The 70,404-nt window shown below is 36.4% G+C and overlaps 8 protein-coding genes and 1 long non-coding RNA gene across 12 annotated transcripts; 6 read left to right on the top strand and 3 right to left on the bottom strand.

The window, feature by feature from the left end:
• The first annotated feature begins 3,659 nt into the window (after positions 1-3,659).
• Positions 3,660-5,787, top strand: LOC140793312 (cytochrome P450 93A3-like). The gene is given in 5 exon segments (XM_073144720.1): positions 3,660-4,383; positions 4,385-4,639; positions 5,051-5,367; positions 5,369-5,576; positions 5,579-5,787. Coding segments are annotated over 5 exon segments (1,590 nt in total). The 5' UTR covers position 3,660; the 3' UTR covers positions 5,666-5,787.
• Positions 5,788-9,115: 3,328 nt separating this feature from the next.
• LOC140794310 (3,9-dihydroxypterocarpan 6A-monooxygenase-like) lies at positions 9,116-11,222 on the top strand. The gene is made up of 2 exons (XM_073146295.1): positions 9,116-10,124; positions 10,508-11,222. Exons 1-2 carry the CDS (start codon positions 9,138-9,140, stop codon positions 11,012-11,014), a joined length of 1,494 nt encoding a protein of 497 aa, XP_073002396.1. The 5' UTR covers positions 9,116-9,137; the 3' UTR covers positions 11,015-11,222.
• Positions 11,223-15,627: 4,405 nt separating this feature from the next.
• On the bottom strand, positions 15,628-34,733 carry LOC140794423 (meiotic nuclear division protein 1 homolog). Of its 4 annotated transcripts, none has more exons than XM_073146443.1 (12): positions 34,288-34,715; positions 31,482-31,738; positions 30,905-31,132; positions 25,945-26,025; positions 19,808-19,924; positions 17,822-17,860; positions 17,587-17,718; positions 17,432-17,494; positions 17,312-17,363; positions 17,103-17,147; positions 16,944-17,023; positions 15,628-15,940 (listed from the first exon to the last, which is right to left on the bottom strand). In XM_073146443.1, exons 1-12 carry the CDS (start codon positions 34,502-34,504, stop codon positions 15,905-15,907), a joined length of 1,347 nt encoding a protein of 448 aa, XP_073002544.1. In that variant the 5' UTR covers positions 34,505-34,715; the 3' UTR covers positions 15,628-15,904. The 4 variants fall into 4 exon arrangements, with proteins under 4 accessions (XP_073002544.1, XP_073002545.1, XP_073002548.1 ...); XM_073146444.1 differs by having other exon boundaries at positions 17,587-17,694; XM_073146447.1 differs by lacking the exons at positions 30,905-31,132; positions 31,482-31,738; positions 34,288-34,715 and adding an exon at positions 27,945-28,063 and having other exon boundaries at positions 17,587-17,694.
• A 2,886-nt stretch (positions 34,734-37,619) lies between these two features.
• LOC140793290 (uncharacterized) lies at positions 37,620-45,201 on the bottom strand. The gene is made up of 13 exons (XM_073144681.1): positions 45,058-45,201; positions 44,257-44,361; positions 44,028-44,171; positions 43,415-43,531; positions 42,522-42,632; positions 41,824-41,886; positions 41,624-41,750; positions 40,459-40,541; positions 40,163-40,379; positions 38,811-38,938; positions 38,506-38,580; positions 38,230-38,350; positions 37,620-37,863 (listed from the first exon to the last, which is right to left on the bottom strand). Exons 1-13 carry the CDS (start codon positions 45,172-45,174, stop codon positions 37,763-37,765), a joined length of 1,509 nt encoding a protein of 502 aa, XP_073000782.1. The 5' UTR covers positions 45,175-45,201; the 3' UTR covers positions 37,620-37,762.
• A 5,156-nt stretch (positions 45,202-50,357) lies between these two features.
• Positions 50,358-53,066, bottom strand: LOC140793953 (protein gamma response 1). The gene is made up of 3 exons (XM_073145743.1): positions 52,964-53,066; positions 51,690-52,436; positions 50,358-51,238 (listed from the first exon to the last, which is right to left on the bottom strand). Exons 2-3 carry the CDS (start codon positions 52,432-52,434, stop codon positions 50,547-50,549), a joined length of 1,437 nt encoding a protein of 478 aa, XP_073001844.1. The 5' UTR covers positions 52,435-52,436; positions 52,964-53,066; the 3' UTR covers positions 50,358-50,546.
• Positions 53,067-53,645: 579 nt separating this feature from the next.
• LOC140793998 (putative pentatricopeptide repeat-containing protein At3g13770, mitochondrial) lies at positions 53,646-57,715 on the top strand. The gene is made up of 3 exons (XM_073145805.1): positions 53,646-54,221; positions 55,089-56,865; positions 57,405-57,715. Exons 1-2 carry the CDS (start codon positions 53,750-53,752, stop codon positions 56,522-56,524), a joined length of 1,908 nt encoding a protein of 635 aa, XP_073001906.1. The 5' UTR covers positions 53,646-53,749; the 3' UTR covers positions 56,525-56,865; positions 57,405-57,715.
• Positions 57,716-61,259: 3,544 nt separating this feature from the next.
• Positions 61,260-61,816, top strand: LOC140793239 (uncharacterized). The gene is made up of 3 exons (XR_012109928.1): positions 61,260-61,305; positions 61,398-61,532; positions 61,711-61,816. It is a non-coding gene; the product is annotated as an uncharacterized lncRNA (long non-coding RNA).
• A 468-nt stretch (positions 61,817-62,284) lies between these two features.
• Positions 62,285-63,655, top strand: LOC140793765 (polygalacturonase ADPG2-like). Its single transcript, XM_073145450.1, has 5 exons — positions 62,285-62,498; positions 62,725-62,806; positions 63,022-63,130; positions 63,215-63,331; positions 63,413-63,655. Exons 1-5 carry the CDS (start codon positions 62,285-62,287, stop codon positions 63,653-63,655), a joined length of 765 nt encoding a protein of 254 aa, XP_073001551.1.
• A 676-nt stretch (positions 63,656-64,331) lies between these two features.
• On the top strand, positions 64,332-69,230 carry LOC140794136 (uncharacterized). The gene is made up of 12 exons (XM_073146017.1): positions 64,332-64,883; positions 65,479-65,681; positions 65,818-66,015; positions 66,156-66,227; positions 66,329-66,424; positions 66,602-66,681; positions 66,767-66,842; positions 66,932-67,142; positions 67,312-67,508; positions 67,725-67,830; positions 68,178-68,267; positions 68,410-69,230. Exons 1-12 carry the CDS (start codon positions 64,364-64,366, stop codon positions 69,159-69,161), a joined length of 2,601 nt encoding a protein of 866 aa, XP_073002118.1. The 5' UTR covers positions 64,332-64,363; the 3' UTR covers positions 69,162-69,230.
• Positions 69,231-70,404: the final 1,174 nt, after the last annotated feature.

Here is a 70,404-nt window from a genome sequence, read left to right as displayed (position 1 = left end):
GTGGGGGTGTCTAGCTTATGTTAGATTACCCGATCTGAAAAGATCGAAGTTGGGGCCAAGAACCTCTAAATGTGCTTTTATTGGTTATGCTTCTAATAGCAAAGCATATAGTTTTCTATAGATAAATACAAACATTGTGATTGAATATAGAGATGCCGAATTCTTTGAGGATAAAACCTTTAAAGAATCTAAATCTCTAAAATTTGATTTTAATAATCAAGGAAAATCTCTAGATTATGATTCTTCTGAAAATTCCTTTGAAGATATGGAAATTAGAAAAAATAAAAGAATTAGAAAAGAATCAAACTTTGGTCGTGATTTTGTGACTTACCTTGTGGAAGGGACTTCAAATTCTATTTTGAATGAATTTTGTTTTTGTCTTAATATGGAGAGTGATCCTTCTAGTTTTGATGAAATAATGAAATCAAGAGATGCCATTTTTTGGAAGGAAGCTATCAATAATGAAATGGGGTCTATTTTGTCTAATAATAGTTGGACTTTGGTAGACTTACCTTTAGGATCTAAATCTATTGGATGTAAATGGATATTTAAGCGAATCTATTGATCAATCTATTGATAAGTATAAGGCTAGATTGGTAGCCAAATGGTTTAGACAATTTAAAGGCATTGATTATTTTGATACCTATGCCCCCGTAGCTAAGATATCTTTGATTAGAATATTAATTTCATTAGCGTCAATATATAACTTCAAAATCCTTCAAATGGATGTGAAAACAGTATTTTTGAATAGTTATTTGGATGAAGAAGTTTATATGAATCAACCAGAAGGTTTCATTTTACAAAGCCAAGAAAATAAAATATGCAAATTGGTTAGATCATTATATGGTCTAAAACAAGCCCCTAAGCAATGGCATGAGAGATTTGACAATGTTTTGCTTTCTAATGGATTTCGGTCAAATGAGGCGGACAAATACATCTATTATAAGATGATTGATAATGACATTGTGATCATATGCTTATACGTGGATGATATGCTTATTTTTAACAAGAGTGACTTATGTATTAATATGACTAAAAATTTCTTATCATCTCACTTTAATATGAAAGATTTGGGTATTGCAAATACTATTTTTGGTATGAAAATACACAGAGTCGGAAACTCTCTTGCATTGTCACAAAGTCATTATATTGAGAAAATTCTAAAGAAATTTTCTCATTTGTTTGATAAAATTTTAAGATTTCCTTATAATCCAAATTTGAAGCTTGATATTGATAAAAATCGATGTGTATCACAACTTAAATACTCAAAGGTTATTGGAAGTCTGATGTATGCAATGCATTGCACACGTCCAGATATTGCTTTTACCGTAGGCAAATTGAGTCGATACACTAGTTATCCTAATTTTGAACATTGGAAAGCAATATCCATTGTATTAGGATATTTGGAAGGAACTAAATCGTTTGCACAATACTATGGAGGAAATCCATCTGTTATTGAAGGGTATAGTGATGCAAACTGGAACTGTGTAAATGATGGTTCTAAATCTACGAGTTGGTAGATTTTCACTCTTGGTGGTGCTACTATTTCTTGGGAATCCAAGAAACAGACTTGTATAACTCATTCTACTATGGAGTCTGAGTTAGTGGCTTTGGGAGCAGCACGCAAAGAGGGTGAGTAGTTAAAAGATTTTTTAATTGATTTGTCTATATGACCAAATCCTATGCGTCATATTTTAATTCATTGTGATAGTCAAGCTACTTTGTCACGGGTATATAGCAAATCATATAATGGAAAGTCGAGACATATACGTCTTAGACATAATTCTGTGAGATGGCTATTAGAAGATGAAGTAATCACCGCGAATTATATTCGATCGTGCACAAATTTAGCGGATCCTTTAACTAAAGGCCTTAACAAGGATCTAATTAGAAAAACATCTTGTGAGATGGGTCTTAGACCAGTTGAATAATATCATAAAAAAATAGCAACCCTACCTAAACCATGGATTTCTATGCTCTAAGTTCAAAGGGAAAAACAAATTTGAAGAGTGATGATGTAGCACGCTATCTGGACCTACTCAAAAATTATTTGGTAAGTGCTATATTCATGTAATGAACATGTGAGTTTAAGTTAAACTCTTAATGGGTTCGTATAATAAGTGTATTTAATCTACGGGAGCACCTAGAATAACTCTACCTATGTGAGTGTGAAGTCAGGCCGCTTATGTCGGAGTTTGGTCAACTCCTAGCACACTTATGAAGTCGGGATCAGCGCATGGTCATTAATGCGCGGCTGGGAAGAACATTGAGATTCTGATAAAGATATGTGTGAATTCTCCGGTTGTGTCGTAAAGTTTGTTAATTCAAAGACTTTATATCTATTAACATCTTGATACAACTTTGAAAATTTTACACTACGTAAAAATTCAAACCATACGATATTTTCACTTATGTATCAATATCTTTGTGTAACAGCAAACATATTTGAAATCAAAATTATTATTATTTATTTTAAAATAAGTGGGGGATTGTTAGAAATATTAATATTTCTATGGTGTTATTTTAAAATAAATAATTTTGTGAATAAATATTTTGATTAGACACATTTTTATAATTATAACTATTTGTTAGTTATTTAACTACCATAACTACTTTTTAGTTATCTAACTATTTTTTAGTTATATAACTATCATAACTACTTTTTAGTTATATAACTACATAACTACTTTTTAGTTATATAACTACTAGCACCTTTTAGTTGGTGGTGTCCTTTCATTTTCTACAAATAGAATATGGTGCTATTGTTTTAGATACTCCATAGACCTAAGTGCTTGCTTTGTTACAATTAACTCTAGTTCAGATCAAGGTTCAATTTTGCGAATTGCACCTTGATTCGTGACGGTCTTGTATCCCGAGAACAAATTGTCTTCGTAATTTTCAATCCTAACAAGTGGACGGCAAATTTGTTCAAGAGATAGATTTATCTTCGCCTGACTGTTGCAAGTGCCTAGCCATTTAATTTCATTAATCTCCTCTTTTAATATTTCTCTAACATTCGAGTCATCCTTACTCGTCGCATTGGTCTGAATGAGGAGGAGCTCGTCCTCAATCTTTTTTATTTTGGTTCAGAGGTTTCCCTCGTTGCAGTTGGCCCAGCTTTTGAGGTGGGACTTAGAGAACTTTGGTGAGCAGAGGTTGGCTAGAGTTGTGAACCTCTCTCCAAGTTTCCCTACAAAATGGAGAGAGAGAATGACGCATTGGAAACCCACTAGTTCTCAAACACGAAGGGTCTGTGCTTTCCTTTTGTTGATGTAATCTCCTATGCAGATGAGCGGATGGGTCTTCCTCCGAATTCTTTCTCAAATCATCAAATTGCACTCTTAAATCAAATCAAGTAGCAAAATAATTATTAGTTCATTACACGATGTTAGAACACAAGAATTCTAAATCTAATTTATTTGGAGTGCTTGTAATTTCCAAATGGACTTAGTTTGATGACTCAAAACATCTCGAAAATACTTAAGAAATATACATCATTCTCAAACACTTCTAAGGTTCTGATCCAAATAAGGTATCAATTTTGACTTTCACGTTCTGATCCACAGTTCTGGATAAAAATATCTTTTTCTCAGTTCATTGAATCGATATGAACCTCTAATTTGTTAATAATTAGCCTTGACTTGACTGGCATTATAACCTATGAATGAACGCAAAGACTTCCGTTGCCCAAACGCCATGGCCATTGAAGTAGAAGTAATAGTAGAATACCTCAATTCCTACGTCACCCTCTCTCTCATCTCCCTCCTCTCCATCTTCCTCATCCCCTTCTTCTACCGTTCCCGTGCCAGCCTCCGGCTTCCGCCGAGCCCTTTCTCCCTCCCTCTCATCGGGCACCTTCACCTCCTCGCGCCGATTCCTCATCAAGCTCTTCACAAGCTCTCCCTCCGCCATGGGCCCCTCGTCCACCTCCGCCTTGGCTCCGTCCCTTGCATCGTCGCCTCCTCCCCCCACACCGCTAAACAATTCCTCAAAACTCATGGCCTCTCCTTCTCCAATCGCCCGGTGTCCACCGCTACCAAATATCTTGCGTACAACTCCTCAGGCTTCTCCTTCGCCCCCTACAATCTTTATTGGAAATTCATCAAGAAACTCTGCATGGCCGAACTCCTTGGCGGCCGCACTATCGAACAGCTCAAGCATGTGAGACAAGAAGAGATACAAACACTTGTTAAGTATATTTTCAGCATGGCGAAGGAAGGGACAGCTTTAGACATCGGTGGAGAGCTAATTAAGCTCACTAACAACATTGTGTCGATGATGGCAACGAGTAAGAGGTGTTCGGGAAACAAAAGAGAGGCTGAGGAGATGAGGAAGGTAGTGGAGGAGGTGGCGGAGCTGACGGGAAAGTTTAACTTGGGGGAGGGACTACATGTGGGTATTCAAGAAGTTGGATTTGCAAGGGTTCAAGAAAAGGCTTGAGGTGGTGCATAGGAGATTTGAAGAGATGATAGAGGGGGTATTGAAGGAGAAGGAAGAGAAGAGGAGGGAGAAGGAGATGGGGTTGGGTGGTGGGGTGGGAGAAAAAGTAAAGGATTTGTTGGATATATTGCTTGATATATATGAAAACGAAGGGGCAGAGGTGAGGCTGACTAGGGAGAACATCAAAGCTTTTATTTTGGTAATGTACCAATTCTTTTCTTCTCCTCTCTTTTGTATATATATATTTCTTTCTTTCTTTCTTTCTTTCTTTCTTTATCTACATGAATTATAAGATAAATGTTAAAAAGGATTGATATTAGATACTCTGTTTATACTAATCTATGAACTTAACCTTTTGGGTTGAAATTACATTCCATGGTGGACATCTAAATCATAGTTGTGAGATTATTGTTGTGAATCATTGGTGCTGTTTTACATATGAGAGGATAATAATATTGCATAAAAATGGAAATTAAACCTTTCATTCTCATGTTACGGAGCATCAGGATAACTTAAGAATTGTTAAAGCAACAGTGCGAAACAGTCCTCTACATCAAATATCTCACTATTTACTTTTGAGATCTAAAATAGAATTTGGTTCATTTCATAGGATATCTTCACCGCTGGCACAGACACATCCGCCATAACAATAGAATGGGCATTAGCGGAGTTGATCAACCATCTGAATGTGCTACTTAAAGCATTAGCAGAGATCGATTCGGTCGTCGGAAGGAGTAGGCTTGTTGATGAGTCCGACATCCCCAACCTTCCATACATGTAGGGCTTTGTGAAGGAGATACTACGACTCCACCCTACTGCCCCATTAATCCCTCGGGAATCATCAGAGGACTACATTGTAGATGAATACTACATTCCTGCGAAAACTACGATATTTGTTAATGTATGGGCCATCGGCAAAGATGCAGATTTGGAAAGACCCACTAAACTTTTACCCAGAAAGATTCGTAGAAAGAGAGCAGCAAACAATTGATATCAGAGGGCAGCATTTCCATTTGATTCCGTTTGGGAGCGGAATGAGGACTTGTCCTGGCACTTCATTAGCACTACTTGTTATTCAAACTACACGTGCAGCAATGATACAATGCTTTGATTGGAAGGTTAAGGGCCCGGTAGATATGGGGAGGGGATAGGGATCACACTTCCAAGAGCTCACCCCTTGGTGTGCACGCCAATTTGCCGTCTAAATCCGTTTCCATTGGCATAGCAATTTATCCATCTGTTTTTCTTTTTTGCTGCCATAGCCTCAATAAAAGTAGCAATGTATTTAAGAAGCTATTAATAGTGTTACAGCTTCTAACATGAACTTAATTTGTTGGTTTCACAGAATTTCGGTTTGATAACTATCTGCCCAGAGATGGATGATGAGCGAGTGAAATACTGCCCCCAAATACACAGTTTTCGCATAGGTGAAATTTTTTCACATGATTCCTTAAAAAGTCAAGAGTATTATAAATAATCCCAAGCAAAATTCAGCCACGGTATCACATGCAAGAACAATCATAAGCATCTAGAAAGACATACCTACAAAATAACTAAATGTTATAAAGCTGGTTGTGAGGCCACATCGAAATTTAGTGGAAACCAAAGTGCCATAACAATTCAAGGCACTGCAATGTGGTAGCAAAGCCTCATTAGAAAAGCACTTTGGTATTTTGGTCGGACACGATCTTATCCATTATTAGACAGGCTTTAAGCTTATCTACTACTGAATCGATAAAGGTAAAAAACGACACATATTTTATTTTACCTATTTTTTTTTAAATATTTAGGAAAGATATTTGTTATGATAACTTAGTCGTTAAGTTTCATTTCTCAACGTCCTCGTCAACGGCAACCAAAACCGGAACTTCAACGTGATGTTCATATCAATCTATTATGTACCTTATATTAAAGGCTTAAACTTACTACTTGTATTTAATCTAAAATTTGAGTAAATAAAAATAAGTGAGATTTTATCAAAATAGCTTTTCATAAGTGTTAGCGAAGGCTTTCTCTATTCTTTTTTTACTTCTGTACTGATTTTAATTCGGTGCTTACTTCATCTTACTAAGAAGTTGAAGTACTACACAGACTTGCTAAAATGCTCAAAGACATTAAGTCCGTGACACGACGCACAAGTTATTAGTATGGGTGAATATATGGATTCAGATATAGATATTCGATGAATAATAAAATTTAAAATTATATCCTATCTAAATGAATATCATGATCAGCCTTTAAACGAATACGAATTAACACAAATTACTAAAGCTTTAAAAAGAAAGCTTGCATGTCAAATATATGTAAAGTCTCTCTATATCATTACTAACAATGTTAGCATTCACTATTTAAAATATGCAAACTAAGAACTATAAATAATTTAAAAAATATGTGAATAAATAGATATTTGATATATGTACCCCAAAAATTATACTTGACCTGTATTCGAGTTTTTTAAGAAAAATCTACTCGCAAAACTTGTATGCGAGTATGTTTCAAAAATTATACATGTATCTGGATCGTGTATGGATTTATTACTTAAATTGGGTCCGAATTAAGTCGGATAGTGAGTCATGTCAGAGTTAATCCAATCTGTTTTTCTCGCTAATCCAACCTGTTTTCTGGCCTGCCTGTGACTCATCTACTTAGAACTATATAGCAAAAGATAAAATTAAAATGAAATCTCATCTTCATCTACTTGAGATCTCAATATCATCTACTGATCTAAAAAAAAATTCTCCAACAAGGTTATGTGCATAAGGTCCGAGAATACATTCTATTGTTTAAAAGTAATGCAATTAAAAATATAATACTATATCTTATACTCAACTAGTAATATATTAAGTTCTTAAATACAATAAGAATGGTTCATAATTTAACAATATAAAGTCAAATTATGCATCATATCATACGTCCTTTTAGAGCCTCAAAATAATAAGACATGGTATGGTATCCTAGAGCCACAAAATAATATGACAATATATTCTATCATAAAGAATCACATATTAACGAGGGATACATATCTAGCGGCATTGCCTTGCGGATATTATATTAATAACCTCAATCATAAACTCATAATTCCATCTCGATCATCACTACACTCATGGCGTTATCAAAAGCCCCCCACTCAGAAAAGATGTCATAATTGTTTCTACTCCTTATTTAGTAGGATTTATATATGTTCGTGATGATATGCATGCTATGAGTAATGGGTAGAAAGAATATTCTTAAAAAATATTATAATCCTACTTATTATAGGTGCAGTATTAATAGGGCTGTCAAGCTCGACAAGTAGCTCGGGCTTGGTTTGGGCTCGGCTCGGCTGAATCTCGAGTCTGGCTCGACTTCGTCAGAGATCAGCTGAGCCCAATCTGCTAAAACCAACTCGAAATTAATATTGAGCCGAGCCTGAGCTGGAGCCAGCTCACTCAGGCTCGGCTTGATAGACTCGATATAAATCCCCATCTCGTCCTCCGTCGAGGTGCGCCGGTGTCGTCTCGTCCTCCACCGTAGTGCACCTCTTCCTCCTCCTTCTTCTTCTTCCTTCCTCATTCGGTAGCGGTAAGCAACCACGGACCCGCGGTGCCCTACCCCTCCTCCTTCGGCAGCGGCAAATAGCTGCAAATCCATGGTGCCCTATCGCTCCTACTTCGGCAGTGGCAAGCAGCCGCGAACCCACGGTGCCCTGCCCCTTCTCCTTCAGTAACGGCAAGTAGCCACGGACTCGCAATGCCTCGCCCCTCCTCCTTCGGCAACGCAAGCAGCCGCGGACTCGCGGTGCTCCACCCATCCTCCTCCTTCGATAGCGGCAAGCAGCTGCGGACCCACGGTGCCCACCCCTACTCCTTCTTCTTCGGCAGCGGCAAGCCATCATGGACCCATGGTGCCCCACCCCTCCTCCTCATTCTTTGGCAACGGTCAGCAGCTTCAAACTCGCGGTGCCCCGCCCCTTCTCCTCCTTCTACAGCAACAAGCAACCGCGTACCCTCATGTCTTGCCTCGTCCTCGTCCTCGTCCTCGTCCTTCTTTTTCTTCTTCTTTGGCTCGGCTTGGGCTCGATCTGGCTTGATCCAGCTCAACTTGATGATAGGCTCATTTTAGGCTCGAGCTCTGCTCGAGCTCAGTCTGGCCCGGCTCGAGCTCGACTCGAGTTAAGCTGAGCCGAGCCTGAACTAGAGCTACCTTGCTCGGGCTCGACTCATTTACACCCCTAAGTATTAAATGTCACACTAGATTTAGATGTTTTTTTTTTTTCATCTAACATATGAGACCAGAACTTAATTTGCATGACAAGTTTGCTGTACCGAAGTAGTTCAACTATTTATCAAATTGCACTCTTAAATCAAATCAAGTTGCATTTAATTGAAATAAACTATTGGTTCATTACGCTTGATGCTAGAACACAAGAATTCTAAATCCAATTTATTCGGAGTGCTTGTAATTTCCAAATGGATTCAGTTTGATGACTCCAAACATCTCGAAAATGATTAAGAAATATACTTCATTCTCAAACACTTCTATACAAATGTTTTCCCAATCAAATTGCACCGACAAATTGACAGGTTGGGCTATCAATTTTGACTTTCAGGTTCTGATCCACTTTTCTGGATAAAAATATCTTTTTTCATAGTTCATTGAATCGATATGAACCTCTCATTTGTTAATAATTAGCCTTGACTTGACTGGCATTATAACCTATGAATGAACGCAAAGACTTTCGTTGCCCAAACGCCATGGCCATTGAAGTAGATGTAATAGTAGAATACCTCAATTCCTACGTCACCCTCTCTCTCATCTCGCTCCTCTCCATCTTCCTCATCCCCTTCTTCTTCTACCGTTCCCGTGCCGGCCTCCGGCTTCCGCCGAGCCCTTTCTCCCTCCCTCTCATCGGGCACCTTCACCTTCTCGCGCCGATTCCTCACCAAGCTCTTCACAAGCTCTCTCTCCGCCACGGGCCCCTCGTCCACCTCCGCCTTGGCTCCGTCCCTTGCATCGTCGCCTCCTCCCCCCACACCGCTAAACAATTCCTCAAAACTCATGGCCTCTCCTTCTCCAATCGCCCGGTGTCTACCGCCGTCAAATATCTTGCGTACAACTCCTCAGACTTCTCCTTCGCCCCCTACGGTCCATATTGGAAATTTATCAAGAAACTCTGCATGGCCGATCTCCTCGGTGGCCGCACTATCGAACAGCTCAAGCATGTGAGACAAGAAGAGATACAAACACTTGTTAAGTATATTTTCAGGATGGCGGAGGAAGGGAGAGCTTTCGACATCGGTGGAGAGCTCAATAAGCTCACCAACAACATTGTGTCGATGATGGCAATGAGTAGGAGGTGTTCGGGAAACGAAAGAGAGGCTGAGGAGGTGAGGAAGTTGGTGGAGGAGGTGGCGGAGCTGACGGGAAAGTTTAACTTGGGGGACTACATCTGGGTATTCAAGAAGTTGGATTTGCAAGGGTTCAAGAAAAGGCTTGAGATAGTGCATAGGAGATTTGAAGAGATGATGGAGGGGATATTGAAGGAAAAGGAAGAGAAGAGGAGGAGGGAGAAGGAGATGGGGTTGGGGTTGGGTGGTGGGGAGGGAGAAAAAGTAAAGGATTTGTTGGATATATTGCTTGATATATATGAAAACGGAAGAGCAGAGGTGAGGCTGACAAGGGAGAACATCAAAGCTTTTATTTTGGTAATGTACCAATACTTTTCTTCTCCTCTTATATATATATATATTTCTCTACGTGAATTACAACATAAATGTTAAAGAGGATTGATATTACATACTCTGTTTATACTAATCTATGAACTTAAGCTTTTTGGGTTGAAATTACATTCCATTGTGTACATCTAAATCATAGTTCTGAGATTGTTGTTGTGAATCATTGGTGTTGTTTACATATGAGAGGACTAGAATATTGCATAAAAATGGAAATTAACCCTTTCAGTCTCATGTTACGAAGCATCACGATAACTTAAGAATTGTTAAAGCAACCACAAGAAACAAAATCATCTACATCAAATATCTAATTATTTACTTCTAAGATATGAATTAGAATTCGGTTCATTTTGCAGGATATCTTTGTCGCCGGCACTGACACATCCGCTATAACAATCGAATGGGCATTAGCGGAGCTGATCAACCATCCCAACATGCTACTTAAAGCATCAGCAGAGATCGATTCAGTCGTTGGAAGAAGTAGGCTTGTTGATGAGTCCGACATCCCCAATCTTCCATACCTACAGAGCATTGTGAAGGAGACACTGCGGCTTCACCCTACTGCCCCATTAATCCCTCGGGAATCATCGGAGGACTGCATTATAGATGAATACGACATTCCTGCGAAAACTACGTTGTTTGTCAATGTATGGGCCATCGGCAGAGATCTAGATTACTGGAAAGACCCACTAAACTTTTACCCAGAAAGATTTGTAGAAGGAGAGCAGCAAGCAACTGATATAAGAGGGCAGCATTTCCATATGATTCCGTTTGGGAGCGGAAGGAGGACTTGTCCTGGTGCTTCATTAGCACTACTTGTCATTCAGGCTACACTTGCAGCAATGATACAATGCTTTGATTGAAAAGTCAAGGGCCCAGTAGACATGGCGGAAGGGATAGGGATCACACTTCCAAGAGCTCACCCCTTGGTGTGCACGCCAATTTGCCGTCTAAATCCATTTCCATTGGCATAGCAATTTATCCATCTATTTTTCTTGTTTTTACTGTCGTAGCCTTAATAAAAACAGCAATGTATTTAAGAAGCTAGTAATTGGGTTAAAGTTTCTGACATGAGCTTATTTTGTTGGTTTCATACAACGGAATTTCAGTTTGATAAATTGTCTACCTAGAGATGGATGATGAGTGAGTGAAGCAGTGCCACCAAATACACAGTTTTCGCATGGATGAAACTTTTTTCACATGATTTCTTAAAATGTCAAGAGCATTATAAATAATCCGAAGCAAAATTGTGACACAACATCACATGCTACAACAACTATAAGCATCTACAAAGACATCTATAAAATAACCAAATGTTATAAATTCGGCTATGATACCACATCAAAATTTTAGTTAAAACTAAAGTGTTATAGCAGGTCAAAGACATCAGCGATACAGTAGTAAAGCCTAACTTAAAGAACACTGCAATATTTTGGCTAGACTCTATCTTATCCACTATTGAATAGGCCTCAAGCTTATCGATTGTCGGATCGATAATGGCAAAGGACGATACCTCTTCGATTTTATTCATTCCCTTTTAAATACTAGGAAAGATATTTGTTATGGTAACTTAGTAACTAAATTTTCGTTTTTATATAAAGGGCTTGAATTTACTATTTGTATTTAATCTAAAATTTTAATAAATGAGAAAAAGTAAGACATCATCAATATAACTTTTCTCTAAGTGTTAGTGAAGACTTTCTCCCTTTTCTTACTTCTATACTGACTTTACTTTGAGGCATACTTCATCTTACGAAGAAGCTAAAGTGCTGCACAGACTTGCCAAAACGCTCAATAATATCAAGTACGTGGCACAGTGCACAAGTTATTAAAATATGGATTTAAACATGGATATTCAATGAATAATAAATTTTAAAATTATATCCTAACTAAATAGATATGAGAATTGGACTTTAAACATGTATGAATCAAATTTTAAATGAATTATAATTTTTTTGAGGCATAATTAACACAAAGTACTAAAAGTTTCAAAAAATGCTTGCATGTCAAATATATATAAATTTGGCAAAGTCAGTCTCTACATCATTACTAACAATATTAGCATTCACTATTTAAAATATGCAAACTAAAAACTATAAATAATTTAAAAAATATGCAGATAAATAGATATTCAATATCTGTATTCTGAAAATTATACTTGATCTGTATTTGAATTTTTTAAAAAAATCTACCCATTGAACCCGTATGCGAGTATTTTTCAAAATTATACCTATATCCCGGTCGAGTAGGAATTTTTTACTTAAATTTGATCAAGGTTAGGTTGAATAGCAAGTCATGTCGGAGTTAATTCGAACTATATAGCAAAAGAAATTAAAATGAAATCTCATCCTCATCTACTGGATGATCTCAATATCATCTATTAATCTAAAAAAAAATTCTGCAAAAGTTGATGTGCATAAGGTCCGAGTATGCACTCTATTGTCTAAAAGTAATATAATTAAAAATATATTACTATATCTTATACTCAACTGGTAATGTATTAAGTTCTTAAATACAATAAGAATGGTTCATATTTTAATAATATAACGTTAAATTATGCATCATATCAGATGTCCTCCTAGAGCCTCAAAATAATGTCATCCTATGGTATCCTAGAGCCACAAAATAATATGGCAATATATCCTATCCTAAAGAATCACATATCAACAAGGGATACATATTTAGTCATAATGTCATTGTACATGTCTAGCGGCTATCTCATCTCCATCATCACTTCTCTCATGGGGTTATTAAAATCCCCCCACTCAAAAAAGATGTCATAACTTATGTTATAGGACATCGCCATACCTTCTACACTGAGAAAGCTAGTGGATGTTGTTTCTACTCCTTGTTTAGTAGGATTTATGTATGTTTGTAATTATATGCATACTATTATTAGAAAGAATATTCTTAGAAATTCTTATATTTCTACTTGTCATAAATGCAATATTAAATGTCACACTAGATTTAGATGTTTTCTTCCATCTAACATATAAGACCATTTAATTTGCATGACAAGTTTGATGCACCTAAGTAGTTGAACTATTTTATGTGAAAGAGATTAATGCTTATAATGATATTCACAATATGTTGATACAATCCAACCGCGTGTGAAATTAAGGCTATTGGATTTGTAACTCGTGAGATTACGAATCTTAAAATTCTCATAGTTCGTATCATCTTCATGATGGTATATTAGAAAATGAAAAGATATTTTAAATATTTTTAAAATTCAAGCGATTTAGGTGAGGGAAAAACTAGGCTGGTAAATGAGTCCTGACATTCCCAGCAATCTTTAGTACCTTCAGGTAGGGTTGTCAAAATAATCAAGTCAGCTCGAGCTCGGCTCGATAATGCTCGATCAAGCTCGGATCAAAAATAGATTGAGCCGAGCTTGATCATTAAAGCTAGGCTCGAAATTAAATTCGAGCCAAGCTTGATCCTGAGCCGGCTCGATCAAGTCGGCTCGATAAGGCTCGAATATATATATATATATATAAGTAATATCAAACTAATATAAACCATCAGATCAAAACCCTTTCACCATTCAAAATTTTAGCCATTATTTTCTGCCACAATTATCTTTATTGTTTGTAATTTATATTTTGGTTGCTTTTAGTTTTTTGACACAATTATCTTTGTAACTTGTAATTTATATTTTTGGTTGCTTGTAGTTTTCTAACCCATTTATCTTTATTGCTTATAATTTATATTTTAGTAATATTTATATCTTTATAGTTGAATTAGGTTTTATTTCAAGTTTGATTCAAGTCTAAATTAATTCAAGCTTGCTTGGGCTCAAAAATAATTTGAAATTGATAAGGCTTGAAATTGCTAATTAAGCAGCTCGTTTAAGCTCGAAATTGGCTCGAGTTCGAAATTAGCTCGAGTTCGAAATTAGTTCGGATTAAAATTATTTTAATTCAGCTTGATAACAAAGACAGGTTCGAAATTAATTTCAATCCAAGCTTGATCAGAGTCTGGCTCGATCAAATTCGGCTCGTTGACACGCCTACCTTCAGGGCCATTATGAGACATTAACAATCCACCATTCTGTCCCGCTGAACACTCGAAAATTAATTATCAAAGGACAGCACCGTTAACGAATACAACATCCCGGCCTAAACTACATTATTCATCAAGATACGGGCCATTGGAAGAGATTCAAACTACTGGAAAGACCCTCTAAAGTTTTATCCAGAAAGATTCATACAAGAAGAGCAGTAAGCAATCAACGAATTTTAGAGGGCACCTTTTCCATTTCCTCCCGTTTGGGAGTGGAAGGAGGGCTTGCCCAGGCATTGCGCTAGCACTGCGTATTGTGCCGACTACACTTGCAGTAATGATACAATGCTCTCACTGGAAGGCCAATGGCGAGGGCCCTGTAGACATGACAGAGAGGGTCGCGATGGCCTGAATCCATTTTCGATGCCATAGCCTAATCCTTCATTTTGCTGCAGGTTAAAAGGAAAATTTTAGTTTAGTTGTCTTAACCTCTTAGTTTTGAAATTATATCTTTATTCTACCGAAGATAAGGTGTTTGATTAGCATGTTACACCTATAATTATGCAAAGTCTAGATGAGATGTACCTCTAATCTATAATATATATATATATATATATATATATATATATATATATATATATATATATATATATATATATATGTTGTAAACTAGATCAGGTGTCATAATTATCTTAATATAAAGTTGAGATAGATCATCAAGAGAGAGGAGAGATGATTTTTGACTTGACATGTAAAAATACTTTAGTTAAATTAAGAATAAAAATTGTAATTAGATTTATGTATTAAATAAGACTCAAATATGGATGAACAGCATATGTAATATAGAGTATAGATAATTTGATACTTAGTTTCAATGTAGAGGAGTGTTACTTAATATCGAATAGGATAGAAATTTTTCCAAACTGGCAGCCAAAGGGGGGATTTCCTAACGTCCGTCTCAACGCAACCTTCATCAATGTAATATGCTGCATAAAAGAAATATGACACGTGCTTAAGGCTTTGGTTTGAGGCTAAGCCTCAAACTTAATTAATTGGTCTCATTTTTTAGTTTTAAATTTTTAAAGAGTTAGTTAGATATAAAAGAAAATTAAAAAAAATATTTAGTTACTAAACCAGATTAGATTCATGAACCAGTTCAAAGAAGATCCCTGATCTTAAGCCAAACAAGATCTAAATGACTAAGGATGGTACTACACATATCATCTTTGCCCCCTAATTGTTTAACTAAATAATTATCGGACACACTCTAACATTAAATTTCCATATCTATCCATTTTACGCACTTAAATACAACATAGAAATTTTAGGTATTTTACTCATGAACTGCAATGTGCCACAGTGAGATAAATAAGATTGGATATGATCCACAAATCTTTTAATTATGGTCTTCAGGATATAAACACTTCCATCGTGTATTACATTTAAAACTTAAATCATGCACACGAGAATATGCATAACATATATTCCTATTCTCGAGTCAGTGATAAATCACTCACTAGTACAGTGTCTGAGTTTTACATTAGAAATGGACAATATGAATATAATTGCTCATTTACAGGAACAATATGAAAATGGATTGAATAACAAACATATTCATTATCTGTTTCAGCCACTGTGAAGTATTACCAAATTATAAGCCTTGGTTCAAAAATTAAAAGCTATACGCGATTTCTTTTTCCTCGCTAACTGCACCGAAAATAAGAAACCAGCTAACAGTTGGCTGTCCATTATTGCAGATATTCGAAGTCTTCAGTTATCCCTACCTGCATTGGAACAGTTATATGAATGACTATGAAAATATCATGCATGTACATTACAGTGAGATTCTGAGGAAATATCATGGGAGCATTGCTAATGTTGGTCACGATTTACATGACTTGCTTTTAAATTTTAGTTGTTCAGAACTTCAGATGGACATTTCGAGGCTGGTGACTACCACATCCATTATGAATGTATCGCCACCATATGGACATTGTGTCAAGATAAAACTGCCTAATCTGGTGAATACTTCACTCCATGATATATGTTGGATCTGTTCTCTTTCAAATAAAGCAGAACAAAAAAGAACTTGCTAATGCAGTTAACTTACCAAATTTCTTTCAGGGAATTAATGATTTTCCTTATGGGTTTCCTCCAAATAATAAGCTCATGTCATTCATTGCGAAATGTTCAACATTCTCTTGATAAAGAATGAAGACTGAGAAGGATAATCCAAGCTGCTTGGTATGTATTCCAGATATCAATAGGCTTACTATATCACGATGAAAGGAACAGTTCTAATATAGTGTAATAGCACCCACACAAAAGCTTCAAGAAAATATGGGCTACTTCATTAGTAGTGATAGTCTAAGTTCTCAAAGAGAAATTAAAAGAAATTTTCATATACTTTCACAAACAATCAATTAATGAATCCATATGTTCTGGGCCTCTCCAATACTATAACCCAGAGCAGTTCTTGCTTCCTACTGTCGGAAAAAAGGAACTTGGGTTTCATGCATGAAATCTAAGTGAAGTTTGCTTGAAAATAAATTAATGAAATTTGTCTATTACTATCATTCCAAGGCCATGTTCCAACAGAATTTCCTGTCAGAAAATCCTGAGTGCATGCAAAACATCTTGCATTTGACAACTATAAACAAGCATCATCATGATATATATATTAAGGCAGGAATTATTGACAAGCTATGTGAATTGCGAGACTTATTATCATTATATATATAAGTCTAATTAAATGAGAATGAAAGGTATAACGAAGAAAGCAGCCACCTCCTTGTACATGTGTTCAAGCTGCTCTTTTGCTTCTGGGAAGTTGGTTGAGCACCATTGTTGCAGAGTAAATATGTTGTCTGAAATCATATTGACAAATATATCAATACAGAATATCTGAGAACAGCATTATGAAATTTGAACACGTCAGGTAGACACCTGTCCATCTATTAGCTGCTGAATGGGCTATCTCAGTTGCATTTTCTGCCATGCCAGAGGAGCAAAATCTTGAGTTAGAGAACTCTATGAAATAGGTGCAAGCTCCAAGGAGAACTAAAAAAAATGGATGTCTAACAATGTGCAGAGAAAACAAAAAGTACTGAAGAAAATGAAAACACTATTGCTGGATAGAACACGATATCTCTTACTCATTGCTTCCAGTGCAGCTGGATCATTGTCAGCATAGGAGGCTAGTTCTTCCTACACATACAACTTTATTTTACTTTTGTTATATTTCAATACTGTGTAACTAAACAATGCATAGCTACCTTCAGCTTTTTGTGTTCTAGCTCAACAGTCTTTAGTTCCTCCAAAGCAGCCTCCCTCTCATCCTATATATGATTGATATCAAAATTCGGGTCTGTGGAAGTCTGTCTAGACAATTCCAATTGCGACTACACATATATCAACCAAGAAGACTTACCGATTCTTCCCTTCCTTTTTTCAATTTGTCCCGCTGTTCAACAAGTTCCATGAAACGCTTCTTACTGCTTGAGAGGTCATCTTTGAATTTGTTGCAAGTGTTTCTCAACTGAAAAAGAATCGGCATTTCATACTCCAAAGCATAAACACAAGTTTTCAGATGAATTGACAACCAGCTTAATCGCAAAAAGTAAAAAATAAAAATAAATAAACAAAAAGCAGAAGAGATGGGATACCTGATTCCCAGCACAACTAGGAAGACTCCAAAAGTATACCTGCAAAGAACAATATTTAGCAGCAGAATGGAATTATACAAGAGAATATGCATTAACCAATTAACATGGCTATAACTCAATTAATTCTGTATTGAAACACAGTACAACTAAAAGTATAGAATGGAAAGTAAGGCAGAGGCTAGTCAAAATGAAAAAGAGTGATCAACTAGCTGCTAGTAGTACAGGACTACAGATAAGACAAAACTAGTCAATCTTTCCTACTTTGTGAAAAGCATGAGATAAAATGAGTTTTTGGTCCTCCTCATAACAACATAATTACAGAACCACTGTTACCTACACTCTCTCATGGCCTCGTCCAACTAGAGAAAATTCATGTCCCAATGAATCCCTATGTTAGAACCACATTGGATACTTCTGACACAAGTCAGACCGCTTAACTTTTAATAAATATGATTCTCACAAAAATGGGCCCGTCCAATGATCCATAGAGCACAGTAGATAGAGCACAAGAAAGTAGCCAAGTATTACACTAATTGATAAACAGAACTTAATACACCAATCACACAACCAAACAAAATATGCTGTTAAATTGAGCATTTGGACAAAAGTAGGAATCTAATACTTGTCTGTGTATCTGTGAGCACTGCACGGAAGATTACCCTGCCCCAAAACAAAATTTGCATATGAAGTTTGAGCATAAAGAGATTTTAAATGGAAGAAATATATTTCCTTTCCAGCATGAATAGTTGAAGAATGTTGCAACCCATGTGCTGATGAATGTTATAGTCCAAAATTAGTATATAGATTGGCAGCACAAAGAGATTTAACAAATATTAGAATTACAGTCTTACTTCTAGTTCTATTTTCACTGCTCTAACTTATAGACCAGTTATAGTAGAATGATATATGGACTGAAAACTATAATTTTCACTCATTAGTTGTACTTTCACTGCTCTAATATGCATGATTGTACTTCTCTCTAAACCCCACATAAGATGGGAGCCTTATGTACCGCATTGCCTTAAGTAGACTAGTGAATTACTATAACATTTCACAAAAAAGAAAAAAAGAAAAAAAGAAAGATTGAAAGGAGGCTCCTAATCAACCTGCAGTGATATATAAATGATAGAAGAATATCATAATCCAATATTTGGGCGCAAACTCCAACATAGAGAGGTTTCACAAACATGAGTCATATTTTCTTTCTTTAGCATGAAAGATAGCATATTAAGTGACCAAATTACGGCTATAAAAAAAATAAAAATAAAAAAGCCAGCTCAAGCTCAACTTGATAAGCCCCGGTCATATTTAAAATGAGTTAAGCTTGATCAAATGAATCAGGCTCAAAATGAATCTCAACCCAAGCTTGAGCACAAGCCAGCTTGATCAGGCTCGGCTTGATAAAATATATATTGGTTACATGTTTGGTCTGATTTGATTTTATAAAATAGTCTAGACCGTCAAAGATTCACTTCAAGCTTGATTTAAGATAGGTTCAAGTTTAATCCAAGTTTCAGGCTTGAATTATATTTGATTTGGAAAGGCTTGGATATACTTATCAAGCGGCTCGAAATAGGCTCGAATTGAATCTAATCAATCCTTTAGGCTAGGCTTGAAAGCTCAAACAGTGCTCAGCTCGATTACACCCCTAGATTAGACTTCAGAATATGGAATCAATAATGCTTGGCAATAGAAGTTAGATTTACAAGATAATGTATCTCTTTCTTTTCTTTTCTTTTCTTTTGACAAAAATCCATGATAATGTATCATTATAATAGAAAAGTTTCAATCACAGAGATTTTATAGACAATAGCAATGTATTTGATGTTCCAGTGTCATGGGTAAAAGAGTTACAAATCAGATTTTGACGATGCACTGTTACAGAATAATCATGATATAAACAATTAAACATCACCATTCATATAGTACATGTATCAGTAAGAAACAGAATCATGATAAAAACAATACAAGTTAATTTAAACTCACAGATGTCCCTATTTTGTCCTTCAAAACTAGGTCATCATCCACAAGACTTTGTACAACATCCTTCACAGATTGGCTGATGACACCCTTCTTGGGACCTAATTTCTCAAGCTCTTTAAGCTGGTGATAAAGAACAAAAGCAAGACAGTTCAAACATAAGAGAAGTTGAAGGGTCAAATAGATAAAGAAATTCAGAATGTTACCCATTTTGTAAGATGCAATGAAAAATGATTATAAAGAATTATTGTGGCTATTTGAATATGTTAAGAGCATAAAAAATAAATCACTATTCTCTATCACCTTAGGCCTTGTTTCGTTCGAGACTAAGCCCTAAATTTGATTAGTTAGTCTTATTTCTTAGTCTTGATTACTTGGAGAGTAAACTTAATTAGATATAAAAAAAAATAAAAAGATGTTTGATTACTGAACTAGTTTAGGAGTCCCTAAATGAGAGAATGTGTCCCTAAACTCAAAGCAAACATGGCCTTAAGCTATTAGACCAATTGATAGATTAAAAGGTATCAAAACAAGATGTCCTGAGTTCGAATTCCATCAAGCCAACCTTGTCAATTAAATAGAATAACTTTTACCACTTAAGTAAGTGCACTTATTGGGCAACAATCAAAGGTCTCCATTCCATAAGTAAGGGGGCAGTGCTAAGAGTATAGGATAATAAAATCATTGTTCTCTATCAGTTTAAGCTATTAGAATTGTAATATCCTAAAAAAAACAAATATGGTGCACACATGACTAGCACGTGCGGAGCATGTGCGCCCTTTTCCTTCCCTCTTCCCTCCCTCTCTCCTCTATTTTTTTTTCTTTTCTGCCTCACCCATAGCTGCCATCTTCCCCCTTCTGGATCTCGTTGCGCCGAAGCACCACCAGAGCCCGTCAACCTCATGAGTCAAATCATCTGTGAGTCTTCTGCCTTCCCGTCAATTTTATTTAAGGGGAATCACCTTACTAACATTTTCTTCCCTTTTCTTCCTCTTTCAGTCCTATCAAAAAATCAGTCGATTGGAGCCTCATGCCTCGCTGCGCCGACCCTATTAGCATTGCCTCGTCCTCTCCTTAACGGTGGTACCCTCTATAGGTTGTTCCTCCCCTCGATAGAGGCTACACATGGTAGCCTCTCCCCACTAGCCTTTCAGGCTGTTTTTCGTCCGCCGCCATCGTCGGCCTCGCTCCTCGTCCAGTTGGGAAGCTTCCCAACCGCGGGGGAAAGCCGATAGTGGCTTGCTCACCGCTGACCACCCTAGCCGGCCACCCGTGTGCCATGCACACTTCTCTCGACCTCCCCGTTCTTTAGCTTAGTTTGTCTGTCGACCTCCTCGGTGCTTCACCGGTTTGTGCTCCACTTGGACATCAAGCCTCTTTTCCCGTCGAGATAGACTCCTTGCTCCATCTCTGACTGGACTCCACACCTCGGTGCCTTCCATGGCTGGCGGATGCAAGCAAGCGTGTCGGCAATAGTGTTTACTAATAACCACCTCCTTCCTCTCTGGGCTGGTTTGTTGTCAAGAGAGAGGAAGGAGGGGTGTGGTTGGGTTGGGCTTGGATTGGTTTGAGCCCAACCCAAGTGTGACTTGGGCTAGGTGTGGCCCACCGGTGGGTTGGGTTGGGTGTGGCCCGTTGATGGGTTAGATTGTTGGTAGCCCAACCCAAAATGTGGTAGGTTGGGCTGCAGCCCAGCACATTTTGGGTAGTACTTGGGTCGTCGCCTAGCCCATATGGAATTTTTAGTTGGATTGGTACTTTAGCCCAAGTTTGCTTAGACTTTTGTGGTCTTTCGGTTAGTAATAGCCTAGCCCATTGCTTTGGGCCTTAGGCTAACCCAAATAGATTAATTACTCTTATTGTATTTTAATTTACTTTAATCTTTTCATTTAATTATTAGTCAACTTGAGCCTTACATCTCAATCATTTTTAGATGATAACTTTGTTAATTATAATAATTGTTGTTATATAAAGATCATTGAATGAGGTTGTGGTCTGAGAGTGTCATGTTACGATCTAACCACGTGGGTTAAGTCGAGTCAAGTTAGTTAGAGTTTTATCTTATTATTTTGAATTTCAAATAAATCGGAAAATTCGCATATGGATCTAATCCGCTAAGATTTCTACTCTTCATTACAGCAAACCTGAGCTACATGGCCACGGGTCCTATGTTCCAACAACCATCGGTAGCCTCGATCGGCCTCCTCAAGCCCTATCATTTAATGGTGGCCACCGTAGTTGCTGAAGGCCACCGTAGTTGCTGAAGACCACCGCATGGTCAAACACAACGACCACGCTCACGACATTATTGTGGCCACATTAAAGTGGCTTCTGTAGGCCTCGCTGCCACCACAACTCCATGACAGTGGGACTACAACCATCAACTGCAGCCGCTAAGGCCCAAGGGACCTGCCAACGACGCGCCATAGCCCTCGCTACTTCAACCTGAGCTCGAGCTTAACAGTTGGCTTCCACAAGTGCACGAACCTACCAGATGCCGACTGCCACTAGCTAGAAACCTTGCCCAGCCACTACTAGCTCCTATGCAGCCCACAACAGCAACCCTAGGCCGAAAAATAATTTCAGCCCTAGGATTAGATTTTTGGCTATTGAGCGGGAGAGATGAAGTGCACAAATCTCGATACGTGCTGAATTTTCGTGATCTGACTAGACCATCTCGAATGAACCAATTTGGGACTTATGTGCATGACCCCGAGCGTGAATACAAGTCCAAAACGACTGGTGGAACAATCCAGTGGACCCGCGTCAACTAATTGAGTTGTATCTGCATACACTGATTGGCAGGACAAGCTCTACGAGTATAAGGACATAAGAAACTAGTCACCTTAAGGACAAGGTGTTAGATGCATGGTGAATTGTTACGATTCGACCACATAGGTAAAGTCAAATCAAGTTTAGTCGAGTCAAATTAGTTAGTTAATTTTATCTTAATATTTTAAATTTTTAAATAAATCAGATAATCCGCATATGGATCCGATCCACTAGGATTTCTACTCCTATAAGTATGAGTGATCATGTATTGATAATAATTGTGGAATGAAAATTGAGTTTAGTTATTTTATTTATCTCGTCTTTATCTTTTACCGTGGTCGTTAAATCGTCTTTATTTTCTAAAAGTAGATCATAACTATCGAACCTCCAAAACTTTCAAACCCTAGCCACCTTCCTCCACCATAAGCCACACTACTTCACGGTCGTCCGCTGCACTCCGACGACTACCGCAACGTCAGATATTTATCAATATATCCATTTCTGACCTATGTTCACAGTTTTATTTTTATCTTAACCTTCCATTTACGTGAAACCAAAACCATTAGATTTGCAACTCGTGAGGCTACCACAATAAAAAAATTTCTAATTTTCTTACGTCTAGATCTAGTTCGTAACATGTCATTACTAATTTCTCCTAATAGGGAATTAGCTCTAATTGGAGTTTAGTGTGGTTGATTATAATATTGGTTAAATCAACTTTAGCAAATGCGTCGATGATCTAATCTGCCGGAGAATTAATCCAAATTATTATAGGGAAATTGTATTAAGCAGGCTGTCATATTTAACGAAGCTGATTAATTGAATGTTGTCTATATGTTTATTTTAAATTGATAATAGTTAAGCAATAATTTGAGGTAATTTATTTTAATTACTTTTAATGATGCGTCAAGCTATGATATAGCTTTACCTGCTACATGTTTATTAAATGCAAGGAATTTTAGAGACTTACCTAAGCTTGTAATGGATATCTGTAGGATTATTTAATTAATCAGTGTTAGGAATGTAGAGCTCATAGTTTTATTATCTTTATTATCGAGATAGACTCTCTGTACCATGAGAGGATGATCTCATGGCACAGTTGCAACCAATTTATCTGAGAAACATTGTGAGGCAAATAAAACTTGTATAATTTACGAGGAGTGACATCATCGTATTACATTTCCTTACTATTATTAATGCATGTGGTGTATATTAATTTTATTTGTTGTTCGGCAAAACTATGCGTATCATGATTTTTGAACATATCTATTAGAATGATTATATATATTAACACATAATACATGATAATGATGATTGTTCCATTATGCTTACTTGTGGGCATAATATCATGTTATTAGCACATGTGCACGACTGTAAAAGGAGTGACTTCTGCGTGTCTACAATGCCCAACACCTTCATAGTCAAGGTTAAAGGCAAGAGATCATTATACTTATATATTAAGGCTCAACTTGAGGTCTTAGTCTGGTTGATCCCAAACAATCGAGACTCATATCGCCAAGCGATCGATCAATAAGTGTCACACCCTTGAAATATTTAAGTGAGAGAAAGAATGGTAGAATGACATAGACCTAATAGTACCCGCTGATGCAGAGTGAGAGTGTCTGTGAGCCACGACTCATGATTCAGTAGTGCGATGATATAGAGTCGAGTGTTTGAAAGGAAGTATCGGATGCAATATTGACTCATTTGATAGGCTGACAACTGAGATCATTAGACTGCGATGGTGGACAAAGTGTCATACTGTTCGCAGAGTGATAGACAAGCAGTTTTAATGCTAGGGTTTACCTTCTCTTAGGAGTGATTATGTGATCAAGTGTTAGTGTTGATGTGGCTTACATGCGTGGCTCTGCATGAATCTGAGTTGAAGACTTGATAGTTTAAAATAATATATATCATGTTGTATAGTGTTGACATAACCTACAAGTGGAGCGAGGTGTGAGCTCGAGTTTGAGAACATGATAGTCTAGATTGATGCATGTCATATTATATACTGCTAATGCATGTGCACATTAGATGAACATGATGGGTATGTGGTACTAATGCATTGATTTTGATCATAATATATATATTCATATTTCTTATTGTTACATCTTTATTACACTACTTTTAGATTGTAGAAATAGATACTTACGAGGCTTTATGCTCACCACCTTTTAGTGAAAATATTTTTCAGATTAATAAATGAGCCCAAGTTCGTAGAGGAGCTAGTTAAGAATTATTTTATAATTTATTGTTATTTGTTTTATTCTTGCAAAATAAAGTTAGATGGCTTGTCGCCTCTACGTGGACATTTTGTTTTGATTGTATAGATATGTATTTTGCAGTTCCTTGTAGCCTGTGGTATTATGGGCGTCTTTTGTCTGTATTTCTGCAAAAATGTTATATTTTTCTCATACATACTGTATTAAAACATTGATCAAGTGGGCTATATCCACATAAAAGACGTGTATTTGGTGGTAGTGTCATAAGAATAGCAAGTGAATTAACAAAATATAACAACATTCTCTCTAAGAAGATAGTCTGGGAGCATAATCAAAACCTCACAAAGGAAGCAAATTCAGGTCAAGCAAAGAAACTTTTCTACAAGAAGCCCATCACCCTACCTTGTTCGGGCTCAGGCTTGGTGATTTTTCGAAAGCTAAAATTGATGACACAATAGTTGAGATTAAACTCAAAAGCATCACTCTCCCATGTTTTGAATCCCTTTTTTCCTAAAAAAAAGAGTATATTGTGATAGTGATGCAAATGGATTGTAAATCAGTATTGTCAACAAAAGTAATGTTTCTTCAAATTGTACGATCGGAAACAGATCTAATCTAAACTATTGATGACCTTGATTAACCATACATAATATATTACACATTACTTGAATTAAAAGGCAATTATGACCAGAAAGACAACTAATTTTCTAGCACACACTACAGTGAAATTTGAACATTGACAACCAGAATAGGAGTCCTTTCACCATAAAATTAACACGCCTTACATATTAATCATTTTACTCTATATAAAATTGCAAGACAACTGATGAGAAAGTAAGCATCGATATGACCAAATCAACATGATAGAAAATAATCACAAGCTTAACATGTATATCTGGTATCAAGGACATAAATAATACACATGTAGAAGTTACAAAGGCAAGTAACTACTACTTTTATACCAGAGAATGGCCTAACAAAACCATCAAACTTGAGGCCATGCATGGAAATTTGCTTGCGTTAGTACTTAGAAAGAAGGATCATCCAAATATGAAATATCAATACAAAATAATACAAAAAGAACCAATAAAGATAACAATTCATACCAAGATCTAATATATAAACAGAAAGAGATAGAGAGAAACTCACGAGAAAGAAATCCTGGGTATCATAAAAGATTTGCAGCATTTGTTCACGTTTCTCCTCCAAAGAAAGGCCTCTTTTCTTTGACTAACCATCATGAGCGAAAAAAACTACAGTAAGACTTCCACATAACATAAATAGATAATAGTCACATAAAGTAACTAGCAACAATCAAAAGATAATCTTTTTTCGTGAGAAATATATTCATATGACCTAAAGGCATTCTAAAATTTTCAAAAATAAGAGTCACATTTAAAACAGAACCTTTTAACTTGCTAAAGCAAGTGAAAGCATTGCCAATCAAACCAATGTACTGAAAAGAGGAAAAGGCGGCCGCCATGGCGAGGCGGCTCTACCGCCTTGGTGGGCCGCGCGGCCCAATAAGACAGGTTGGCAGTTCGGCCCGCCAACCCGCTTTATCAGGTTTTTATAACGGATCGAATTATCCACTAAAAATAACTAACCCATTAACCATTAGATAAAAAGTTAAAAACTCTCCTCTCTCTCGCTGCACTCCTCTCTCTCGCTGCTCTCCTCTTAAAACATTAAATCCCTAATCCGTCTTCAATCGTCCTCTCTGACTCTCCCTTCCACAGTTGGCGACAGCAAGCGACGAAGCAACTGAGGCGGTGGCTTGCGGCAACGTCCTCTCCAGCTCTCCCTTCCACGGCCAGCGGCAAAGTTATGGACTACTATCCTCTTTCCCCCCCCTCTCTCTCTCACTAAGTCACTCTCGCAATCTCACACTCTTTCATTCTCTCCCTCTCTCTCTCTCACTCCTCTCTCACAGTCTCACTCTCTCAGTCTCACATCGAAGGGTTTTTTTTATTTTCAATTTTGTCTTAATCAGTTAATCTTTTAGTGACTTAGTTCTTAATTTCTTATTTCTTAATTTCTTATTACTTAATATAATATGTTATGCTAGGCAGTTAGAGAATTCAAAAATTAATTGAAGTAATTATCTGCTAATTTGTTGAATGTTGAATGTTTTTTCTCTATTTCTATTAATTAAAATTGTTAACTACTTAATTCAGAAATTAATTCAGTAATTATCTGATAATATGTTTATTCTCTGTTTCTTATTACTTAATTTCTCTAGTTATGATTGTGAACTTGTTGCTAGGAACTTATCATTGTGATAATTTTGAATCTTTGATTATGCATTTATGTTATTTCTTGTGGGCATTATGGTTGTGAATTTGTTAATTGTTATGATGGTTGTGAATTATGATAATGTTATTTAGTATTTTAGTTTAGTGTACTATTAAAATTTTTGTATATACTAACACTATATTGGTTACAACTTACATATAAGTATATAATGTATATTATATATCTATATTATATTTTTTTATATTAAAAATGCTAGACCGCCTTGTTATCCACCTTGTCGCCTGCCTTCCGCGCTAGGCGGTGGAATGACAGGGCACCAACCCTAGCGGACTTTCAAAACATTGAATCAAACACATTTGTGTGTTGAGAGAAAAAAAAAATGCAAAATGCAAATATAGACCTAAATAGACCTCTCTGATCTTCCCAAGATTCAACATAAGGATATATCAAGATCGTTCGATTTCAAGAATCTCACGCCTACTACAATTTGTACCAAGTCAAGCACCCAAAGCACGATCGAAGAAATGGCTCTATCTTTATTTCAAGAGAAGATTAATTTTACCAACGGCAACAATTAGATCCGGTGATCGAAAAGAGAATAAAACCATCTGTGACGCCTCCCGATCAAAGAACTCGAACTATCCCATAGTCTAGAAACTCAAACAAAGTTACGAACTTAAACGCTAGAAAACCATCTGTGACGCCTCCCGATTCAAAGACGGCGTCGATCAAAATCGCTCCATAGAGAGAACATTTAGGAGGAATTCTTCTTCGCAAATAGATTCATCAACTGTGTCCTAAATCTGAAATCTTAGGTCAAAAATCTTATAGAAGCAATCAGACCTGATGATTCAAAGAGAGATATAAACAGGAGAAGATTAGATTATTCGTACCATTGCGAACGCTCGGAGGAGTCGCAAAGCTCGCGAAGAGAGAGAGAGAGAGATTGGCGGGAATACGAAGATATATGTAGATTATAGAGGAGGAGCCTCGAACTTTTGGTTACTAAGCCGGGCCTAAAAGGCTCAAACTTTCCCCTTAAATGACTGGGTTGGGCCGACCTAGTGCCCAGACCCGCTTATTTATATTTCGTAATACTTATTTATTTATTTATTTTTGAGAATAGATTGTAGATTAACCCCATTAGACTTCATTAATAAAATGAAATATAAGAGCTACAATTACAAGTTGGTAATGGTGGATACAATTTTGTTTCTCCCTTGATCCCAATAATCGGTCAAAGAGGAAGAGTTAAACTACAATCCAAGAGGATATGAGAAATAGATTCCAAGGCAACAAACAGATGGAAGAGGGATACTGTTCAGATTCAGATTATCCCTAGTATGGATCTTTTGATGCACTGAAAACCAAATAAATGAATTTGATTTGTGGGAAAATATTTGGTCATATAATTTAGAAGAAATGGATTCTTAAGAGTAAGGTCAAACCTGGTAAAGACTCTACACGATCCCTAAATACTTAAATGAGTTTGAGTTTAATATAGTTAGATTCAGGTCATAAACGAGTTGGCCCGCCTAATTTAATTATCACAAACAAATATCATATTTATATTTATTATCTTAATTCATTTACTTTTTTTATGACGAACTGATAACTCAAAATGATCTTTTGATATGAATTAATTCTTTTATAGTCCAAATAATTCATGTAAAAATAATAAAAATGAGTTATGTCCATAATAGCTTGAACTTGACTAACCCCAATCCCCAATGCCACAGGGAGGCATCCAGCAAATCCTATCTCATGTATTCATTAATATTGCACATTGTTTTCTTAGCCAACATTGCTATCACCTGCATCCTGCTCACGTGGTGTAATTTGTTGAAGAAATAATACACCCAACTAACAATATCCTAAGTAAGATCTTGAAAGTATCAACATGTGTTAGAGATTGGAATTTGCAGCACAGTTCGCCATCTCCTGACTCATGGAAGAATGTGTCAAGTTTGCAAAGAGGGGTTTGACGCTTTTAGTGAATGAAGAAAAGGCTGTACATCCCCATATTTACTTAGTTTATGTTCCTCCCTAACTAATATCCTATTATAGAAAAGCTTCATAGTGCTTGAAGCTCCTCGGATTTGAGAAGGAGAGATGTATATAAGTTTCAACAAAAATCGATGATGCATATGAGGAAGTCTTACTGTCAGACTGACTGTGTTTCCTCTTGATATCTAGTTATTCCTTTGAATAATCTTCACAATGCATGGAAAGAGATGAACTAGAGCACTTTCCTTTTAGCAGCCAATTCATGATCAGTATATTATTCTATAGATGCGTACTTAATTGAGGGCGTTATCGATGTATCATAAGTTCAAGTCTCGTCTTGGAACAATATGTCGAGCGATTGAAGGTAAGGTTGTGCCATTCCAAGCCCAGATTTGGCAATTACCTAGACCCACATAGAACAACAACTAAGCATCCAATTTCAACTATTTGAGCATGCATATAGAGTTTACACTTTACAGGAACTCTGTATATATGCATAGCAGAATTTACAACTGAAAAGAATGATTCAGCTAGTGTGTCTGAGAAAAATTGTGTGAAGTCATTCAGCTATGAGAGAAGAAAGATGAGCAACTGAAACTTTATTGCAATTTGGAGACTCAACAGTGTCCTCAGAACAGAAGCTACAGAACAAAATTTGCCTCTCAAAATCTCTGGTGTTCTTTTTCTCAAGGAAAGCTCTTCCTGAGTGGATCAAGCACTGAGTAAGAATACCAACTGTTATTAGTCTGAGGTGGAAAAAGACTGAGCAAAGATCACAGATACATAGAAACATATATCCAGAGAGTGGAATCATAGTTTTCTGAAAAATAGAAGTGGACTACACCCAGCTGTCTGGAAGTGAGATGTTCTGGAATCTGAAAGAGGGATCCCCTACTGTTTCTCTGCTGACTCCTGAATCTGAGTCATCTCCAAAGCTCATGTCCCGAGGGATTTCATCTGGCATTTCATTTGCGAGAGCTGGCAGAGTGACAGAGGGTGGTGGTGTTGAAGAATAATGCTTTTTAATAAAAGAAGATGGATCAATGTCCTCCCACATAAGTAAATGGAGCAGAACAGGCTTCAACGCATGACGGTGCAGTGAGAGCTTTTGGCTTAGGGAGACGGTGTCGAAGCACTTGATGTCTCCTGTGGTTGAGACCATCCATGGGAGAACCTTTTCATTCCCGACTCGTGAGATAACTAATCGTTTTGATGCTCTTTTTGCTTCTTTGTACAGCCCTCGGAGGCCACACCTAGTCGCAGCTACCCCGGGGCTGTTGTCATCTGCTACTGATGATATGTAAATAAACCCCTAGAGTTGTTGATGAACAGTAAAGGAGAGAGTTAGGGCCAATCTCTACTTAGTAGTTATAGCAGTATGGTAGTGTGAGTTTATAACCTAAATTTATTGTTCTTTCATGTGTCTAAACTATGATTGTACAGTTTGATCTCAGATTAACAAGTGCCAGTGAACAATCTTCTTAAACTTTCAAGAGAGACTTTTTCAACTCTTGACTTATACTACGTACGAGTTGGAGTATGATAATATTCACGATGACAAAAATAAAGATGATGATGGATGCAAAATCCAGCATCAGTTAGGAGTGTGAATGTGCAAGTAAATAGTTAAAAATTAGAGAACAAGCTCGGGAACTTCCAAGGTGTTTGGTTGAAAATTTAATTCTACAATATGGATTATGAGAACAGTTTTCAAGTAAAGTTACATATTCTCATAAAAGGGAATAAATTTTATGCAAGGTACTTGTGAGTGGTGCTAGAAGAATACCAACAAGTACAAGATGAGGAAAAATTAATCCAAATTATTAGATAAAAATATACAGATTACCTCATCAGTACGACTAATGGCGAAGCCCAGCCTAGTATCACTATCCAGTAATTTGATTTCCAATGTCATTTCCCCTGCAATTGGAGCATACCAAATTCGAACCGCCCTCACCACACCAATATCCACCCCATGGTAATCCTCAAATCCATACAGGCTCACATTCGAAAGTTTAGCGAGGTCAGCCAGTGAGCCCATGTTCACTGTAGAAGATGCAGTGTCTCCAGAAATCTAAAATAAGCACATTTACTTTTGTCACTGCTTATAGGGACAGTTATAACTATATGCATAGAATTCACAGGTATTACTGCATTCTATTCAAAGAAGCTCTTCAGTCTTCTCACAACATATTCAGATAACCTAAGCTCAGAATACAAAGAAATTCATCACATTTTATGAGGTCGAACCTTTTACCTGGAACAAAAAAATGATCAAACCTTATGCTCATATTGACAATGTTTATTAGCAAATGCAAACAGTTTTCCCTCTTATAATCTAGAACTTGTTGTGTTGGATAAATTTCTTTCTACTATCCTTAAAAACCATAGGTAGGAAAATGTCAGGAGTCATTTGTGATTACCTTGGTAAGTAGGGCCTCTGTTTGGACATTCATGAATACAATGGGGATGCCTGAAGCCTGTGCAGAATTGAGCCAGGCATTAGCCCGAGCCAGAGTGTCCTCAAGAGTGTTGTAATGAGAAGAAGAATGGTCTGAGATTCTTGGAAGGAGCAGCAAGGAGAGGAAGACGCTTGAGCTCGGTAATGGTAGCAAGTCCCTCATCTTCTTCTCCCAAGGATACAGCTCATAGTCCTGCTCAATCTTTGCATTGCCCGGTCCTATAGCCACAGCCAAGCTTCTTTAGCCATTATTCAAGTGATCAATGCAGCTAGTGGATTTTGACAAATCAAACCAGTTGTAAATATGATGAGACAGAGAGATATACAAATTCCATTTGTCTGCATAAATTTTAAAACCAAACCTCAATTTTAAGCCAGGCATCAGGGTTAGTATTTAAACTAGTTTATCGAACATAGTTGACATTTTCCTTGGAATGTACTTTGTCACCTCTGGACCGAAGGTTCTATATATGTTAAGTCTAGGAACAAACCTCATTGTTAAGTTATTTCTGAGGAATAACAAATTATAACTTTATATTCATCTACGGATCTGGGAATGGCTTCAATGAATATTTAATTGTAAAGATCTACTTATTTTTCAGACATCTATCAGATAGACATTGTTTAATAGTTGACTATTTATGGGCTAGCTTTAATTGTTTATTCAGTTCATTCAAGGATCAAAATACTCATCAAAGTGGGTTTGTCAACTACAGCCTACAGCCTATCACCCATTGTTTTCTGTAAACCATCCTAAATGAAAAAGTCAAATACCTAAGCAATGCACATTCCCATAAAGTCAAAACATTATTCATAATCTGGCCTTCAAGAATTCTATTACATGCACACTTGCTTCTTTCTATGAGAACTGCAATCTAGAAAGGTTATGACTAAATTCCACAGAGAGCACATCAATTGAAATAAATTAATATTTATGGTGTACTTTCAAAATCTTCTCTCAAAATAGTAAAGAGTACAATGCATTATGAAGTTCTACAAAGATGTAACTAAAATCTTTGAAACACTGGTAGTAGCATAATCAAAATCTTTGAGAACTTGAAGTGATAAATTTTCAAATGCATTATCAGCATGACTAGAATAAAGCAAACGAAATCCAGAAAATCTTACTAGATGATTCTTATATGTAAATAACAACTACTTAATTTAGATTTTAGATTAACAGTTCAAGCAAAGGTTTCTAGGATTGTATATTTTAACTCAACTGGAAAAGCAAAAGCAGGGCAGCTTTTAAGGTTTGCCAGCATTTTTCTGATGTTCACCATACATTTCTAACCATTATGTGAGTCTTCAATTCAAAGCTAATTAGGACTGTATATCTTTCGCATGCACCTCCTTCAAGGTCATCTTCATTGACCACCCTTTCTAATTAATTTCTCAGATTCTAACACACATCAACTAGCAAATACCAAATGGGAAGAAGTACCAGCAAAATAGAAAATTCTAAAAATCTTGGTCAACATGTTAGCTAATCAACAATGAAATACCAAATATATAATTGCACATAGTAGGCTACGTTATCACCACCTATTGATCATATCAGAAGCTCATTTCATTGATCGAATAAAATTATAGCTCTGTGGCACGTTTTATATGCACACACGACTACTTGTATGCGTGTAAATTAGAAAAATAATGTCTTGGCTCCCACTCATCCATTGTGCCATCCATTCCAATATCTAGAAAATAAGATTCTATTGATAATTAATGCAATCCACTATGTAAATTAGCAATCTTTTGCTACTAATCCCTATAACGAGGGACCACTCATGAAACTATAGGGCAAATCTATTTTTAACAACTCAAATCCATAGGTAATTTAACTTTTTGTTTTATTTATTCATGGAAAGCGATGTTATAAGAGAGTAGGAAAAAGAAAAAGAAAAAGAAAAATTATATATGTATATATATAATATTGCTTTATTAATACCTGCACATAAGTTCATACTTAATCAGGGGTTTATGCAAAAGCTGCAATATGCTTTGTTAAAAGCGTACCCGGAAAGCTGAGATCTAAATTTAAGATTCCCGTTTCAGATACACTGGGGAAATTATCCGATGATTTTATTGCTAGAATAAAGTTTCATTCTAATAACTGGTTGGCTGATCCAAGAAGCATAAATATAAACTTCCGACTGGTTTTTCTGACTACTTGTCGGCAATTTGCAATCGCCTCCTTTATTGCAAGTAAATAGTAACTACCTCTATATCCTTCATAAAAGATTTCTTTTTGACAAAATATATTGAGAACGTTATGCAAATAATCCACCTTGCATTCTAGTTGAAGAAGACAAAATATATTGAGAATATTTCTAACAAAGTATGATATAATTTCTCCTAAATGTAAACTATAAAACAAGAAGACAAAGGAGAGGAGTCTTCGACAACAAGACTAAAATATAGATGGCTATATAAAAAGATAAAAAAGAAATGGAATTACTTTTCAAACCCTATACTTTCAAAAAAATCACCGAAACCTTCTCAATATTTCTATATTGAAACTTATGTCTTTACAAATACTCCCTTATCTCTTTTTAAAAATGGAACGTTATTTTCGAAAATCAAATTAAATTATAACGGAAATTTTCTGCATTGGACTCGAAAAAACATTAACAAAAAGATAGTAAAAATAGGGTCCGAAATGAAATCTCCGGAAGAGTATGGGAAAGGAAGACGTGACGCGAGGTAAGCTTGAATAGGTGACAATTCTTATGCGGAAGCCCGCACAGATAAAGACCAAAAGCGCATACCGTCGACTTCGACGGCGTCCCTATCCATGGGCCGTGCGGCCGAGCCGACCCGTCCCGATCCTGATCCCGAGTCGCCGCATCCCCCGCCGCAAGCTGAGACACGCGTCGCCGTCTCGCCGCGCTTGAACGGCGATCGGAGCAGCTTCCCGACGGCGCCGCCGCCGCCCTTCCCTTTCTTGCTCGCAGCTCTCGTCGTCTCCGATTGATCCATTCGCATATCCCGGTCGAAATTTTAACGAATCCGAGAAATTTATCCGCGGAATTCGATTAAAGCTCGCCTTTGGATCGAAGGAAGATGAGACGAGAAAGGGAAGTCGAGGTTAAACCCTAATATTCGGGAATTTGCTTCAAATTTTGGCTTAACTCCCTCGTCCTCTCTCTGTCTCCTTACGAGGTAGTAGAGTAGCCGAGCGAGGAGGAACCGAGGAAGAGGTTGGAATAGAGATGAGATATTTATATTGTGAAAGTAGCACTCAATGGAACTCTCATTGGCGTATTTGGAGCAGATCGTCTCCAATCCTGACGCAGCAATTTGTTACTACTAATTACTAAGAATAGTGCGAAGCCAATCATGCTTTGCCGAGTATCCAAATTATAGGAATTTCCTGCAGATGTTATGCTTCTTTGGGCTTGTGGATATTATGTAAGTTGGAATCCGGGAGATTCTTGTAAAAGAAATAGCAAATAGACGACGTTCTTGTGGCACAAGTGTGATTCCATCGTCCTAATATGGATAGACAAAGTCTTCATCCTGACTAATAGAAATGATATATTTTATTTCTCTCTCTCTCTCTCTCTCTCTCTCTCTCTCTCTCTCTCTCTCTCTCCTCTTACAAGAAATATTAATAGACCTTGAACAGAAGTAAAATCTCAGCTTATCTTCCTCGTCTTTTTCTAAATCTTAAATCACTAAATTCTCGAGTATTCCTTTAATATCTCGAGTCCCAAAACCCTCATTTTTTTCTCCACAATCTTAATTGTTTTATTTCTAGTGATAAGAAGCTCAAACACGATGTCTTAACTTCAAGCCCTGTTAGGGCCTGACAAAGCTATTCTCCCTTGTTGGCCTCCTCTCCTCTCATTCTTCGTTGGTAAAAATACTAAGTTTATCTCAAAATTCATCTTAGTTGTTTCTAGTTTACGAGTGATTTATGCAGATAAACTAATAATTTACTTTTGAGTTGTGGGTGTAAAAGTGCATTTTAGTAGTTGTTATTGAACGAGTTAAGTTTGAATTGTGGAGAGGAAAATGAAAGAATTGTTGGACTTGTAAGATCTTCTCCTCGGCAGGTCAATGTTAAGCATCATCATCGTCATTCATCAACATGGAGAGGTACCATAAAGATTTGGGGTCATCCAAATTCATCTCCCTCTACTCCACACTAATCTTAAGACTAGGGCAATAGAGGAAGATTGGAGAGAGGTTTCATCTCTTTTTCCTCTTCTCTTTCAATACGGGCCAGCTTCATGGCTTTTGTTGGTCGGAGGTTTTAGGTTTTACGGGAGTTCCTCCTCGCACCACTATCTCAATGGTGATTTAGGAATTTACCTTCTCTTCTCTTCTCTTATCTTCTCTTCGTTAGAAAATTATTTGTGTTTTTATTTTCTATTTCTTCTCTACTGTATTACAATGATAAATGTAAGTTTGTGTGTGCTCGAGGTAGTTGAGATCATGTTGGAGCTATTGGACGTCAGGCATTTTGCTCTATTCCTATATTGGCTAGTTTATTACTATAAAATCTGCTTGTCAAACTTAATGCCATTTTTTTGCTTAATGTAATGTGTGTTTCACCTCAAGTTGTAATATTATGCTTGTATCTTTAAGTTGTGTGTTTTATTATGCTGTCTATTATAAACTAATATGAGACTTCTCACTATCTATATTATGATTTATAACTCTTAGATATTATTAACAAATTATTGCTTACGTATTATATATATATATATATATGAATTTAATTTTGAACCGAACTTGAGTAAAACCATATTAGCTCAAGGAAACATAGGAGGAGGCTTTAGAATTTGAGGTGACTCAATTGAAGTCATATGATGATGTGTATGAGCACATTCAACTATGCAGTTTAGATTGACCTACACAAGATATGTAAAATATTCTTGTCCTTGTTGAATATTGTTAACTCTATAACAAATAAGTCATGTTCATATTAACATGAAGTTGACTCAACCTCAAATTAAACTCACCTAATACATGATTGCTAACCCTAACAAGACAAATGATCATTTACATAAGAGATTGCTAAGAATATACTTGAATCAGAATTTGTGTATATATATATATATATATGATAATTTTATCTAAGCCCTTTGAACTATTACCATTTTTTGTATACACTCTCTGAATTTTTTTTGTATCACATACATACCCTGATCCAATTTTTTTTTTCTTTTTGTTTATCCTATAGTTAAATTTTTTTTCTTAGTTCTATAAATATTTTTGTTACTTTAAAGGGTGTACCTGAGTAGTGGATATAAAAATAGTGATAGTTCACAGAATCTAAATAAAATTATCCATATATATTGTGAATCTCGATTCAGTGCCCCCATTTTTCACATACTTGGCATTATCTTCGCTCCCTAAGCACTGCAGTGGGGTTGATGAGTGATGCAGACTCGAGTTTAGTGCCACTTATTAGTTGTTATTCGAAGAGTCAAGTTTGGATTGTGGAGAGGAAAACCAAAGAATTGTTGGACCTTCTCAGACAACGAACGCAACCGAAATTGACTTACAGAGCAAAGAGAGACATGAGATGCTGAGAAATGAAAAATTAATCTCCGTAATCGAAAAATCCTAAACACGAAGACAGATGCAGCCAAGAACTGGATCCATGAACGAAGTCATAGGTTTTCACAATATGACTCACACTTTTTTTTTCTTTTTTCTCGAAGTGTGGGCAAGATCCAGTTATAATTTTATAGCAACATTGCTGCTTAGACAAACTTACAATAACAACAAACCATTAATCCCAAATGAATGGTTGCTTTGACAATCTAAGGTAGCACTGTTAAAATATAAAATATAAAAATTATCGATTGCCAACAGTTTAAATTTCTAGAATAGTTGATGAATTAACATAGTATCAGAATAGAGATCTTAGGTTTAAATCATGATAGGTCTCATCTTTACCTAAGATATAAATTATTCATCTATTTAAGTCCACTCTTGGACCTCCCAAAACATCTCAAGCCCAAAAATAAGGTAGAATATTAGAATAAAAAATATTAAAATTATTGTTATCTAACAATCATGAAAATATAATGAGTAACCACCGTATTCAGAAAATGACCCGAAGAATTCTCCCAGAAAGATAAAGTTATACCTTAAAAGATTATTTCTCATTTAATAAAACCACTTGTCTTTGTTGCTCTTTGAATAGTGTTTTTTTTACTTTTGCAAGTATAAACTCACAAGCAAAATTGAGTAGTCTTCGAGAACGCAATGAAGAAGAAGTTGCTTCTATGATGAAACAGCTAGTTCTTGAAAGACCTGCCCTCGGTGTTCGAAATTCCGGAACTCATCGAAACTAGCACAACCTGGGCTCAGTAGAATGGTATCACCTGCAAATGAAGAAGGGTTTGGTAAGTTCATGCTGGAAACAATTGGATAACAACACACAGGAAAGTTTTTTATAAAAAACAATTATTTTATAATTCATAGCTATGGCAGAGCTTCTCGCAAAAATTGACCTTCGAAAAACATCATTTGGAGTTCAATGTCTTCTATTTGTCATGGAAAAATGAAAATCAGGACTACTGTTACCCAGGGATATAATGAATATGCTCTAAAAAGTAAGTTTTACGAAAGCTTTGGTAACTTGAAGAGGTAAATGATGGCAAACTCAAATACTGACTAAAATGTGCGTGCAAGTTCCCACAACAGAGAATATTGTGGTAACCATATATGTCGAAGGAACAAAAGCAAACCATATCTTGCAATGCTTCTGGCACAGCTCACAGCTTCCTCAAGTTTTCCAACTCTAAAACAAGGAATATCAAGTCCACCATCACACAATGTCTTGTGGATCATCGAACCTGAAGAGCCAAACTGAGAACATATACCACATTGTTGTTAGTTTCCAGCTTATCCAGGACGCAATAAAATATCAAATTAAGTTAATAAAATACAATGTAGCAGCATGCATGTTTTTCCAACGCACACTTATGCAAGCTACACATTCACAAACTCCGTGGGAAACTTACAGTGATGACACCTCTGTGATGCTTAAGGAGATCTATTAGTTGTTCAAAACCATTGGATCCTCGATCACTCAAAACCTAAAAAAGGAGGAAAAAAAATGAAAAATAAGATGTCTAGGCCCTTCAGTTGTCATTCTATCTTGAATTTACTATATTATCGTACTTGGATAATATAAAATAAATAAGCTAGCACATGTTGGTATCAACAGAATGTTTCAGTATATGTCAGAAGACCAGTGTCTCAGTTTAGTTAAGGTTTCTCTTAAGCAAGATCATGTTTGTGAAGATGATTGTGAAAGTTTAGTTACCTTAGCAAGGCCACCAAGAAGGACAACTGATTTGCAATCTCGGAGACCCGTTAATCCTGTGTATGTCGATTCAACATTTGTAGCTTTGCTGTCATCAACCCACCTCACTCCATTTGCATCAGTGCAAACTGTATCCAGTGATAAACATAACTAAATGAGTTCTATAATAGGTAATTCATAATACAGATAAAGCAATCCTCTTTCACAGAGTCGTGTGTTTTCCTTTTTCATTATAATATCATAGTGATATTGATCTGCATACACCATGCTAAAGAAATGCAATCACATCAACTTCCTGAATGTAATCAGCTATGAGGTTAACCAAATGCAGTCTAAACTTCTTCTCCAGTATATAACTTGCAGTAGGTTCATTTCAGTCCATGCAATAATTATGAAATAATCTATAATTTGCAGAGTAGTTTTAGTTGGTTTACATATATCATGCAAGTAATCCCTAGATATTTGTAGTTTTGTACACCAAGATATTTTAGTAAATCTCCAGTTAACTGCAACCTAATAAAATGTGATAACCTTTTAATTCGCTTTATCATATATTAAATAATCAGTATGTGTATAAATAATTTCTTTAGTTTCCACAGCAACAGTGATTGACAATAACCACCACCTCCCAAGTCTTCAACCCCAGCTTTTTTGGGTGGTATTTGTTGGTTTGCATCACCTTAATAGAAAAGGCATTTCAATGCACAAGGCTCCCGCCAATGCAAAAATTGGAGAGATAAGATGGATTACAATGCTTCAGATCTAGAATGTCAAATATCATAACACAAGCATTTAGATGCAACCAAGGCAAAGGATATGAGCATAAATCACAAATTACCACTCCGGACAATGGTAGCCTGCAGAATGCATCACCTTTACAATGTTGAAAACTTGAAATACAAACATGATTTCAAGCATATCTAAGAGCAGCGGAAAATGTGGAGGAAGTCATGGAACATTGAGTTGTTTGCTAGCACTGCTAGGACCTTTAATGAGATTTAGTAGCTTGGACCTTATTCTTAAAACTTATTACTTTAATACTCACACTTGTGCTGCAGTCTTATTGGATACCAGATATTACAAAGTTTAGATCTAATGAAACAATTATATATTATAATCTAACAGCACTCTAAGTTTATATAATTGAGGAAGCTGATAGTTAAAGAGCTGTTCTGCAGAGTTAGTATGTGAAGATAGTCAAGATACAACATCAATCCTAAAAGACTACATGACTGTTACATCTATAGCTGCTAAGACAGCATATGCAGTTATGCACACACAGACAGACAAAGACACACATACACACAAACACACACAGGGGTAGAGGGGAGAGAGAGAGCTGATGGACTTACCAACTTGCATCCGATGAGGCAGGAGACTTAATATGTCTACTGTAGAATTAACAGAATCAATATCGATACCAACATCCAATCCCAAAACCGAAAATGCAGCAACTGCTGCATTACTGTAATTGTGGGTGCCCATTGTCTTCAGAGCCCCCAATTGTAGATGACTGACTAACCCAGTAGCAGGATTGCTGAATGTGGCAACTTTTGCCTTGACATCAATCTATATCCATGCCACAGTCAAATGCTAGAACAAATAACAATATGTAGTGCCAAACCAAAATTATTAAAAGTTATTTTACCTTGATACCTGGGAAATCTCCTATCCAAGCAACATTACAGCCAGTTGCATAACTGGCAAAAGCTTCATTCAAGTAGTTGTTTCCTGAAAATATATTTTTCTACTTAGCTATCACCACAATAGACTGGAATGTGAAATGAGATACACTCCATCAAACAAATGTGCAGAGTCAGCTCATCAAGAATGTGAAAGCAGAGGTCCCAGTGAGAGAATATGTGCAAAGACAGCTCGAGCCTATTCACTGCTCATATATACCTTCCATGAAGCATAGATATTTCAATACATTAGCTGACTATCTCTATATTGTATGTGTATCCAATATGGCAATTGTCGGATTACTTCAAGCTATGTCCTTGATACTTCTTCTAGGTATCCAATTTTTGCAAGTACAACTGGATAATACTAGACAGACCTTTTTATACTCGTATCAGAGGACCTATAATGTTCACATCAAATTGAAGATATAATGAAAAACTATGGTATTCAACTCAGTGTCTCCTGTCACTTAAACATTATGGTCATTGAGCCATTGATGATCATAATACCTTTATTTTCAAACTATTTTCTGGACTTCATCTTTACAAAAATAGTCAATATACCAATCATCTCATAGAGTATACCTACTTCATTTTCTCTTTAAACTATAAAGTTGTATACTTAAATCTCAGTCAAAGAGGAAGTATTACAATTCCTTCAATCCGTTTTAAGTTTTAACTATTCCCTGGACAAGAATCGAGATGTTGCACTGCTCAATACCTTACAATTCAACTCATGAATGAAACCTAGAAGGCAATTCTATTTTAACAAAAAAAGCTGATGGCTATTCTCCAATTACAGCTGTTATACGAATAGAAAATATGAACAAGCAGAGTCTTGATAACTGGAAGAAAAGAAAAGAACATCCTACCACCAAAGGACGGCCCAAGTTATTTAGGCCTCTACAACAAATTATGTGTTTGTCATTGTCTCAGTCTCCTAGGTGCTAAGGTTATCTCTTTCACAATAAAAGATAATTTAAATATGTAAAAACTAGTACAGCATCCAGATAATATGACAAAAGAGCGGTAAAAGAGTATAATTTGATACTACTAACATAAATGTGAAATTTCTGTCTAAAGGAGATAAAATAGGAAGGATTGCAAGCTTAGAGCTATAGAAGGTCATACCAATAGGAAGGATTGCAAGCTTATTATGTTTCATATGAGAGAACAAACGGCATTTCATAGTAGCATAATTCTGCATTGTCATGTGCCTCTCTTGGTGGTCAGGAGTCAGGTTGAGAACCACTGCAACCTTGTGTTTACAAGATAGTTACTGAATAGACATTAATCACATGAAGAGAAGAGATAATCTAACTTCAACTTACAGAGGGAGAAAAGTACTTGTTTGGAATTTCCATTTGATAGCTGCTAACCTCCACAACAGCAACCTATAAATAAAAGAGTGTAAAAGTTTTATCTGGTGAGTAAGGACCCTTCTTGTCAATGGTCTTGTATGAAGTCAAACAGGATCCTTGAGCAGAAAATAAAACCAGAGGTACACATGAAGAACTAAACTAAGTATCTGACTTAAAAAACAAAAAGCAAATGAAATCAATAGACCAAGCAAAAATAGTGCTCCTCTTAGCTTTTCATATTTATGCTCCAAAGTCGCTTGTAATTTGACTAATTTCTTTTTCAAAAAAGGAATAAAAAGTATCTTCCAAGATGTCAATAAAGAAGAAGCACGATAATATGGCATTTATTTAGTCAATATCTCCTAAAGTATACAATAACTGCTAAAAAGTACTACACTGCTACTGTACTACATTCATCCAACAAATTCATGTATTCTACTTCTCTTAATAAATATGCTTAGCAGTGATATGTTCTTTTTTATTCTTTCTCCTTCTAGTGGCACCCCCTTATAACCAAACCTCCTGTGCCAAAGCATGCAATAGAATCTCAGAGACTAATAGAAAAATTGTAAAACTATACTGCTTTTCTTTTCATATTTCTGATTTGGACTAGAGCCCTGAAGCAGTCAGGTATTGAATACATTCTGTTAATGAAGAAGAATCTTTGCCTGAAATAAGTCATTCATTGAAGATGCTTGCAAGCATCGGATGGCAGCATCTGATAGTGGCTTCCCAAGGTTCCCTCCAACAAAGGCTTCAATACCCAAATGCTGGAGCATCTGTACCCATTGAAAACAGAAAGTAATATTATAAAGTCCAGATCTCAACCAATAAGTTAATTCTAGCCATATCGCTTAGTTTGTAAAAAAGAATAGAGAAATTGTACACAAGGCATGGCATGTGTACATAAAGAACTAAATCGACATTCTTGTTTGTTACATCTTTTAGGTAAGAATTGTTATTTAATGTTTCATATTTTTCTTTAAAAATAACTGCAGTTTCTGGAATTAGTAAGATTAACTTATATTTTGATCATTTTTGGGAAAATAAATTTACTAACTGAGAAGAAAGTTGGCACTTACAGACATTAAAATCAATGGCTTAAAGTCGATGCTTCAAATGGAAGATTTTGAAAATAACGTAGAAAGATGCCATATATCACAGTTCAATTGATAAATACATCTATTACTTGAGAGTAAATGCAAATGCAGTTCCCTCAAAACTTCACAAGTTCCATATATGCGCTTTCTCAGATGACACATTAAAGTCAATCTGATGTTAGATTAAAGATCATGTTTTCTCAACAAAAAGGCAACAACATGATATTGGTTAGTGTGTTGTGAATTTATTGCGAGTTTTGGTTCTAGAAAAAGTGAGCTGGACATACATTCAGCTGAACTGGTTGCCTCGTAAATGGTTAGCCAGAGATATGTTTGTAGGAAAAAGTCATTTATCAGAATATCTTTGTAGTTTGCAGAGAACAGTCAAAGAAGAGTTAAATTTACAGGACATCCACTGGAGGTGCTCGGAAAACAGTATGACCTGCCAGAAGGCATCTTACCTGTCCTATAAAAGTAGTCACCGTGGATTTCCCATTTGTGCCTGTGACAGCCAAAATCTTGATGTCCTGGGGGAACACCTCTGCTGCAAAGTCCAATTCGGACATCACTTGTCCTCCCTACAAATGGTTTCAGCATAAAACTTCATTTCCCAATCAGTGAAATGCCAAAGATATGAAATAACAAACATCTAACAATCTTAGCAGGCCATGACTCCTTGCAAAGCATATTAACTTCATAACAAGTATCAAAACTTGAGTTAGCTCAAAATGCACCCACTAAAATAGGGGATATGCAGATCACCATTTCTCATCCCATTGAAGATTGTAAAACAATTTAAAAAAATTGTCATCTCCATTTACCCAGAAATCCTACATCTACACACAACACAATGCTCTCAAAAGTCAAAATATATGAGATTCTAGGAGGCTACATGTCAATGTCACAGCACATTTTCCTTGTTATAATAGGAAACCAGCTATCGAAGGTGACATGTTACATGGCCACTTGTTTCAAACATAGAATATAGGTAAAAGCTTGAAAAATTGCACTTTAGAAGAATCACAATCATCAGCAGACAATAAAAGAAGAAAACAGCAAAGAGATTGAGCTTACAGATTGCAGCAAAGTGGAAAGACCATACTCCTTGACTGGAACTCCAGGAGAAACAACTACTCTATCTGCATTCGCTAGGAGTATATTATCACAATGGCCACGGATTGTTTGCAGATTATCATATTCTGCAAATTGTGGATCATTCTGAAATCATACGAGCTGTTATTATCAGACAGAGAAAATGAAAGAACAAACCAATTTCCAATTAGCAGTCATGACGATCACATACTTCCAGCGGGACTACTTGTTCATTTCTATCAATTGCGAGAACAGAAGCACCTCTAGCAAGAGCAAGTCTTGCAGCAGATCTCCCAGATGCTCCTAGCCCCACAACCTAGAAATAAAATCCTTGAAATTAGCAGTTGAAAGCACCATATTACATGCTGTATCCTTAAACAGGATAGAAAAGTGTAAGAGTATTACAAAAAAAAAAAAAAAAATCTAACATTTTTTTAATGTTTATAATCTGGTAAAAATTGTGTTTAACAACATCTCTCCGCCAACAATTACCCACTTCCAATCAGGCTATCCTTTTGGATATTTCAGAATTATATTTCAGAATTATCATCATAATAAGAAAATTTGAAGAAATTATTTTTCTTTTTCCAATTTTATTCAAGTTCCGCCTTTCTAGCTTCTCTAAACTTGATTTGAGTAGTACCCAAGATCATAAACAGCTTGGGGATATCCCACAGATGCCAATATGGTCATAATCAATGCTGCCATCATTATCATTCTACATTCACAATCAAACTATTTTCCCTACCCTCATTATGAACACTAAATGTAATGAACCCAATGTAGCACATTTAACATTGCAAAGTGCCCAATCCACCGAAGAACAATATCCAATTATCTTGACAAATGTAAAGGTAATGATGTCTCCCAAAATAAGTAATCATTACAACAAGTCAAGAAGACAAGAACAACTGAGTATTGACTCAAATCCTGAAATGAAGCAACCACGTATTAGTTACCGACCTCATTATATTTGGAGAAATTTTAGAGAGAGAGAGAGAGAGAGAGTAACCGCGATCGTCTGGCCTTTGAGGTCTTGGATCGAACACTGGACTTGACCAAGTTTGGGAGTTAGCGAAATCGTTGCGGCGTGGGCTTGGAGGCTAAGGGAGAGAAGAGAACCTCCCATTTCTTCTTAATTCTTGTGAGTTCTTACGGAAAGAGTTGGGAACTAACAGTAATATATAACAAAATGGAGAAACGAACCTAGGGGTACGAAGGGGACGGGGAAACGGAAACGTGTTCTACCTAGGAATATTATTAGTCATTTATTACTTTTTTGTAATTTTTTGTCGAATAACCGCGTATATTTTAACTATATTGTAAAAAAATTAAAAAAAAAAGTGCCTTTTTCTTATTTAGCTGCTGAATGATTTGATGGCCAATATTATCATCTTAGCATGTTTAAATTCTAATTCTAACGAACACCGATTTAACTAAGACACTATAAAATTCTCACTTCTTTTAAAAAAAAATATATCAAAACTCCTACCTTCCTGATATTATTATAGCAAGAAGAAGAAGTTAAATTCCTCGTTCTATTTCTCTTCGAATAGGTATACATATGTTCTAGTGATAATTTATCAAAAAATAATAATAATAAGTATTTTTAGAGATGAAAGTGTTAGAATATAAAATATAAGAATCATAATTATCTATCAATTTAAGCTTTGTGTTAACATGGCATTAGAACTAAAAATTATGAGTTTAAATCCTATCATATTTATCTTTACATAAAAATATAAAACTCCGCCAATATAAATAAAATTCACTTATTGGGCAATGTTCTCTAGGAGCTTATTAAGTTTTTAGAAGAGTTGGGTGAATAGTATAGAGCAGTTGAATTTAATAAATAAGGAATTATATACCTCTATTACTCACCATCATAACGTATCCCAAGTCATTTCACATGCAGAGCCACATTTCTTACACTCCAACGTGAGAATACGAAGTACATAAGAAAAAGAAGTTCACATTTTTAGCGTTTAGAGATCTAAAAGCCATCATCAAATTTTGTTCTTACGGAGTTGGATGTAGCCAAGGAGTTAGGATGCTGTACACTGAGGGGTATCCTATAAAAGATGGCTGCTTGAAATCACATTTCTTCGTTCTTATTAGGATGGCAAACATTTATCAGGGGAAATGTAATAAGATTTACAAATTATGTAAATTTTTTGTTTTTGTTTTTGATTTTTTTTTTGGTAAAAGAAATATATTAATATTTAGCCAGAGCTACAAATAGAGTCGCTACTGTCAACGACCAAAGCTGCAAAAGAGGAGCTGGGAATGACCCTTCCCAAGAACACCCAAAACCTGAGATGTGTCCCGTGTTTACCAGTCAATTAGCAACATGATTGGCCTCATGGAACACGTGGGAGATTTTACATTGAGGAAAATGCATAAATAGAGAGAATACATCATTGATTATAGATCGGATTGTCCATCCTGAGATCCTATCCCGTTTCAAAATATCTACAAGTAGCTATTGTCGATGACCAAAGCTGCAAAAGAGGAGCTGGAAATGACCCTTCCCAAGAACACCCAAAACTTGAGAGGCGTCCCGTGTTTGCCCGCCAATCGGCAGCACGATTGGCCTTATGGAACAAGTGGGAGATTTTACATTGAGGAAAATGCTTAAATGGAGAGAATACATCATTGATTATAGATCAGATTACCCATCTTGAGATCCTATCCCATTTCAAAATATCTGCAAGTAGCTATTGTCAGCGACCAAAGCTGCAAAAGAGGAGCTGGGAATGACTTGGGAAGAACACCCAAAACCTGAGAGGCGTCCCATGTTTGCCAGCCAATCTACAACACGATTAGCCTCACGGAACACGTGGGAGATTTTACATTGAGGAAAAATGCTTAAATAGAGAGTATACATCATTGATTATGGATCGGATTGCCTATCTTGAGATCCTATCCCGTTTCAAAATATCTACAAGTAGCTACAATTCGCGACTAAAGCTGCAAAAGAGGAGCTAGGAATAACCCTTCCCAAGAACACCCAAAACCTGAGATGCGTCTTGTGTTTGCCAGCCAATCGGCAGCATGATTGGCCTCATAGAACACGTGGGAGATTTTACATTGAGGAAAATGCTTAAATAGAGAGAATACATCATTGATTATGGATCGAATTGCCTATCCTGAGATCTTATCCCATTTCAAAATATCTACAAGTAGCTCAGAATCCATCTCTATCCATATTGGTAAGGATGCCTGAGTTTTCACATAGATCAATGCTTCTCTGGCCGCCCAAGCTTCGGCTTCAAGTGGTGATTGAAACCTTCTATATCTAGACCCTGCAATGATAGGTGATTAGGGGTGAAAATGGATCGGTTTTAGTCTAATCCAACCCGCTATCTAACCCGAGTCGGATTGGATACGGGACAAAATAACTTACCCGGTTCGGATACGGATTGCAGTTTATTAAAATATCCGGATTCGGATCCGGATACGAGTATAGTATATTTGTTCGGATACGGATTCGGATATCGAATATATGTTTACCCGTATACCATACAACATTGACAAATAATCCTACCCTTAAAAACCAATCCGACCCGTTAACATAAAACCCCTCACCCATCGGCTTAACATAACTTCTCAAACCCTCATTCTCTTAATCTCTCTTCACCATCATGCCGCAATTTCTCAAACCCATCCCCATTTCTCTCCCTCACTTTGCCAGTTAGTCTTCCGACGACTCCGACACTTTGACGCCATCCCCGTTTCACTCTCACACTCTCTTCGACAATCTATCAACTCCGGCGATCCTCCGACTTCGCCGATTAGTCCTCCGACGACTCCGACCGCTAAATGAAACAAGCGATATCTACATTTCTGAAATTCTTATTATGGAGATAATATCTGGTCGGATCCCCGTTGACCTCTGGGAGAGGTAAGTAATGGAGGCATTTCCTTATATCGGTTTGTAGTCTATAATTTTATTGTTGTGAGCCTTCTCTGCCTTCTTCGACATGCAGGAAAAATGGGTTCTTTTCAGATAATTTCACATATTCTTTCCTCCTAAAGGCTTGATGCGAACAATTTGTGATTACCCAAGTTGAGATGATTCATACCCATGTCGTAAAGTTGGGTTATTTATTTGATATCTTCGTGCCCAACTCACTAATTGATTCCCATTATAAGGCCAGAGATGTGGGCATTGCTTCTGCTTAGAAGGTATTTGACGGAATGACTAATAGTGATATTGTCTCTTGGAATTCTATGATTGTTGGGTTGGTGAGGATCGGAGAAAGAGGCACACCAGATGTTTGATGAAATGCTTGAGAGGGATACTATATTAGTTGATTTTGTGAAATGTTATTGTCTTTTGATGTGCAAATTTTGTGAGTTTATTAGTTGATTTTGTAAGTTTTCCTGCTTATATATAGATGCTAATAATAAATTTATTTTGTATTCGTAACCGATTAAAATTTGATTCTTATTCGGTTTGCATTCATATCCGACTAAGATTCAATTCGTATCCGTTTAATATCTGAAAAATATCTGATCTATATCCAAAAATTATCCATATCCATTTAGTTAGGATATGATTTTAAATTTTACTACCCGTCTAATATCCGTATCCGTATTCAGAGCAAAAATATGGATCCGGATATGGATTGAGTACTATCCGATCCATATCCGAACCGTTTTCACCCCTATATGTGATCCATTAGGCCACCGGAATGTAAATTTTTTGTTAAGCTACAAAAATAGCCCAAATTTCTGCTTGCTTTATATTTATTTTTTGTTCATCTTGATTCTGTTTGAAAAAATTTATATGACTATCCCCTCATGCACTACTTTCAGTTGAACAAAACGTCAAAAAGAAAAAAGAAAGGTCGAACATCCATATTACAATATTAAAGTTCAATCCTCCATCTTTCAAGGCTATGGCTTTTGTAAATATTACAAATACTTGAAGATTTTTTATTCCTACTATTCATAGATTATCTTAGGCCAAGATTTCGTTTAGGAAAATAGCAGATGCTAAGAACAATTCCTACCAGAGACCAAAGATGAAGTATGAAAAAAAAAACCCCTAGACACAAGTATGTATCTAAATGGTAGGTAATGATATCACTCGTTTGCTTAAGTAAATATTCGAAGCAATATTAAAAACAAAAGCAAATATGAACGCCAAGATTTTAACGTGGAAAAACCCAAACGGGAAAAGAAACCACGGATCCAAACTCGGATCAAAACCAATCATTATGATAGTAGCAGTTACAAGACTGACTCACAAAACAACCCGTCGATCCAAACGACTTTGTTCCTCTTAGTCTTGCTCGCTAGAACCCACGATTCACTGCTTCTCATAATTGATTTCCAACCTCAGTAACCCTCAAGATTGATCTTTCATCTAGATAGCCCTTAAGACGAAAGATTAAGCTTTTTAGAAGAGTAGGACCTTGTTTGTTGAAGAATCAATGTAGCCTCAAGAAATCTCCTTCAATATTGCTTGTTTAGCCTCTCTAGAGTTGGGCATCACAATCCTTATATATGATCTCCAAGATAGAGCCAAAACCAAGTCTTATCAGATGCGTTCGAACGCTTGAACTTTTCAGGTTGCATTCGAACGCGTTTGTGAACGCTGTTCTCAGTCTGTGTGAACGCAAGTACCCGCGTTCGAACGCAGCTTTCGGTCTGTGTGAACGCAAGTACCTATGTTCGAACGCGTTTGTGAATACAGCTCTCGGTCTGTGTGAACGCATGTACCCGCGTTCGAGTGCGTTTGTAAACGCAGCTCTCGGTCTGTGTGAACGCATGAGCCCGCGTTCAAACGCGCTGTGAACGGGGTGTGAACGCGATGTGAACTCATAAACTTTTCTTCAATAATCTTGCAATTCTTCAAACTAGAGATTTTTTAGACTTGTATAAAGCTCATATACATATATAAATATACTTAGAATATTTTGTACATAATTGCCAATAATTAAAAACTTAACAATCTCCCCCTTTAGCAATTTGTGACAAAACATTTAAATTACAAAATATTACAAAGAATTCAAAATGAGCATTCAACAAGTCTAGTACATTTAACACATCAATCTCTGCAAATAAAAATATATCAATCCAAGATCAAGTGAAAATAACTAGAAGTAAAAACCTAACAAAGTAGTAAGAATAGGACCTTGAAAGTATTAGTTGAAGTTTCTATTTCTATATTTCAAGGCTATTCATCGAGGAGATACTGAAATGAGATAGGGAGTTTAATTATTTTCCGAGGAAAAAAGAATTGGCTTAATAACTAGATTTCAGAGGATTCATTTCCACAACTCAGAAAAATTTAGTCACTTCTAAGCAGTGAAATCATCTCCGAAGCCCAATGATTGTTTATTATCTGAAAAGCTCATTCTGCACAAATTCTGATAGATCATCAGAAGTACATCAATTGTTACATTGATAGAAGCTAGACAGTAACAGATGTTCTTTAACAAATAAGGAGCTCTAATTGACAAGCAGAAGTGCTCCATGAAAAAAAAAATGTTATATATCTGAATCAAATCCAATATTCCAGAATCCTTCAGGTGTCATTGGAGGAGCATACTTGTACCTATGTCTTGATACACCATCATGATGCTCACATCGTAAACTTTTAGAGTTCGTATCTCCTTCTCCTCCACCGTCAGGCAAAACAGCATCATAGAATTTCTTACACTGCTTACATTCAATTCCTTTGAGATTCTCCCTCTCGGCCTTCTTCCTTACAGGTTGGATATATTTAAAGCTCTTGTTTGCTGGACCAAGAATTGAAATATTTTGCTGCCTGGAAACCTCTGGGATATTCATATCTTGAGTCTCATCTTCTGAGTTGTTAAAATCCATATCTTGTGGAGGAGGAACTGGAAAAGCTTGTGCTTCTTCCGGAGGGTTTTTGTTTAAGTTTCTCACAACCTCCATCGGAGTATCAAGAAAGTCATCATGCGGATCCACCCTGCCTGCTGGTTCTTGACGTGCCCGAGTATCCCTCCAGCATGAACTAGCTCTCTTTGTACCAACTAAATTAGATGGGGGAACAGTTGAACTAGATGACAATTCGATGCAAGAGTTATTATGCAAACTTTTAGCAGATCCAATATCTTGGTTGCTTCCAACCTTTTCATGATAAACAGTCGCATTCTTCAGTTCTCTTGGATCAGAATCAAGATGAACATCCTCTTGGTCCTTTTCTTCTGAATCTGCATAATCCAAAAATAGAGTCAAAAGACTTATTTCTTCTAATTTAAAAGGTAAACATGCATTTAGAAATACTTGTTGTAGATGTCCCGGCATGAAAAATAGTAGTTTTATTTTTGTAGCTCCTAGAGGATGGAATATTTCAATATCTCATTTGACTTGATACATTAGAATGAGAAGGGATTAGAAAAATCAGCCCTAGACAGATGAATAACATTAGTTGGGATATCGATACAAAATCTATTGCATAACGATGACACCTGCATTTTTCTATACTAAATTCTGATTCTGGCCATTATAAAAAGTGAATTGTTTGAAAGTTTTGGGAACAATGCTATCTTGATGCATATTTTCCAGCTTGTTGGAGCTAATTGTTCCCCATAAAACCCTATTGTATTCCAATAAGAAAATAGAAATGTTTGTACAAAAGTTGAGAGAACAAGGAACTCTTACCTTGGAGGCTTCTCTTATACAGATGAAAACTTGGTGAATCCTTATGCTCTCCCCCACTCCCTAAACAATGATTTTTATCTTTGATGTTGCCAATTTTCCCAACTAGAAAAGTGTACTGAGACTTCAAATGCTTGTAGCTTGTCTTCAGCTTATTAAAGTCCTCAATCACATCTCTTCGCTTGGTCTCTTCAAACAATAACTTTTGATCATTCAACTCCATCTGTTGCAGTAGTCCTTTCTGGGACTCTTTTCTCTCAGCCACTTCGTCTGTCTTCTGGTCAAGCTGTCTTTTGAGCTCAGCAATGGTTTGCTCATTCCTCTTCAAGTCTTCCACTCTGTCCAAAAGCTGCCTCTTCTCAAACTCATGTTTCTTGCCCAATTCTTCATTGCTCATCAACTTCATTTTAATTTCTTCCAGAGAACTATTCAAGTGCTCAATTCGTTCTTGAGCAACCTGCTTCTCCATGAGGAGTTCATCTATTTGGTTCAAGAGACTAGCTTCTCTCTTCTTCCAGTCATGCTCTGCACCTTTCCTCACATCAGCAAGCCTTTTCTGAAAAATCTTTGACTTTGACTGGATATTTGGAAAGAGCTGGCTACAGAAGATAAACTCTATCTGTGAAACTCTGTCTTTTACTTCCTGAATTGTGGCGACAAGAATTGTGCTGAGCCCACAAATATACTTGAAATCATCCGTATCAGAAGTAAAGTCATGCTTTGGTGAGTCCAACATCTTCACTTCCATGTCTAAAGATAGGAACAATATCACCAGATAGAATTCATTACCAGTCCTTCCTATTTATATCATATTAAAAGAACAAAAACAAAAGCTAGTAATCCTTGACAGCAAATTAGAATACCAAAATTTTCTTGCCAATTTTTAGTTGAGGCCCTCCTACAAACACCTATCGATCACTTATTATGGAACAAAGCAAAGAGATACAATCAGGAACTGGCCACAATACTAAGTTGACGAACCTTAGACAGAAACCATTACCAACCCTTCATATTCATAATACAAGTATTTCTTGACAAACTCCTGGAAATTAGCTTGCCATATTTCTTGCAAAATTTCGTTCATTGGGACCTTCGGAAAAGCTCCTACTGAGAACTATGCCTAGAGCTATCAAGATGGATGTACCAACCCAATACGTAGTACGTTTTAGCTAGGGTTAACAAATTTCTTGATTTATACTAGTCAAAATCTAGTCTTTCATCTCTTAGAACCTTAGAAAGGCAATTGAAGCAATGGAGCAATCGATGATGAAGCTCACCTGGGTCACGAACGGGAACCCTAGCTTTGCCTCGGAGAGTCGGAGACCAAGAATTCAACTATATCGCAAGTCTCTCTCTCTCTCTCTCTCACTCTGAATTTACTACCCCTTCCCGCAACTTTCAAAAGTTTTCAAAAAATTTCCCTCCACAATAGAAAGAGGGACATATATTTACATATCACACCCCAACTTTAAAAGTATTTTCGATTCAGAACTTACATTCCAGTATTTTTAAATCACACCCTAAATCAAGCTCTGTTATGGTGTTATATGCAAAATTTTCAAAACAATTAAACAAGTAAATAATCTGCTTACAGCTCTCAAAACTACCAATATGACATAAATTATTTAACTAACCAATATCACAGTATAACAAAAAATTATCTTTTTTTTATGTGAGATAAAAACTGTTCATAAAGATTCTATACTCTAGAATTTTAAATTACATATATTTGTTAATTTTAATACTAATCTATTAGAAATATTTTATAATAATAACTATGAAAGAGCTAAAAAGTTTTAGTGGTATGATATTATACAAAATATAATAAACAATTATAATATTTCAAAAGTTTTCAGTAACAAATTATATAAAAAATCTTTCTTCTTTCTCTTTTACTTCGTACAAAAGACCCCTACCCTCACCCTCACCCTCACCCTCACCCCCTTCATATATGAGTTATATGAACTCTCTTCTATGCCCCCACCTAAAATAGCCGTTAAGTTCCCCAATTCAAAGTGCTATCATTTTCCCTCTTTAGATGAAGTCATAAAACAGTAAACAAAATGCTAAAACTAACAAGATTTCTCCTCCCTCAGGTCCATCACGTAACCAACGGTAGTATTTCCTCTCTCTCCCGCCAAACGACCCCCCAATTCCCGCTACATTCAAGCTTAAAATCCCTCTGCCTCGACGGTCAACTAAACAAGGCCCTCTTAGAAATGGCCCATTTAGGAACTGAAGTAACGTTCCACGACTACGATTCTCTGATCACTGAGTGCGTGACTCGAAGGGCTCTCCGGGAGGGCCAGCGTGTCCATGGGCACATGATCAAGACACAGTACCTCCCGCCGGTGTACCTTGCGACGAGGATTCTCATCATGTACGTGAAGTGCGATGTGCTGGAGGATGCACGGAGAGTGCTTGAGGGAATGCCAGAGAGGAGCATAGTGTCCTGGACGGCCATGATCTCAGGCTATTCTCAGAAAGGTTGCTGTAACGAGGCTTTGGAGCTATTTGTTTGGATGCTGGGAACCGGTAATGCATCCATTTCTTCACGTTAAAGCATGATATTTGAACATCAGTCTTTTGAGTAGAGTGAAAAGTTTCTGTTTTTAATGTTCTTTCTTGTGAGCCACTTGCTAGAATTAGTGAGATTACAGGCAAGCAGCTTAGGAGAAGTGATATTGGGATTTTTTTTTTTTTTTTTTTTTTTGTGGAAGAAATGGTTATAGCATGATGATAAAGAGATTTAGTATGTTCTGCAACGATTTTGGGTTAAGCACCTGTTGATGCCCATAGAAAAAAAAATTTAAGTATGGTAAAAACTGAATGAATACCTCATTGATGCCCAATATTGCAATGAGGAATCTGAATAGCAGAATATGTAAGTGGCAAGCAGATAACGAGATATATTTCCTGTCTTACGACGTTTATTTTGGAACATGGAATCTTCTGGATATATATAAGTCGGTGGAACAAAGCGATATAATTTGCTTGGATGCTTCTTAGTATTCACTTACATTTTTATAGCTAAATTTTGCAGATACCATTCTTTAGTTATTTGACAGAGATATGACTTGGCTACAAAATTATTATATGAGGAAGGCATTAGTAATTGTTTCCTTGAACATTTATAGATGCTCTGTTTGGCAAACTGCATACTTCTAGTCTTGCCTTTCTATCCCAATTTTCCTTTAGCACCCGTCGAGTTCGAGGTAGCTTTTATGTATTATTATTTATTTTGCAGTGGAATGAATATCTGGATAACACCTTTAGTTTATATTGCAATTTAGATAGATTTTGTAATTGGTCAATAAAACACTCTTGCATGCACATGTTCAAGAAAATACAATTTATGTCATGGTTCTTTAGTTTAGAGTTAAGCGTCGAGCAAACTGACAGGTCTTCTGCCCAACGAATTTACTTTTGCTACTATTCTTACATCTTGCGCTGGGGCTCGTGGCATCGATCATGGCAGGCAAGTCCACTCTCTTGCAATCAAAACCAACTTTGAGTCTCATATATTTGTTGGTAGTTCCCTTCTTGACATGTATGCAAAAGCCAACAGTATCCATGAAGCTCGAAAAATCTTTGACATGCTGCCAGAAAGGGATGTTGTTTCTTGCACTGCTATTATATCTGGATATGCTCAGTTGGGACTTGATGAGGAAGCCTTGGAATTGTTCAGGAAGTTGTATAAAGAGGGGATGCAATGTAACTATGTGACATTCACCAGTCTTCTAACTGCACTGTCAGGGCTTGCCGCTTTGGACTATGGCAAGCAAGTGCATGGACTGATATTTCGACATCAGCTGCCATTTTATGTTGTTCTACAGAATTCTCTGATTGATATGTACTGTAAATGTGGGAGCCTCACATATTCGAGAAGGATCTTTGATGAAATGCCTGCAAGATCCGTGATCAGTTGGAATGCGATGATTGTAGGATATGGTAAGCATGGGTTAGGGAACGAGGTTGTTTGGCTTTTCAAGTCCATGTGTGATGAAGTGAAGCCCGATGGTGTCACTTTCATGGCTGTCCTGTCTGGTTGTAGTCATGGTGGACTAGTTGATGACGGTCTGGATATTTTTGATTATATGGTCAAAGAACAAGGGGTGAAACCAGAAATTGGGCACTACGGGTGTGTCGTGGATCTTCTTGGGCGTGCTGGGAGGATCGAAAAGGCTTTAGATTTCATAAAAAGTATGCCATCTGAACCAACTGCAGCGATGTGGGGTTCATTACTTGGTGCTTGTAGAGTCCATGTCAATGTTCCTGTCGGAGAGTTTGTTGCTCAAAAGCTTCTCAGTGTCGAGCCAGAAAATGCTGGTAACTATGTGATCCTATCTAATATTTACGCTGCTGCTGGAAGGTGGAAAGATGTGGTCAGTGTGAGGAAGTTGATGATGGATAAGATAGTGATGAAGGAACCAGGCAGGAGCTGCATCAATCTTGATAAAGTTATTCATACCTTCCATTCTGGTGAACGTTTTCATCCACAGAAGGAAGAAATAAATGCCAATATCAAGGAGTTATACGTAAAGATCAAAGAAGCTGGCTATGTTCCTGACCTGAGCTGTGTACTGCACGATGTAGATGATGAGCAGAAAGAGCGCACACTTCTTGGGCATAGTGAGAAGTTGGCAATTACCTTTGGACTGATGGGTACTCCTAAGGGTGCCACTATTCGAATTACAAAGAACCTTCGTATCTGTGTTGATTGCCACAACTTTGCCAAGTTTGTTTCAAAGGTGTATGGAAGAGCAATATCTTTGAGGGATAGCAACCGTTTCCATCTATTTGTCGCAGGGGCTTGCTCTTGTCAGGACTACTGGTGAAATGACTAAAAATTCATAAGGCCATTAATTCCAATAGTCGGAGAAGATTGATATTAGATAGAGCTACTGATCAGTGAAGATGGACGAAATGGAAATCTGTGCAGGTGATTAAGGACAAATGAATTCAAAGTGGAATGGCACATCTTTATGAATTTGAGAAATGATTGAAGTAGATTCCATGGTGAACTTTTTTTTTGTGCAACATATTCAAGTACAAAGGAAATGGAAGGAGACCACATAGTTATGACTGCTCACGCCCAAGCGTTTCAGACATTGACCAACATCAATGCACATGATTAGCCGAACTGCCGAAGGCATATTCATGAAATTCAGGAGAACAAGTAAATATACTACTTTAACTTTTGTGATTATACCATTTCTTTCACCTATACCATAAGATAGGCATTTGTCTAATCCTGTACTTCAAATATTGGAAGAACAATTCAGTAAGTCGTACTTTTACTTTTCTTGAATAACAGAAATATTCTTTTCCACCTATAAATTACTGAAAACGGAGATTATCTATATAACTAACATGATTCTGAATTAGAATAGAAAACAAGTAAGTGTTTTAATCCTATAAAATTAAGAATACATTTTACCAATTACACCACCATCAGATGGGTCATTTATATTTTTACCTTACACCTTCAAAGGGTAGTAATTTGTATATTTAGTTATTTACCTCTTAATAAGTTGAAAAGTTTTACATCTTCCTCCAATAATCTAATGTTTGCATGTGATCTGTCCAAATGTTTGGAAATTCTATTGGCATACTCAAATTTCTTGAGTATTGCTTATTTACCTCTGTATTTTTTTTAAGTTTTCACATTTGATTAGGATGGATATGGGAGTAAGTGCTTGTGGATTTTTGTTGCAGCTGGCTGCAAGAACATGGCAGCCTTTACCAGGCCCACATCGGAGTGCACCAGATGTTGGTGAAGTTGCAGGCAATCTCCCAAACTAGTCTTCTTACCATCAGTTTCTAGTAAGTTGGTGCAGTCTTCTTGCATGAACTTGACTTAACAACTACTACAATATCCAACCCAAAATGATTCCATATCTGAATTTTATCCGACATGAACTTGGATTTGCCTATTTGTCTAAAGTCCAGGTTTGTATTTGTATCTGGCATCTCATACTCTCATCTGGATATGGATAATCATCTATACATCCATACCATTTAAATTATTGAAAGTAGTTTAGTACTTTAATAAGAACAGAATAGTGTTTGTTTTTGCATTTAATATGAAATTACTAATCTATTTTTCATATACGTTTACTAATTAGGGTACAGATTTGAATAATAACATGGTGCTACATAAATACAGAGAGCTCATTGAATTCTTCTAAGAACTTGGGAATCACATATATACACCTAGGCATTTATTCATTACAAAAAGGATTCATACGCCTTATGTTAATGGCAATCTTTAGGTTGTATGAAAAGTAAAACAGTGTGAAAGCTTCCAACTTGTCATCAAGGACTACTGATCCTCTTATTCATTAGTTTCTATCAAGAGCTTTCAGAGTTCAGAATCTTAGATGCAAAACTCTACTGTTTGATATGAAAGCATCATAAATTTGTTGGAGAGTAAGGAAAAAAGGAGAAAATACAAAGATCAGCAGTGAAGTATTTGCAGTATCTGCAGTGAAGTGAGCACTTATCATCTCCATGTTCCTCTATATGAAAAGGAGAAGTGGATGTAGCTAATCTGCAGTTATAGATGGGAAAGAATGCTCAAGATTTCTACCACAGATGGGTACTTTTAAGTAAAACTCTACGTATTGCTTCATTCTTTTCTAAAGGTCATAATGCAAGGAGGAATTGAATCTCAGAGGCTTAACCAAAGTGATTGATTGGTTGGCTAAGTATAGCGGAAATAGGAATACTATCTTTTTATGATATGGATCAGGTGAACCTGATTTTGTATCCAATTTGGGTCGGGATTCTTTGCGGAATTTATTATGTATTAGGGAAAGGATGTAATTCCTGAGGCAGTGTGTTGTGCAAATAACCAAATAGGTGAAGGAAGCGGAAGTAAGACTGTCACCCCCCAAATATCACAAATAGGAATAGTGAAGGAAAACCAATGCAATGTTTGGGAAAAATTCTAATGAGATGTTAAAGGTGATGGAATAGTACTAAACAAGTTCTAATCACAGATTAAGCACCCTAATGCAAGCAATCACCAAAATGGAAGCAATAGAGACAATAGAGAGAGAGGGAGATAATATTTACATGGTTCGGCGATGTGACTACATCCACGAGCGGGGCAATTTTCTTTACTTTGCAAATCCCTCACTTACAAGGAGTTTAACAACTCTAATCACTCTCAATACAATGGTGGTTCAACCCTCATAAATATTCTTCATGGCTTCTAAGCCTTAAAAATACACTTTAGTATTTATAGGCAGGTTTTAAAATGAGGGTTTTTCCGCGTCGCGTTCGAATGCCCTCGGGGCGCGTTCGAACGCACCCAATATCAATACAGCAGAATCAAAGAGGCATTCAAACGCAGGAGGGGTCGTTCGAACGCTTGCATCACAGATTGCTCTTGAGTTGAATCTGCGTTCGAACGTGGCTGGGCCGTTCGAACGTCTACATCAAAGGCTGCTCTCAGATTGAGGTTTGCGTTCGAACGCAGCTGGGCCGTTCGAATGCCTGCATCACAACCCTCTGTCTGGAACCCACGTTCAAACGTCCCTAGGGCCCGTTTGAACGCGCTAGCACAGAATTGCTGAAACATACTGAAATTTGTTCAAACTGAATTTGAGCCAATTTTTAACATAGTGGCCTTTCATTTAATGCATTTTTATTCGAGAAAATTTGTTCATCTTTGTAGACTTAGTGAACTATTCTTTTTTTTTTCCGTTCTCTTTTGTGTATGTATAGAAATATCAGTACACAGGCAATGGAATATTCTAGCTAAGCTTTGAATCCTTCCTCGAAGCTGCTTAAAAGCATGAAGCAATTTCTTTTTAAATGGTGTGTTTTGTTGCAGAAAAATGAAGTGAAGCAGAGAGTTTCGGAAACTGTCCAACTCTTTATTATTTAGTTGTAGGAAGTAAATTGGGAAGTGATTTGTGTGACTTCCCCTAAAAATATAATTTCCTTATTTTTGTTCAAATCCACTTCCTCGGTAGATGAGTCTATTTTCCAACTCAGTTCTCAGTCACATGTAAAACATATGGCCACTAAATTTCTAAGAATCTATATCTCATCCATTTATTCCGAGTTTTTTTTTCCTACATGTATAACCTTCGAAAATCTCTTATTTTGCATGTATAAACTTAGTATTTATGGTTTATGTCCTTTAAAAATTAAAAGTAAGTTTTTAAAATTATTAAAAATTTCATTAATTTAACTAAAGAGATAAAATTATCCGATTACATGGAGGTTGAGAGTCAAGTTTATTAGTTAATTTTATCTTATTATTTTAAATTTTAAATAAATTAAAATTTTGCATGTAGATCCGATCTGCTGGAACTTTATCCCTATAAAGTGGAGTAGTCATGTGTTGATTAGGATGTCGTGGAATGAAGATTAAGTTATTTTATTATCTTTATCTTTTATCTTTTATCGTAATCGTTAAATTATCATTATCTTTTTAGGAGTAGATTATAATCTTAGAAATATTTAGATCTTCTAAATTCTAGTTATCCACTAGCAGTTATCCTATCTTAAGGCTGTCCGTCACCATCCTTCGTCCTTGGCCATCTGCCATCCGTTACCCTCCAATAATGCAGCAACTTTTGATTGTTTGCATTAGAGATTGGAATAAAAGAAGTGTAAAACTCATTCATTCTTAGAAAACTCAGAAAAAGAAAATCTAAGTTCGGTAGGTACAATATATATTTCCATATTTTGAGGAAATAAAAATAATCTAATTTTTTAACTAATTTGGCATCCAATCAAAGGCCGCCAAGTATCCCAATCTATTAAAAAATTGCTGCAATCTGAGGTGCAATGTAGTGTTAGAAGTATATTATATTTCTATTGGAGGTCATAAGTTTGAGTGCTTGTGAGCACAATCTTTTTTATAAAAATAAAATTAAAATAGATTACACTTATGAACGCTTGTTTTGACTCGTAACTCTGTTTATGTTCGTTTAACTATGATTGACCTACAAACTTTTATCAATAAAAAATAAAAAAAATATGAGTAACTTATTTATTTTTAAGAGATGGATTACGTAATTTTGCCTTTCAACTAAAGATCATTGTAGATAGTGTACAATCCTCACCTCTTAAATTCATTCAACCGGTTTAGAAAGAAGGCAATATTTAATATATCCAAAGGTTTAAATTTCTAATATCTAAATTAGAATTAACATCCAATAATCCTTTGCATCCAATGAGATATCCTTAGCCATAATCCTAACGCTGCAATTCTAAGATCAGAATGAGAGATAAAAGCTCAAGTTTATGAAGGAGTAAGGCATCGTGCTTTATTTTAGAGATTGAGTTATCCACGAGTTTTGATGTTCCCTTTGTTTAATTTAAATATAATACCCAAAAAAAATCGAAAAAATATGATATTATCCTTAAAAGTTGCCGTAAAATAATGCAAAAGATATAAATTATGGAACTGTATCACTAACGGATTCTCAGTTATCATAAATATCTTCTACGGATGGAAATAAAGATAACAAAAATTTAACTAACTAAAAACGATGCTTATTCTCCATCTATATATATATATGCATGTATGTGTAACGGGAGGATTAATCTCCCTAAACCATTATCCATCTTCTCTCATCATTAACCTTGAGACATGGTGAGAGTAGTAGAAAGTTATACTCTTTGTTTTATTTTTCTTCGTCTACTTCTTCTTCTTCTTTACCTCTTCTGTATATTGGATATGTGCAGGGATTTGTGCAGTCTATTGTAGTCTTAGTGCTTGCTTCTTTCGTTCTGGGATGCTTAGCTGATTGCAATCACAATAATGTCTACAATGTTGTGGATAACGGAGCCAAAGGAGATGGCGAAACCTATGATACAGATGTACGTAAATCTCTCTCTCTCTCTCTCTCTCTCTCTCTCTCTCTCTCTCTCTCAAAGTTCATCCTAGTATTCCATTAAGTTTTGATGCTTAATTTTTTTTACTTCCAAATTAGTACTTTACTGCATATTATGACAAGAGTTTACAATATTTATAATGCTAAGTTTATCCAACATGCAGGCATTTTTAGATACTTGGAATGCTGCATGCAAGGACTCTACAGCTCCAACTATGCTTATTCCCTCAGGGTTTACATTCTTGCTGAACCAAATCATCTTCAAAGGACCTTGCAATTCTAACATCCATGTTCAGGCAATATATAATATATCCATCTATACTTTTTTTTTCAAAAAAATCACAAGTACTTGCCATTTTGATGCTCTAATCTTTGTGGATTATATAGGTTGATGGAAATATTGTAGCTCCCAACAAAGAATGGGAAAAGAAAGCAGAACATTGGATCACATTTTCTGAAATTAATGGACTTAAAATTGATGGGTCTGGCCAGGTTGATGGCAAAGGTTCAGCATGGTGGTCTTGCAGAGGAGATAAAGTAACCATTCTTCTTCACTTTCTCTTGTTGCTTTCTTTTGTCTACCATTATTATTTCACTGTTTATTTACATCCAATCTTCTATTTTCTTTTGCAGAAATGCTCCAAGACACCAGATGTAAATAAATATATATCTATATATCAAATCTCTTCAGCAATTATTTGCATAATATATGTCAAAAATTAACGGTTGTAAATTTTGATGCAGGCATTCTTTGTTTTGAAATGCAAAGATGTCCAATTGAGTGATTTAAAGTTTGTAAATAGCCCTCGAAAGCATCTCAGCTTATATGACACTGTTGGGGCTCAGGTTAGCAGACTCACTATAAAAGCACCTGAGGATAGCCCTAATACTGATGGCATACACATACAAAATAGCCAAAATGTGACAGTATTTAAATCAACTATTGGGACAGGTAATCCAAATTTTCTTATTATCTTGTACATTAATTATTATATTTAAAGTTTATATTTTGCCCCTCATGTTATTATTGGCTTATTATGATCAGAATCCGGAGATCGGTATTACCTAACGGCGAATGATATAAAAAAATGGAATAGAAAAGAGAAAACTCAAGAACCTAAAATACCTTACACTCAATTTGTTTTTCTTTTTTTTTTACTGTTTTATTATTATTACAGGTGATGACTGCATATCAATTGGTACGGGAACCTCAAACATTAACATCAGCCATATATTATGTGGTCCTGGACATGGCATAAGGTTTATTCCTTGAATTCTTTTGGTATTTATGTCAAAGCTTCATGAATTGATTAGCTCTTATATCTTATCATTGTTGAAACAAATATTTTCCATATTATACCTATAGAAGCTCCTATGGATCTTAAATTCTTTGTATGTGTGCATAAATACATATCTCTCCCATATATACATTTCTGAATCAATTAAATTAACCTAATTTTCCTTATTGTTTATAGCATTGGGAGCTTGGGTGAGGATGATTCTGAAGCAAAAGTAGAACGTATTCATATTTTCAACTGCAGACTATCCAACACAACGAATGGAGTAAGGATTAAAACATGGCAGGTAAATTCCATGCATTGATTATAGCTCATAAATCTATATTTTGTAACCGCGATTGCGTAGATGATTCCTTGCTTCATTTTGTAGGGTGGATCTGGCTATGCCAAAGATATATCATTTATTAACATCTTCTTTGATTTTGTTGAGAAACCAATAGTGATCAATCAATATTATTGCGATGATAATGATAACTGCAGTAATAAGGTATTCTTTTATACCTCTCATCTTTGTTTGAAATTATCCTATTCTTAATCTTTTTTTTTCTCCCTTTCTTTTTCTTCGCAGACATCGTCCGTTCAAATTACCGATGTTTATTACAACAATGTGAAAGGATCATCATCCGAGGAGACTGCTATAATTCTTGATTGTAGCGAGACAACTTCTTGCAATGGCATTGTCATGGAGAATATTAACATCAAATCGGCGAAAGATGGCGATGGCGAAACAACGAAAGCATCTTGCTTTAATGCTGAAGTAATTATAAAAGGCGACGTCAAACCGCGGTTGCCATGCTCGAGTGATTCGTGAAAATTTTTGATTTCCATTAGTTATTGTAGTAGGACTTCATGAAGTTTAGCTTCATTCTTTTCTTAGCTAATCAATAGAATTACCACTGTTAGGAATAATTTTGCTTCGCATTTCAAGCCCCATATTTTTTTATTTTATTCTCTTTATCTCACTAAATATAATATGAGAGCGTTTTGAGAAATAAAGTTTTGCATGATACCTTTCTGAGATATTTTTAAGAATAAAGTCCAAAATATGAGACCCGAAATGTAAATACTCAAAAGATTGGGTGTCAAATGTAATTTTACCTACAAACAAGTCTTTTGTTGTTATATATGTTAGGAAAAATAAATAAATCCTATTGTAGAGCTGTTTTAATTAAATGATGATGCAAAATAAAATAATAAATTAATCTAATAGTACTAATAAATATTTAATCTAGCACTATTAAGAAGTAATAAAAAAATGAAAAGAAATTAAGAATGTGAGGGAGAAATTCTTGGGGATTTAAAAAACCCAAAATTTCTTTACGTGGGGAGGTTAGTTTTTTCTTTTTTTAATTATATTTTATTTTATAATAATTTTTCTTAATTTTAAATTTCAAATCCAACAATATATCTAATATATCTCAGTTCGGTTGAAGTGGAGATTTACTCTCTCTTCGTTCTAGTTTCAGTTAAGTTCCCTTCTACTTCAGAGTTCAGAAGGAAAGTAGTAAAAAAAAAAAAAATGGTGCATGGATTGCTATTCGTTGTGTTCATCGTAGTAGCTGCACTAAGCTGCAGCGATGTCTCCCCAAAGGAGTGCACAAATATTCCGACGCAGATGTTGTCGCACACCGTCCGTGCGCAGCTCACGACCACCGCCGGCGAAGATCGGAAGGCTCAGATGCTCTCGCATCCCCACCTGAATCCAAGTGAGGAATCGGCATGGATGGATTTGACCAAGGATCCTACCATTGGGGAGTTTGATTGGCTGATGCTCTACCGGAGCCTGACGAGTTGGAGCGCGGTTAATGCGTCGAAGGAAAGGAGCAACTTCCTTACGGAGGTGTCGCTCCACGACGTCCGCCTCGATCCAGATTCGATGTATGGGAAAGCTCAGCAGACGAATATGGAGTACTTGTTGCTTTTGGATGTCGATAGGCTGGTCTGGAACTTCCGCAATCAGTCCGGTCTATCGTCGCCTCCTGGTCGAGCTTACGGAGGGTGGGAAGCGGCGGATAGTGAGCTTAGGGGGCATTTTGTTGGTAAGTGGTTATTTGGATCAATAACTTATTGCCATTGATTCAGTTTTGCCAATTGTTGATTACGCTATTTTGATGTGTTACAGATAAAAAAAAGTTGACATTTTGTTTCTTGTTTCTTTTTCTTCTCTTTTCTTTTTTTTTTTTTGTTTTCGTGTGGGGTTCTTGATCGGTTCTTGTGGATTTAGGATGTAAAAAATTCAAGTCCTTGAGCATTGATGTTGTCCAACATGATTCAGCATGTGGTTAGTTCAGAATAAGTGTTAGTTTCTTTTCTTTCTTAGATTACTTATCTAAGATGTTGCAAAGAAAAAAGCATGATGGAACTCAACTTGACCTTCTACTCCCTTTTTTAATGCTTTTCGATGGTCCTATTATCTCTTGAATACAAGTGATTCAGTTATTTACTTAAATTTCATCATTTGAACACTTCAACTCTGCTTGCCTCTCCCCAAAAAGAGTGTTCTCCACATTTCAAGTGAGTAATTTCGTTTCAATTTCCTACTATTCATCATTGGTGTGCTTTGTACTATTCTTTTCTCTTCACTACTTGTTTTCAAAATGACACTGATCTCTATGTAATTAATCGGGTTTGCAGGGCATTACATGAGTGCCACAGCACAAATGTGGGCTAGTACGCATAACTGTACGCTGTTTAAGAAAATGTCGTATGTCGTTAATGCTCTTTATGCCTGCCAGAAGAAAATGGGAACCGGATATCTTTCTGCTTTCCCAACTGAATTTTTCGACCGCTATGAAGCTGTACAGGATGTTTGGGCGCCATATTACACCATACACAAGGTAGTGCTTAAAAGAAATGGTTGCCGGTTATACCATCAAATCAAGCACTATTGCGAAGAACGTCTCATCCTCATATTGAATTCATGATTAATATTATCCTATTTTCTATGTAAACATTTATATGATCTTTTAACAGATAATGGCAGGTCTTCTAGATCAATACATGCTGGCTGGTAACTCCAGAGCTTTGAGAATGGTTGTATGGATGGCCGAATACTTCGGTAATCGTGTGAAGAATGTTATAGAGAAATTCACTATAGAGAGGCATTGGACTTCCCTTAATGAAGAAACTGGTGGAATGAATGATGTTCTTTATAGGCTATATAGCATAACAGTAAATTCCTATTCTTCATTTACTTTTGTATTATCTTGGAGATGTTGAGTGGAATTCTCTTGCAGAATTTTACTTGTGTGACTTCATTTTCTTTTAAGCATTTTCTGAATGGAAATCTAAACTCCTCTGACTTTGTGCAGCATGATGAGAAGCATTTGGTACTTGCTCATCTTTTCGACAAGCCATGCTTTCTTGGATTGCTTGCTGTGCATGTAAGAATCTTTTATTACTGCTAGTCATGGATTTCTGTTTGTGGTTGTTGACTATATATGTGTGAGTAGTCCAGTGTTACCTTCTGCATCCTTGATTTTAGGCAGATGATCTTTCTGGTTTTCATGCCAATACACACATCCCAATTGTTATTGGAGGGCAAATGCGGTATGAGATTACTGGTGACCCTCTTTACAAGGTAAATTTTATCAAATGGAGATGAACTCGTCGTGCTTAATTGTCTGCATCATTTTGCATTTTAGTGTACAAAGAACGTCATAAGAAGTGGCAAAATAAGGACTTTTTTTTATCAATCCCTAACTTATTACTTACTGAAGCTTGATGAATCTGATGCCACACCCAATTTATTCCACAGGAAATCGCATTGTTTTTCATGGACATTGTCAATTCTTCTCATACTTACGCAACTGGAGGAACCACTGTTGATGAATACTGGTGATTGTCTAGTTAATTACAATTCCATTATAACTCAGGATGTTGTCTGTGTTCTAAATGGATATGATGCCAACCTGAACTGCAGGTTAGATGCAAAACGTTTAGCTGATACTCTGACCACAGAAAATGAAGAATCTTGCACTACCTACAACATGCTTAAGGTGTGTCACTCAGATTTTGAAAAATGCTACGTAATTGCAAAAATATTTTATTATCGCAATTCTTAAATAGAATTGTCATATCTGTGCAGGTTTCTCGCCATTTATTCAGATGGACAAAAGAAATGGCTTATGCTGATTATTACGAGAGAGCTCTGATAAATGGTGTTTTAAGCATTCAAAGAGGAAGGGAACCTGGAGTAATGATTTATATGCTTCCTCAAGGCACTGGCCAGTCAAAAGCCCGGAGTTACCATGGGTGGGGAACAAAGTTTGATTCATTTTGGTGTTGTTATGGGACAGGTAGCACAATATTCATTTTTTTCATGTCATTCTGTTTATATCGTATCCTGTACATTTCTTTAGCGACGAACATATATATCGCTTGCTTCACTGCCAATAGCACTTAATATTGTAGATCAACTTGAAATATTACTCTCACTTATCATTGTGCAATCTTCTTTGTTTGCAGCAATAGAATCGTTCTCAAAATTAGGAGACTCTATCTACTTCGAGGAAAAGGGCGATACACCTGGACTCTATGTCATACAGTTTATACCAAGTACTTTTAATTGGAATACTGGAGGGATTTCTCTTACTCAGAAAGTAAAACCTGTCAATTCAGGGGATGCTTATTTTCCAGTTTCACTGAACATTTCTGCAAATAAGGTACTCTTCAGAAGTCTCGCCTTAAATTAAGTGAAAAAAATAAAATTCTGATGTCTATTCTTCAGTTGTGCAGTTTATGGATATTAAAATTGGAAATGCTCACTGCTAAGTGACATACTCTAACAACTCTATATGCATTGAAACTGGAAGCTTTGAGATGATGGATTGGCTTATCCTACCTAAATCTTTACGTATTTTGTGTCATATGTAATGCAGTTGGCCAGTAAATCTTCAACTCTGCACATAAGGATTCCATCTTGGACATCTCTAGATGGTGCAAAAGCAACCTTAAATGGTCGAAACATAAAACTAACAAATCCAGGTAATATTCTACTTATGTTCTTAATCTAATAAAAAGTATCATGCCATTTACTTTATTATCTTAGAGCTAAAGATGTAAATAACAGAGTGGTAAAACTTCTTGCATCTGCATTAGTAGTGTCAGTAATATTTACTACTCAAAGGTCCACTTCTAGACAATGGTTTCTGCATTAGAAGTTCAGTGTAGAAATGAGTCATGAAGCTGTATCTAGACATCAAAGATTGATAAAATTGTGAACATTCTGAAATATAGGCCAGAAGAGCGATCAACTTGAGCTTATCATAGTTTTCTAGTACTTGATCATTATGAACATGGAACATTGCTCTTCCTTCTTGATTCCTTGACAGGAAATCTCCTCTCTGTCACACGAAAATGGAATTCAAATGATAAATTGGCCCTTCAGCTGCCTATATATATAAGGACAGAAGCAGTAAAAGGTTAGTGAGTGACAACAAGATCTTTTACTCTCTTCTTGCATTCTTCTATCAAAGAGTCTCACATCATCTATCTCAATTCCTTGAATTATTATCGAACATCACCAAGGTAACAAAGTAATAATGTTTCTTTCGATCTCCGCAGATGATCGGCCTGAGTTTGCATCCCTTCAGGCAGTACTATTTGGTCCCTACCTCCTCGTAGGCCTGACAACAGGCCAATGGGACATGAAAGCTGGGAATTACAGCTCCATCTCTGATCGGATCACCGTCGTTCCATCTTCACACAATTCTCAGCTGGTAACTCTTACCCAACAAATCAACAAGGAGACTTTTGTCCTCTCCAACACAAATGGCTCTCTCACAATGGAAAATTGGCCCACAGCTGGAAATGATTCTTCCATCCATGCAACGTTCAGAATCTTCGTTAAAAATTCAGAAGGCCAATCCAACAGTACAATGACGGTAGGGAACACCGTAACTATCGAGCCATTCGATCTCCCAGGGATGATGGTCACTAACAAACTCACCATCTCCAACACCAAGAAGGATGCATCTTTGTTCCATGTCGTCGCAGGATTGGATGGTACGACCAACTCAGTGTCATTAGAATCATCCACTCATGCAGGATGCTTCATATCTGCTGGAGGAGGATGCTTCATATCTTCTGAAGTAGGTTACTCTGCTGGAAAAAGAGTTGAACTTGCATGCAGAGGGAGTTCGAGGTTGGACATGTCTTCGTTCCGGCACGCAGCAAGCTTCATTCCAACTGCCGGATTGAGGCAGTACAATCCTATTAGTTTTGTGGCAAAAGGCGTGAGGAGGAACTTCCTGCTTGAGCCATTGCTTAGCTTGAAAGATGAGTCTTATACTGTCTACTTCAACTTCGGTGCTTGAGATAAATGTAGAGATATCCTCATGTCATATGAAATAAAAATAGCAGGAATTATCACAGCAGTAGATTTTTCTTTCGGCAAGTTCTTATCAAACAAGTACTCTGAATGGATCATGTAGGGGGAGGATTCTAAATCTTTTCCAGTTTGAATTTTTTTTTTCTTTTATTGAAAGTTGAGCTAAAACTGAGTTTCTTTGCCAGAAATCACCATCAACCTGAAGTCTATATTAAGCAAACAAGCTTTATTTATAATTTGATATGCAAACAAGTAAATTGAATTCCATATACATTCATGCAGCTTGTTATTCTACTATAAGTTGCTTAAAATTTGGGCTGTTTACATAATTGCCGTTAGAAATCTTATAACTCTTTTGGAATTGTCACTAAGATTAGTTTTTTTGACAAAATATTCATAGAATATTCGTAACAGATCATTGTTAAAGCTAACAAATGTACAGAAATTACTAAAATACAATTCACTTTTTCATTTTGGAAATTACTAAAATACTCGACCAAAGGTGAAGGTCGCCGGGGAGAGGACGGCCGGCGTGGTTGAGTTGTCGGCATACTCGTTGAGGTACATGCACTCTTCTTGCTACATGGCAAGCTTGGTGTACGTGGAAGATTATGGGAGTGGCGATTGAATACGTGAAGGAGGATGAGAGATCGTAGAGCGGAAGCGATGGCGAGTGGGGAGAAGAGGAAGATCATGAGTACTGTTCATTCGCTCAATAGATATTTATTGTCGTCATCTATTATGACATAATATTAGTTATGTTAGGTTTTTAGTGTTGGCAATTATGTACAAAATATTCTAAGTGCTTTTATATATGTATATGAGCATTTATACAAGTCTAAAAAGTATTTGGTTTGAAAAATTACAAGATCATAGAAGAAAAGTTTTCGAGTTCACAGCGCGTTCACACAGATACAGAGTAGCATTACCAAGCACGTTCGAACGCGAGTGCAGGCGTTTGAACATGAGTGGAGACGTTCGTACAGACAGAGAGTAGCATTCACAAGTGCGTTTGAACGCGAGCGTAGCCGTTCGCACAGATAGAGAGTTCTATTTCTGCGCACGTTCGAATGCAGTCATGGATCATTCGAACGCACCCTTCTTCGTTCACAGTGCGTTCACACATCCAGAGGAGTGTACTTACCCGTTCGAACGCAACCTGTGAAAATCAAGCCGCCACGTTTGAATACACTTAAGCCCATTCGAACGCACCTGAGACCAAGTCAGGT

This window comes from Typha latifolia, chromosome 8 (assembly GCF_019914945.1).
Source record: "Typha latifolia isolate L0001 chromosome 8, TyphaL0001v2, whole genome shotgun sequence".
NCBI classification, from domain to species: Eukaryota; Viridiplantae; Streptophyta; class Magnoliopsida; order Poales; family Typhaceae; genus Typha; species Typha latifolia.
This window is presented reverse-complemented; position numbering and strand designations above follow the sequence as displayed.

What these genes read in the sequence shown, in the direction of transcription:
- LOC140793765 (XM_073145450.1), top strand. Translation starts at nt 62,285, where the DNA reads ATGCAGGCATTCTTTGTTTTGAAATGCAAAGATGTCCAATTGAGTGAT. An exon ending in TAAATCAACTATTGGGACAG is followed by an intron (nt 62,499 to 62,724) that starts GTAATCCAAATT and finishes TTATTATTACAG; the next exon opens with GTGATGACTGCATATCAATT. An exon ending in TAAGGATTAAAACATGGCAG is followed by an intron (nt 63,131 to 63,214) that starts GTAAATTCCATG and finishes TTCATTTTGTAG; the next exon opens with GGTGGATCTGGCTATGCCAA.
- LOC140793953 (XM_073145743.1), bottom strand. Translation starts at nt 52,434, where the DNA reads ATGGAAGTGAAGATGTTGGACTCACCAAAGCATGACTTTACTTCTGAT. An exon ending in GTATAAGAGAAGCCTCCAAG is followed by an intron (nt 51,239 to 51,689) that starts GTAAGAGTTCCT and finishes TGGATTATGCAG; the next exon opens with ATTCAGAAGAAAAGGACCAA.
- LOC140793290 (XM_073144681.1), bottom strand. Translation starts at nt 45,174, where the DNA reads ATGGGAGGTTCTCTTCTCTCCCTTAGCCTCCAAGCCCACGCCGCAACG. An exon ending in TTTCCACTTTGCTGCAATCT is followed by an intron (nt 43,532 to 44,027) that starts GTAAGCTCAATC and finishes AACCATTTGTAG; the next exon opens with GGAGGACAAGTGATGTCCGA. An exon ending in CAGAAGCATTGCAAGATATG is followed by an intron (nt 37,864 to 38,229) that starts GTTTGCTTTTGT and finishes CTTCATTTGCAG; the next exon opens with GTGATACCATTCTACTGAGC.
- LOC140794310 (XM_073146295.1), top strand. Translation starts at nt 9,138, where the DNA reads ATGAATGAACGCAAAGACTTTCGTTGCCCAAACGCCATGGCCATTGAA. An exon ending in ACATCAAAGCTTTTATTTTG is followed by an intron (nt 10,125 to 10,507) that starts GTAATGTACCAA and finishes TTCATTTTGCAG; the next exon opens with GATATCTTTGTCGCCGGCAC.
- LOC140793998 (XM_073145805.1), top strand. Translation starts at nt 53,750, where the DNA reads ATGCTAAAACTAACAAGATTTCTCCTCCCTCAGGTCCATCACGTAACC. An exon ending in TGTTTGGATGCTGGGAACCG is followed by an intron (nt 54,222 to 55,088) that starts GTAATGCATCCA and finishes GCAAACTGACAG; the next exon opens with GTCTTCTGCCCAACGAATTT.
- LOC140794423 (XM_073146443.1), bottom strand. Translation starts at nt 34,504, where the DNA reads ATGCGAATGGATCAATCGGAGACGACGAGAGCTGCGAGCAAGAAAGGG. An exon ending in ATACCCAGGATTTCTTTCTC is followed by an intron (nt 19,925 to 25,944) that starts GTGAGTTTCTCT and finishes CTTTATCACCAG; the next exon opens with CTTAAAGAGCTTGAGAAATT. An exon ending in TAGAACACAAAAAGCTGAAG is followed by an intron (nt 17,364 to 17,431) that starts GTAGCTATGCAT and finishes TTGTATGTGTAG; the next exon opens with GAAGAACTAGCCTCCTATGC.
- LOC140794136 (XM_073146017.1), top strand. Translation starts at nt 64,364, where the DNA reads ATGGTGCATGGATTGCTATTCGTTGTGTTCATCGTAGTAGCTGCACTA. An exon ending in ATAGGCTATATAGCATAACA is followed by an intron (nt 66,016 to 66,155) that starts GTAAATTCCTAT and finishes GACTTTGTGCAG; the next exon opens with CATGATGAGAAGCATTTGGT. An exon ending in CTACCTACAACATGCTTAAG is followed by an intron (nt 66,843 to 66,931) that starts GTGTGTCACTCA and finishes ATATCTGTGCAG; the next exon opens with GTTTCTCGCCATTTATTCAG.